Raw genomic sequence first — 60,948 nt, forward strand, 5'->3', positions numbered from 1 at the left:
GTACACAGGGTGCGTAGGTTCTACTCGCACGTAATCATAGTTCCAGGTCTTGGAGAACTGCAGGACACCGCAAGTAAGCGCATTAAAAGCTGGCGGAAAGGCTACCAGGCAGGCCAACCCGATCTGCTGATCCTTAACAACCATAATAATACAATGGATTATGCATAGAATTGAAGACACCCAAAGGCAACCGGCGTATTGTCCGAGAAACAAAGGGTAATGTTGGAACGATATGAAGAAAATGGATATTTAAACCATCGTAAGCGATGATTATGATCTACTTTGCAGGGAAATAGATGAATATGTTGCTGGCATTTCGCATTCCTTGCCCTTGGTGCATTAAGGCATTCAAAGGTCAAGACACTTTAAGCACGCACCTTAAAATATTTCATAGGTATAATGATTCTTAAACAAACATACTGGCGAGATCTGCTGCAAGGCGTTTCATACCGAATAAAAAACTACGTCGCATTCGAAGACATCGACCGTTTGAGGTTGGTCTTAGAACGCGACGGTCAGGAATACAGCCTTTGGGCGCCTGACTGTGTGAGATACATACTGCAGGGTGAAGAATATACACACCTACGCAGTCATGGTAAGGTAAACGGCCGATGGAAGTTTGACATCGAACGTCGAGCGGAGGATAATCCGTTGTGCGACTAATCCTCTTCATGGGCGGATAAGTAGTCATCTGCTGTGTCTGCCCTCATTTTTTCCGCCATTTCATACGCTGATAAGGTAATAGTCACGCCTCCTAGGAACGCTGCGATGTAAGGTAACATTATACCTTAAGTAGATTCCACTCTTTTCTTACCAACAGATAATGATCTAAGGGCTTAGGGCCATCGTAAAGGCAGCACCAAATATGTTGGCCGCTACGTATACAGCCACATCGGTCGCAGATGCCATCCCAGTGTTCCCTATTCTCCCACCTTACACCCTCATAGTCGTCGAAGCATACGAAGTCTTCGTCGATCTCCTTCTTACGTCGCGTGAGCACCCGGCCGGTTTCAAGGGGGCAACATCGCTCTGCTAAATCGCCGTGGGTCTCGCAGACCACATCTGTGAGGTCATAGCGACGGCAGCGGTACTTATGCCAGTTTTCTTCGAAGAGGGGTTCATCGCATCGGCGGCAATGACCTTTAAGGCAGACTCTATGCTCGCGGTGATATCGTAGGGCCTGTACTGTGGACAGTTCCTTACCGCAGTCACCGCAAACAGTGCTGATGGTCTTCTGACAGACTTTCTTGGAAAGATGGTATTGCAGTCGCTGCTTGCTACTAAAAGCTCTATCACATTGCACGCACTTCATTATATATACCTTATTTTTTATTGTTAAATTGTTAAACCCTGTAAGAGGGTTTTAGGATAGGGGTCTATTATTTCTTGTTATTTTGTTAAGCCCCCATTAAAAGATGAGGTATCATTCTTTCTCATCGTTGAAACCAGCAAAAAGATAATCATGTTAACCATTCTTCGATTACGATGATTTAACAAAATAACAATAAAAAATAGGTCCTTACTTGAGACCTCTTTGCAGCATTTAACAAAATAACAATAAAAAGAAAGACCTATGCTAATTCCTCTTGCTGGGGCTTAGTAAGATCTTCTTTGCGACCTCTTACTCTTCTCGAGCGTCGTCTAAAGTCCTTTGTGCTTTAGTATCCGCGGGACACCAATGTCCAACGAAGTCTTCTTCAGAGAATACCTTATTACAGTGACAGCAGCTGTGTTTCTTACGAGGCGTCGGAGGGGTAACGATGATGCAGTCAGCAGGTAGTTCGCACGTAATGCAGTCCATATATCTATGGGGGATATCGAATGAAGTCCTTAATGGACTCCTTAGCCCAGCCCGCCATTGTCAAAAGCGCGCCAAACCGTTCTGCACGCTTCAGACCGCACATTTCATCGTACAATTCCTGCACGCGCTCTTTTAACCGGTCTATCTCTTCCCTTTGCATTTCTATGGTGTCTCTTTTATCTTTTGCGTCGGCGGCAATCCTTCTTACTGCTTCCACTGGTTCCATCTATATATAAATGGGGTTCATTAGATATAAATGAACCCGAATCACATACCTTGTAACGCTCTGATAGTAGGACCCACCGGCAGCGGAAAACCCCAGTTCATCGTGGAGCAGCTATTAGGATCCTTTAGATACCGCTTTGACTACATAGTGCTATTATGCCCCACCTACGTGAATAACCGCACCTGGGAAGGCATAGGAGTGAAAGACGACGACTTCTTTGTGGACATACTGGATCCTAACGAGTTATCCAGCCATCTTAAGTTCTGGCACAAGCAATTCCCTAAAGATACGCAAACCTTGCTCATACTGGATGACATTGCCTGTGGGGACGACGTAAAAAGGCGCACCTCCGAATTAGTGAAGCTCGCCTTCAGCGGTAGACACGACAATATCAGCGTTTGGTTGCTTTCCCAGCAGCTTACCAGCGTCTCTAAGCCCTTTAGGGAAAAACATAGGCTCTCTCGTAGTATTTATACACCCAGTAAGTCTGATCTGGAAACCATCTTAAGCGACTACGGTGGTGAGATAAGCAAGGAACAGCTGCACGAATACATGCGGCATTTAAAAACGCACCAACATTCCAAGATGATCTTCTCTTTGAGGTTTCCGTATTCCATAAAGATCGCAGATCTTTAACTCCTAATGTATATGGACATTGAGCAGCTCTTAGATGAAGTCCCCACGCAGTTAGATGAAAGTAACCTCAAGGAACAACTTAACATCCTTGTGTCTTCGGGGAAGTGTAAAGAAATGATAGGCAGGGAACTTACCCATGAGCAGGTTAATAAGCTGTCGGAAGAGGAAGTCAAAAAGTTCCATAAGAGGTACGAGGCTGCCCTTGCAAGTAAGACCACAGACGCCGTCGCAGACTCCGCTATCCGACTTGCAACTAAATTGCTTGGACTTGCACTGCCTATAGACGACGTGGAGCAACTGCGGAAGGACATAAGAGATGACTATGTCATATCCCAAGAACTTAAGATAACCTGCGGGTGGTTGTCTTTGAAGTGCGGTAAGTTAATGGCAGTCGCCTCTGCGGCACTTCACGTAGCTCAGCACGTCGACTTGAAGGAGGTACTAGGTTCCTTCGGAACATCTTGGAAGGACTTCAAGAAGAACAGAGACGTTGAAAAGGTCTTCCAGGCAGCACTTACTGAGGTACCTGATCAAGTCGCCTCAAGTACCTAGTCAAGTCGTTGTCAAGTCACCTCAAGTACTTAGTCAAGTCGTCCTTAAGTCATTCTCAAGTACTTAGTCAAGTCGTTGTCAAGTCATTGCCAAGTCATTGTCAAGTCGTCATCAAGTTACTTGTCAAGTCCTTCAAGTCCCTTAATATAAGATGAGTGACACCGAAGAACAACCAGAAAAGGCTCCCGTAGAAGATACCAAGATTACCAAGGCTAAATCTCCGGGCAGAGTCGCTGCCGGAAAGAAGCTCGCGGAGATGAATAAAAAGAACAAAGCAAAGAAGGAGGAAAAGGTGGAGGAAAGAGAAGAGGAATCCTTTATCAATCCTGGGTACGTCATTGGCGCGATAGGAATTGCTATAGCAGCAGGCAGCCTCTACTTACAATGGCGGGCTACGAAGCCAAAAGTAAAGTGGGAGGCCGCAACATATCACGCACCTGTGGAGGTTAGAAAAAGTAAGATCCCTGAAATGGAATAACCTTCTCGCTTTGTAATATAATGTCGACCGCGTTGTTGAAAACTGTTGAAGAGGCAGCTATCATTACTTCCATCGTTGCGGGTATTGGTTGGGTAGGTAAGAAAGTGCTCAAAGAAGACTTTACTGAAGACCCAAGCAAGAGCTTCGCTAACTTTGCTAAGATGACCGCTGCCGTAGGCGGGGCTATCATGGTAAAGGATTACCTACGGAAGGAAAAGTACCTACCTAATGTATAATGGTTAGCTTAGTCGCAGGTGGAGTCATTGCAGCTTTAGCATTTACAGGGGCTAATTATGGTGGTCAATATTTGGATAGATTAGTTAGAGGCGACAAAAGCGGTGCCGCCGAAAGAAAGAGACACGACTTAGCGCTGGAGAAATATCAAAGGGACGTTGCAGCTTGGAATGAAAAAAGACAAGCTTACAGGGATTGGTTGGATAAGAACTACCAAGACAAAATGCAGGCAGACAAGAACTTCGAAAACACAGACTACGCCTTCAAACTTTATGCGCAAGCACACCCCGACTTTAGAATGAAAAAGCCTCAGTTCAAGAATTACTACCAGCCTTCTAAGAAACAAAAAGACAATGAATTGGTCTTTGTAGGAGTCGCAGGGCTGGCGGGAGGCGTGGCCTTGGCGTATCTAATATAATGATCGTCTTTTTGGAAAGCGACAAGAATAACTTTACTACTTATCTGAATCCTCCCATCAAAGCCTGTAAGGTTCGGTTGGTTAGTTGCTCTTTGTACAATTCTTGGTATAATTTAATTAATGGCTTTGTCATCGGAACTTCCGGTACCAAACCAAAAATACCAGATTCCCATTACACCCCCATAACACTGGCTAAGGAGCTAGCAAAGCATGGATATACTCTTACCACAGGATTACCCCATGAAATGACATTTAAGAAAAATAATGGGAGCGCTAATTTAAAGGACAGTTCATTGGTAGAACTCCTGGGCCTTACTAGTACCACGATAAATAGCGGCAATACATATGATGTGAAATGGAAAGTCGCATCCTCTTATGAAGTCTATTGCGACTTGGTCCATAGTTACAACAATGGAGAAAAGTCTTCTCTTATGTCCAAGTTTCTGCCCCAAGGTAATCCATTTGACCCAGTAGAATACACTCCCATTTCTTTGAGCTATGACTTATCTAATTTGGTAGAAAGCATAAACATCACCATTAAAGTGGACGGAAAGACGGTGGATTTTAACGGACGTAAGATCAATCTTGTTTTATCCTTCGCTTGAATCAAGCGAAGCGCGATTCTATTCATATAATGGGCCGAACTGAGGACAAACTCAAAAGGATTTACTATGGACCTGAAGGCTATTGGAAAGGAGCGTCAGCTATTAAAAAACTCGCGACCGCGGCCAGGGTATCAGACGAAACGGCTAAGAACTGGTTGAAAAAACAAACCCTCTGGCAGGTTTATCTTCCCGTGCCTAAGTACATTCCCAGGCCCAGCTTCACCGTAAATACCCCCAATGAAGTTCATCAGGCGGATTTGCTCTTCTTACCACACGATAAGGTAAGAAAGAAGACCTATAGGTACGCTTTGACCGTAGTTGATATCGCAAGCAGATACAAGGACGCCGAACCCATAACCAGCAAGGATTCTGGGGAAGTCGCAGAAGCCCTAGGTAGGATTTATAAGCGCGTCTTGAAATGGCCTAAGCTGCTGCAAGTGGATGCGGGGACGGAGTTCATGGGCGTGGTTACTAAGACCCTGAAAGACCACGACACTAAGATTAGGAGAGCCGAAGCTGAGTACCACAGGGGTCAGAGCATTGTCGAAAGATTCAATAAGACCCTGGCCGAGCGTCTCTTTGGGTACCAGTATTGGAAAGAGCTGGAAGATCCCTCCAAACGCAACAGGGAATGGACTCAGCGGCTCCCCCAGGTCATCGCGGCTTTGAACAACGAGGCGGCCAGGGCTACGGGAATGAAACCCAAGGATGCCATAAAAAAGAAACACGTGGAACACAAGTCCTACGTCAGAAGTTCGAGGGCGGTCTTCCCCCATGAAAAAAAATTAGGTAATATCACAGTCCGATATCTCTACAGACCGGGTGAATTAGAAGGAGGATCCAAAAGAGCTACGGATCCTAATTGGTCTTTGGAAACTTACCAGATCCGAAGCGTAATAGCTAAGAAGGGTCAGCCCATCTTGTATTATCTTCACGATGGCCCCACACGTGGGTTCGTCATGGAAGAACTGCTTATCGTGTGATGTCCGAATGCTATCGTATGCACTCCGTCATCACACATCCATCGCTTACCGTCAAATGCAGACAGTGACACCTTCTCCTGCGTGACGTTATGTATCTGATGACCATAGCTGCGCAGGCTGTTCATCTTATGCCGCTGTTCCTTGCGTGTTCGTAATACGTTGAGGTAGGACTCGTGCGTAATGTCCTTCTTAACCACATACTTTTTTACGCCTTTAGCTTTCTTTTCTACGCCGTCTAACTTTAGCACGCTGTACATCTTTGGTTTCAGACCCACGTACTCTACTATGGGTTTTCCTAACATTTCGTCTTTCATCTTCCCAATTACCTTCTTATTCTTCGCAGAGTAAAGGAAGTGCTCCTTCGGGTAACCGCTGGTGTCGTACTCGTCTATGTCGGGGAGGCAGTCTTTGTAAACGTCTTCCGTTTGCACTTCTAGAATTAGGGAGTCGGTGTCTGTGTACAGGAGGCGACAGCGGTCTCCGTACTTTGGCTTAAGCTTATCGTAGTAGAACTCGTACATAAGCAGCTTCGATAGATCCAGCACCGTAAAGCCTGTGTAAACGGGCTTGTTTAGTAAGAGGTTTGCGCTTTTCATGTGAATCACGTAGAAGTTCAGCATTTCTACGTATCTAACGAAGCCTGGCTGTGACACGTATGCTTCTGCTTCCTCTTTGGTGCTGACTATTTTTACGCTTACGCGCTTGCGGATGTTCTCCATTGTCTTTCCGAACACGCTGTTGTTCATCAGTTTGAAGAGGTTTTTCTCGAAGTCATTTTTCGCTGCGGTACGCTTTTGCGTGTTAAAGTCAATGTAGGGGCGCATCCAGGGTTCCTGCGTGAATTTTAGGACTCTGTGGATCTTCTCTACGCGCATTCCGTGTCGCACGTAGAACTGCAGGTTGCGGTAATGTACCACATACTTCTTCTTATCCATCAGGTTCATAGTTAGTTTCCTGTACGGTTTGTAACCAGGGCACATTTGCTTTTGCAGCGGACTTAGCTGCTTAAATGGTATCTCTATCGCTTCTGGTGCTAAGGGGAACTCATTGTGTTCGTCGTGCAGGCGCTCTGGGTACTCCAGATCCACTTCTAAAACGTAACCCTTGTCTTCCTCCTTTCCTACCTGCATGTAGAAGTCTATCGGCTTCACTGGATCCCATTCGAAGTCTCTCACAGGTAGGTACTGTGACATTGCCCAACCATAAAGGTTATTCGCATCCAGGTAGTAAATGTATGTGGTTGGTTTCTCTGGGTCGTGCTCTACTAAGGGGTTGTTTGCGCGGGCGTAACGTCGGCTGGGTCCGCATACGCCGCCACGAATACCGTCTTCCATAAACCGGTACATGTCGTACTCCGTTAGTAAATCCAGTTGCGCATTTGTCTTCTTTAACAAAGCACTCCAGCTGAGCCCAGGAGCCGTGTAGAAATTAGCGGGATCCAATCCGTAATATTCTATAGCCATCTTTCTGAAGCTTTGGAAAACGTCTGCAAGCAGCACTACGTCAGACCTTAGGTAGATGTCGTGGTAGTCACCCATGTTCTCACAGGAGTACTTTTCCCACACGTCTAACGCATGCTGGTACTCCTCATCCTTTATGCCGGACTCGTTTAGGGTGCTGTAGAAGCGATCTTTGGGTGGTAGGGACTCTTTGAATCGATCCCAGGAATCCATGTATTCGTATGGGTAGACTCCTTTCCTTTCCGCACCATATTGACTGGAAATGGGAAAGTTGGTGTTATACTTTACGAGGTTTGCCAAGGAGTCCGCCATAAACTGCTGCGAATCTAAGAACTTTAGCTTACCCACAGTTACGGACATGTAGCGCTCTTTGTTGTTGGGTATGCATTTGACGTCGGAGCCGTCTGTTCCTTGTAGTAGCAAATGGGAGTCGTACCCGCGGAGGTTGTGAAAGAACACCGGAATCTCCATATCTGGATTTACTTTGAAGTTTATATTGCATTTCCAATGAGCCGCTCCTCTGTATTTACCAGTGATGTGGCAGTGATCCCTAACCTTATCCACATAGAAATCCTCAACAAATGCTTTGTGGCAGTGAATGCAGTGCGTGGAGGGCTTTCCCGGCTTCTCACCTTTCTTAGCATACTTCCCGCATTTAAAATGAGCTTCTCCTAGATACTTTCCATCTTCATCCCACGCTTTCTTGGCTCGTCTTCCAAACTGAAGAAGCGTATGTTGACAAATGTGGCATTTTTTTGCCTTGTTAAAAGCCTCCTGGTTCTCTTTGGTAAATTCCATCTTCTTTGGACGTCTTAATTGTTCTCTAATCTCCCCCTCCTCTTCTCGCAATGCTTCTAGAAACTCATTAGCTGCGTTCTTACCTCGGTAAATCACAGGAGGGTTTGCTTTACCGTCTGATCTGACTACTATGTAACCAAAGGAGCAGATCTCGTGTAATCCTACCTTATTCGTGGCACCACGTTTCTGCTCTTCCTTAGTTATCAACGCTTCGAAGTCTGCATATATCACGTAAGGCACTTGCATCTGCTTTTGATGGTTTGCGTATGAAAGCTCTTTGTTGATGGGCATCTGGATCCGTTGCGCCACTTCTTCGACTCCGCGGCAGATCTCATCGTGTTTCTTTAGGGCATTTAAGGATGTAAATGACAGCAAGCAGCAGTCGCAGAAGTACTTTTTGCCTTTGTGCTTAGTATGTCTGTAGAATAGTCTGCTAATGTGTTTAACCCATGAGTAGTGTCCGCCGTGGTAGAATAAATGTACGCGCTCTCCTTTACTTTTTGACAGAACTAACGGTACTATCGTCTGCTCTCTGACTCCGTAAACGTTAATTGCTAGATCGTTTATTTCCTCAAATATGGGGATGTCTATCAACTGCATGGGAAATTCCACACCATCCCACTCTAAATCGTCTGTGGGATACTTACTTATCCTACAGGGATCCTTCTCTGCTGGATACAGTGCAGACCTGATTGCCCACATAAAGCATCGATTGTCTTCATTCTTCACGTTTACAATAGCCTTCTTCCTTTCTACCCACGTTGGTAGCGGTACGTAACTCCCCCCTCGTATGGGTACGTACCTGGCCATACTTATCTCTATTCCTTCAACCTCCTCTACTGTCCAACCCGATCCTTCTTTCGTGTAGTTAGACAGCGACTCCATTATTGCTTCTAAGGCTTCACTAAGTGACCTATCCAGATTCGTGGATTCTAATATCACTAACGACTTTGATCGCAACATTGCTGTCGTCATTACCTCGTCTTTTGACAAACTTACTTCTACCATTATGCTCGCTTTCAGGGCTCCTAATTCTTCTATACCTTTTCGGAGAGTCCTTTTAACCTTCCTTTCTGACTGACGCCAAAACTGTCTAACGTCAATCTCACCGTTACCGGGTATTGACACCGTGCTGAAGTTGCTTTGGGATTCCATCTATATAATAGGAAATATTTTATACCTAATACCAAGCACTTTTTAGGTCGTCGTAGTCGTACTCACAGTCCTGACAATGCCAAAACAATTTAACCTTAGTCTCAAACTTCTTACCACATCCACAATCATAACTGCTCATACACTTCGTCTTCATTTTCAAATGCTTTTTCAAATCCGCTTCTTTCTTAAAAGTTCTCTTACATTCTTCGCACTCCATATATAGACTAACATATTTGCGCTGTTGCCCCCAACCACACTTGGAGTGGGTTGTTTCCGTAGGTGGATTTTTGACACGGGTCTTGCCCGTGTTGAGATTGCGCTGGAACCCCCATTCCCTATACTACTAGGAGAAACTCTCCTTACTTCGCGCCAGAATAGCGGAATCGAAAAAAATACTGGGCGAATGCAATAATTATTCATAGATTTCGAAGCTTATAGATTTTTACGACTCCCATCGTGAGAAAAAGAGTGATGCCGGTCGGCCGGATGCGTCTGGGACAATAGATGTAAAACTTCCAGTTATAGCTCCGCCTTCTTCTTCCTCTGGTCATGAGCCTTCAAAAGTAGAAATCCACACAGCTCTGGAGGACGACGACGGAAAGTACTTTATCGCTTGTAAAGCTACAATTCGTAGCCTGGTGAAGGGCTTGACGGAGTCCAAAGGATGCTGTTCTGTTTGTGGTGGGTTTTTACTTCTTGATAGCTTCCAGATAGAAAGAAGAGGGCATTGTGGCCGTATTAGTTTCACATGCGAAAACAACCACGAAACCGTCTGGTTTAGTTCGCCAATCTTGAAGTCCAAATACGTTGCAAACCTCAGGTGAGCACTGCATTTTTTAGTAAGCCAAGCTAACTTGCTTTTTCGGCTCTCAAAATAAGTAATAATAATGTTCTATTGCTATAGAGTAATTCATGGATTCATGAGCTCTGGGCTAACTGAAACACAATATCGTGGTTTCACCGAAGCAGCTTCTCTTGGCTCAGTTGAACATACATATTTAGATTCAGGTAAGCTTATAATATTAGATGTTTTGTTAGTTTACAAGCTAATATGAAAAGCTAATTGCACTTCATTTTATAAACTTACTTTTATGCACGCATGCATGGTTATTTATAGCATTGGTACGGTATAACCATTATTTATTATGCCATATAATTTATCTTTCAGCTCAGCTCAAAAGCATTCGTATGATGGGTTGATATAATGTTGAACCAGAGATATCCGTGTGATCCAACTCACTACATAACAAGACAAGTTTATTTCTGTTTACTTTTGTTATGTTATAGTTTATTTTTCTATTTGATCCTATTTTGATTTCATTCTTTTCCTACATGCATGCGATTCACAAACCATTTCATTCATTCATAAAACGTTTTGTGACATTTTAATATTTTAAAATTATGTTAGCTTATGCCCTGTTTGTATATTTCCTCATTGTTGATCTTTTTTTAGTTTTCAATAAATTGGGTTATCTTTCTGCTGTACAATCTGTATATGAGGATGGCATAAAATCTGTTATAGAAGATATTCAAAAAGAACAGGCATATGTTGACAATGATGGTGATGTAAGTAATATCCTCCAATTCTTTTTTCATTCATTGAAAGTTTTTTGGTTATATTTGAGTGTGGGATATAAATACTGAGAATAATGGTAATATATAGCCATATTCTAGTAGCTATATTGAGTATGCATGTGCATGATCAGTCTTACAATAAGAGGGTTGAGTAACAATCAGAATGGGTAATTCTAACACTTCATAAAGAGATAAAACCAATATACAACCATATGTTTCATTAGTTTATATTATAGAACTTTTAGAACTATAAAACAGAACTTATATCATTTTTATTTTGGATTATAATAACTGATGCCAGACATGATTCCTCCAGAAATGCCCAACATACTACAGTTACAGCTATGTCATATTAGTAAGTGTTGATATTTACTAATTCTGTCTTAAAAAAAGTCATAAGAAAACAACTTATTATACCGAATCATAGTTATGGTGTGCCACAGGGGTATCATAACTGAATATTTTGAGGTTGGCTTCCATTCTATGCAAGAAAAAAATGGATATATGAACCTTCACATCCCTAGAAATTTCTAAACTATCTTACTGTAGTAATAAGAATTGATCAATAATTCTATAATTATTTTTATGTTTATTTGTAGTACCAACAAGATCATACTAACCATCAACTGGTCAAAACAAGAGTCCAGTACAGCAGCTTCACGGGAAGTGCCCATGACAAAACTTTTAATTGATAAAATTGAAGAAATGGGTATGGAAAATGATATTGACTTACTATGATTTCTTTATTATTTTCAATTAGTAGATCTCATCATCATCATCTTTGTTTACTCTGTTTACCTCAGGACATGAGATTGCTGAAATCTGCCACGACAATGTAGCAGCCATTGAAAATTGGGCCACCAAAGAAAAACGAATTCTAAATTCTTATGATACTTGGCACGGTAAACTTATAATACTTTTAGATTTATTATTATGAATTTGGTGCTGCCCATGCAACCTGCAAAAATAAAATACTTTTGGTAGCATTTATTAGAAATGCCTACTGTAAAAATGATTTATTTATTCATTATGGATTCAATTTAGAATTGTTATATTATTTTACACAATATACCAATCAAAGGTGGACAGGTAACCTTACAGGTCAACAAACCAATAATATCACAAGGCAACCAAAAGATCTTTCTGAACATAGATTCCTCAAATCATATTTACTTAAATTTATGTTGTATAATTATGTTACTTTCCATTGAAATTTAGGTGGAAAGAATGTGAAGAAAATGATGAAGAAAATAACAAATGGTACAAAGAAGGAAGAGGGGAGCTCCTGGTTTTCTGAACTGACAGATAAGGGTAAATCATATTAGTTGTATCAAAGAGAATACTTGATTATCTGGTCATTACAGATTTATTTGCCTGATATTGGTTTTCAGCCAAAGCGACAAAAACCCATTGCTACTTCACTATGAAGGCATTTTCCACGCAAAACAAGACTACTGCAGAGTTTCAATCAGCCCTATTAAATGTTGTTGATCACTATCAGGTGTGTTAAACTAAACAATATTCATATAATCTTAATATATTACAGCAACATTGCAGCAATTCAGGGTTCTCATTTAGCCTAGATGATTAAATTCCCCGACTGTATTTTCCCTAACATTTCCCTAACTCATAGGAACCATGGGCATACATTACAATATAAAAGTACAATTCACTAGCCCTTCTCCTTTACAAGCAGTCATTTTCTTGATATTCATTGAGTCTACTTGTTAGCTGCTAAATTTGCTATCAACAAATATTTATTACTATATATAACAACAATAAGAGTTACTCAGACTATTGATATTATTGTTTACAGGGAAAACACTCAAAATGCCCAACTGAGAGTAGATGTCAGATGGCTGATTATGTATGCAGCAAAAAGCCTTTGAAAAACCCAAAGGCAATTGAGGCATACAGAAAGGCCCTGACAAAAACTCTTATTTACAGAAATCCAGAAGCCTATATGAGAGTAAGTAAAAATATATATTATTTTGAAAGTAAAAGAAAAGAAAATATACATAGACTGAAATATTTAGTGATGATTATTATTCACTTTCTGTAGTAATCAACACATGTACTTGGATATTGGAGACTTGTCTCTCAAAACATTTACAATTCAGACCCTCATAAATGCATTTCTGGCATTTTGAGAGGCATTTCTAGGAAAGAATAGATAAACAGTGTTTATCAATATCATCGAGTGAAATGTATATTAAAAAATTAAAACCCTCAAAATGCACAAGTCTCCTTCTTTCAAACAGTAATTTTCCAATCAATAAATAAAAAATTTTGTGAGCCCTAAAAAATGACTGCTCAATGAAGATATATTGTAGCCTGATTTCACTGAAAATTGTTTTTATATTTTGCAGTGTCGTGACACATATTGGATAGAATCATTCCATTCTATCCTATTAATATATGCCCCCAAACGGATTAATTTTGGTGATAACACCTACACAACAAGAATACAACTTGCAGTTCTTGACTGGGTACTTTGTCTTTTCTTGAAACTTTTTTTTTATAAAGCACATATAAACACTGATACCATAATTATTGCCCATAACTTTATCCTCAGAATGAAAATGTCAACAGGGAAGTATCCCCAGTAATAAACTACCAGTACGCAAGAAACCCAGACAGGAAAGCCCCAACAAGAGTACGACGCCCCAAAACGTTTTGTTTTAGGGATGCTATTTGGCGTGTGTTTTTTTCTGCGTGTCTGTAGTTTGTTTGTTTAAATGTTTGTTTTGTGTATGTTTGATTGTTTTTGGTTGTGGTTGTTTAATGGCTTGGTTGGTTTGAGGAAATTGCATACAAACGGCTCCTTTAGGAGCCAACCAATTTTAAAACGTGAATGATGCAATGCACTAAAATTAAAAGACATTCAAACAGTATATTAATATAATTATACAAAAATATGGGTGTGGTTCTGGTACAATCTGTAGGTAATAAGTCCTATAAAGCATTGCTAAGGTAAGTATTCTATAAAAGTGTATAATCTTCTTACATTGAATCTAACTGTTCATTTTCTATTTTCTTTTTTTTTTTTTTAGGTTTGTATATTGTAACAGATAGAATCATGTGTATCATTTTCTTAATCCACAGTCAATAGACCATTAAACTATATTTATTGGTGTTCAATAGTTGTCTTATGTTTTGTATTTTATACATTCATGAAAACTTCTGGTATTATTTACATTAGTTGGTTTTCATAATGGTATTGCCATTTTTCATCAATATTCACATAAAAACTACCAATTAAACAGTAGTTACAGTGTCACTCATCAACAATGATGTAAAAGAAGTTATGCCCAATAATTTGAATTTTTTTAGCTTCCTTCATAAATAGAAAAATAAAAGCTTCATGGTGTGAAAGATATGAGGGCAGGATAATCTTCTCTTTATGTATCACATACAAGTTTTTTCGTCAGAATTTCACATGTAAAAATTTATTGGGGTCAGATCTATATTTGCCAGGAAGGTTGATTTTGTTTGTTTGTTTGGGGGGGGGGGTCATTTTTATTCTCCTACTTGCAGTTGTTTTCTCTTCTGATGTAATACTGAGATATACTGAGATCATGATGTATTATGAAATAATCATGCACGCTTGTGACCCATATATGGAATGTGAGGAGGATTTGGCCATCGTTTCCTCGCATCCTCAACAACACACCAGGGCATCACTTCCCTTACATCATGAATGTGACACCCTAACTCCTGTTTTCTTTGCAAATATTCTTCTCTCATCCACAGGCCTGCCTTTTTAAGTTTTTGGTAGAAAAATCTATATTCCTTCAGACGCTTTGTGTGATTTGTTGGCAATGGATGTCCCCTGGGCCTGATGGGTCCCAAAACCACACAAGGAGTCTGAAGGCACCAACAGCATCTTGCACTTTTTTCACTATAGATAAAAAAAAAAGAAATAGAAAGTGTGTTACAAAACATTTATTGATTTCGTTCGTTATTTATTTCGTTCTTTCTTGGTCAAGGGAGTTCTTCCCTCTAACAAAGAACCTGGTACTTTTCGCTGTTCTCGTAAACGTTGTTATACTTGTCCTCACATAGCCTCTCACACTTCTGTTGTCGGTCCTAAATCCACTGTTAAAATCACTGACCATTTTGTTTGTACCACTTCTAATATTGTATATTGTATTAAATGTACCCGCTGTAATCTTTTGTATGTGGGCGAGACTGGCCGCCGTCTTGGTGATCGCATTTGCAATCATCTTTATGATATTCGCAATAACGATCCCACCAAACCAGTTTCCCGCCATTTTAATCTAGCTAACCATTCTCTTTCTGACTTCATTGTTTTCGGTCTTTCTTTGCTTAACGGCAACAATGATTGTCGCAAGACCAAAGAAATGCGGCTTATTCACCTATTGGGCACTCTTAGTCCCAACGGGATTAATGAACGCTTTATTTTCAACTAACCTTTTCTTTTGTCTTTTGATTGTTTGTTTTTGTTTCCTTGCCTACCTTGCTCTCATTGGTTTCTTTTGTCTTATTCTATCATATATACACTCCTTTCTACCACTTCTTTCTCTTTTACTCCGACGAAGGACTAGCGTCCGAAACGTCAGTTTTTTCATCTTTTCACGGTGTATAATATACCTTTTCATCATTAATGTTTCATTAGAAACACCGACGCAGCTCACACTAGTTTTTAGCTAGTTATATCTTTTTATTGAAAGTAGATGATTATAATTGTTACTATGATGCCTGAATAAAATTCAGAGATGAATTTTAGGTGGTAAAGGAATGGAGACAATAATTGGCTTGGGTCTATAACTCTCCATTTTTTCCCAAACAAATCTCTTATTTTCTAATCATAAAAAATTCTAATTCTAACTGATTTCAGTTTGTCATTTTCAGCATTTATAATGAAACTTAATTCTAATTGTACCTTGTGAAATGTGCAAGTTTTTTGTCACCTGAAACAAAACAAAAATATTATTAGGTTTTGCCTCTTGAGCCCAGGGTACATCTAGTCTTGTTGACTTTTTTTTTTTTAAATAATCAGTTTTAATGAGTACTATATTTACGAAATATTGTCATTATCATTACCAAATAGATTTTACTGTTGTTTAATTTCACAAGGGTAAATGGTTGTGATGGTAAATTACATTACTCTTCAATCGCTTACAACTTTATCCTCGTCCATCCTCGCCGGTATAATTTCTTGATATCACATACAAATAGTTGCGTACTCCATAAATAAGCTTACATTTTCGTGACTCCATTTTTTTTTCATGCTTTTTTGTGAAAAATGTAGAAATATTTTGAGAAAAAACTTCCTGAGCTTCTTCCAATGCAAACTACCGAAGAAATGTATATTGAGCCGCCATTTTGACAACAACGAGCAAGATGACCTGACTTACCTATGATTTCGCTTTTGGGTTCATCTCCCACTTGACTTTTTGATCTAATGTAATAACAGATCGAAGGAAAAAATGAATATTACGTACTTTACTTCAATTAACACATAATAAGTAATCAACTACGATCTACTGTATTTTACAGAACTACATGAAATCGCAGTGAACCAGGCAAACGCGCCTTCTACTTTTCGCGGGCTTGCAAGTTTATTTTGCGCCGGCGCAGACTTGACTTTACCTGTTGCAATTATTTCCTGTCTTTGTTATTTCTTCTCTATTATTTTGGTAATTTTGATCATGATTTCGTTCTTTGACTTCGTTATTCTTGAAAGAAACAAGAAATAGTTTCAAGAAATATTCGCATCAGTTTTACGATAAAAAAAGCCACTAGAAATCTTTACCTTTTTTCCGAATCCAGTCCGTCCATTGATTGTTTCTTTTTTTTCTTTTGTTGTTATTGTGCTTCTTTTTTTCTCTCTCTTTTCTTTTTTTTTTTTTTGCTTTTGTTTATAAACATAAAACTTCTCGAATTCGACAAATAGTGTACTTTGGGAAACAAGCGACTACATCTGAGAATTTTTAGCGAATGTCAGGTAGAGATCCGCACTCTACGGTGATTGACAGATAACTGACTCGAGTTTGGCCTGGCCACGCGCCTTTTATACCGGAACTTCCTGTTTAAAACCATTTGTTTTTCTGCACGCGCATTTACTGCGCGCGCTCTACGCTGTTTGCTTACGTTTTTGGGGTTTTTCCGTTATTTCGACTCTGCCCTGGATATGAATGTGCACGTCGAAAGCTTAGCAAATACGACGGGAAATTGAAATTGTAATTTTTTCAACTTTCTGGAGTATTTTTACATTTATTTTCCAAAGCTTTCGACCTACATCGTCATCTTAAGGGCAAATTTGAACATTTGAACATAAGAAAAGCACAAGAAAACGTTAGCAAACAGCGTAGAGCGCGCGCGTACTATGCGCGTGCAGAAAATCAAACGATCAAATAAATGATATCATTGGATGATATTTTTAGAATAGATTCTAAAAATAGCATCAAAGTGTGCACATGATGGGGCACGGGGATTCCTTCTCTTAGTTCATATTCTCTTTATGTAGGGGTAGGCCAGCTATAGCTAAGCGCCTTTATGCGATAGTTCTTTTGTGCGTACGATAAAAACATGTATAACATGTTAATTATAGTCGTAAATATAATTGATAAATATATTTAGAGAGGGTTACATTATAATCTCGTGCCCCTCTGTCTAGTTTAACGTCTGGATATCAGACGGGAGTGCTATACATTGTCATACAAGTCAAGGCGAAGAAGTGAATATTTAACAATGGCCTATGAGTCATTAGCACATAGGATATTTAACATAGTCAATAGGCTATTGACTCGCAGACCATGAGGGCAATAGGTCTACTCGTTAGTTAGGTTTTAGTCTAAACCTACTGAGCGGTGAAATAAATGGATTTTTTAAAAAAGCCGATGAAAAAGGCGAATTAGACTCCAAAGTTCTTGTTTTGAAACCAGCTCTTTTCGTTACTAGCGGTCTATCACCAATAAACAAGCTCAGCCAATCAGAGCGCAGGATTTTTAATAGCTCGCTGTAGTAGTTTTAAACTAATTGCAGATATTTTTAGGTCAACCTTATTAGTATTGATAATTTTACATGACTTAATTCGGAAGTAAAAACTTCGTTGTGGTGCGAAGAGTTTCGATCGAAAGAATATCATTCCAGAAATAGCTTTGTAAGGTAAAAAATTATCTTAACTATCCCCACTAGTGTCCTTTTCCGAAAAAGGCAGGCTGTGAAAAAGTTTGTTTTCACTACCTTTTTTGGGACCGAAAACATCTCCCCGCCCTCCAACGGCCTTGCTTGCATAGGTACCATTAGGAGGCCTTATATCTTCATAGTTTTGTCCTGTGGCAGACACAGCCCTTTGACCACCTTGTTCTTGGCCCTTGGAGCTTGATCTGTAAGATATATGGAAAAGGCAACGATATAGTTGTATGATATCAAGAAGAACTGACTGGAAACGAATAGAAAAATAGATCAAAACAAGACCAAGAGTTTTGCGTGGACTTTTCACTCCAGAAACAAATGAATTTACAGATCAGTTTTGAGAGATTCTATTTCACGCAGGTACCGTGAGTACATCCGCCAGGTCCGTCCTAGCTAGCTACTAGCACTTGTAAAACTGCTGGCGCGTCGATCATGAACGGAATAAATCTTTCGTTCTGGCTCAAGATCTCACGATTGCCGATTGACCAGGCTAGATAAAATGAACATTTAATATATGTAGTTGTATAATACTAAATTATATTGAGCTCAACAAATGCAGCCTGATCTTAACCGAATGAACGAAAAATCACTGGGAAATGGAGATGTTTGTGGCATCTTTTTCCCGTTCCGGTCTCGACCCAGTCCTCCCAAGATATTAAACTCGGAAATAGCAACGACTAACCACATTTCTACCTGTTTTCAATGATACTTTAACGATTTGAAGGGGACCTGTTAACTATTTGTTCTGATATTTTTTTTGAAATTGCATTGCACAACGAACTATGACCAATTTTCCAATTTGGCACGAAATCATTGATTTGACATTCTATTTCAAACGTCGAGCTGGCTACTGCAATTTTTCTGTTGATTACTACGTAAAGCCTAGAAATGCCTCCCGCTCCACAAGAAAAAACTGCAAGATGGACCTTCTTGTTCCTCAAACTAGAACTAAACAATTCCAGAACTCATACTTCAATAGATTGCCCAGAATATGGAATCAACTGCCTGCCGACATCAAATCGTTAGATTCTGTTTCAAGTTTCAAGACTGCTCTTCATAGCCGTTACTTTGCTGGTCTGTTGAACACTTACTGCATAGACACTTATAAGACATGGAAATCAATCTGCCCTAAATGCTGTACTACGAATGACATTACTAGCAAACCATTATGTTGCTACTGAACTTTACTTAGCATATCATTATGATATGTCTCAATATATCATATGATTCTATTCTCATATCTTTTTCTTATTTACATCAAGTTGATTATAAGTTCACTAATTTTCCAGTCATTATCATTATCATCACACTATCAACTATTATATCCGTCATCATAACATACGCCATTTGTAATATTATTCCACTTATTATGTGATCATATTTGTCATGCTATATGTCATATGATACCATAGCATTGACTGAAACCCTATATCCATCTATCAGACTGTATGATACACATTTGTAGCCCGAATTGATATACTCAAAATAAAGCCATATTTCACAACCACCAAGGAACAGAAATCATTACATGGTGCCAGAAGTGAAAGGTAAAACATACATCGACATTCGGTAAGTGGTTAAATCAGATACCAAGACAGGAAATAAAAGAAAACAGCTAGCAGACCGCGTCAGTGATAGAACATCATGGCCGCAGGGTTCACGCCACCTGTTATGAACTGGCAAACCAGCGATATCAACGACGAATTCGCCAGATTCAAGCAATACTGTAATCTAATTTTCAATGGCCCATTTGCAAAGAGGTCAGATAATGAAAAATCCTCGTACATCCTACTATGGATAGGCCGTCAAGGCGTAGATATCTATAATAGTTTCACTTGGGACAGCGAAGACGAGAAAACAAATCCCGAGGACATTTGGTCAAAATTTGAAAAACATTTAGCGCCGAGAACAAATTTCAGGCTAGCTAGATACCAGCTACAGCAGATGAAGCAATCAAACGACGAGAATATTGATGATTTTATGACCAAATGTCGCAATCATGCCAACAAATGCAAATTTCGTGACCAGCTTGAAGTAAACGAGCGCTTAATCGAGCAGCTTATCATAGGCACCAAATATCGAAAAGCACAAGAGCGTATACTAGAATATGGAGATGACCTTACATTAGATAAAGCCATAGATATAGCTAGAACATATGAAGCTACATTAGCGCATGTGGCCCAGCTCCAGAGTGATGATGACAAACATGTTCAAGCTGTCAGGAAATACGAGAATCGGCACAGGAAATGCGGAAATTGCGGAGGCGAACACGCGCCAAAGAAATGCCCCGCATATGGTTCGACTTGCAATTTCTGTTCAAGATTGAACCACTGGGCTAAAGTATGCCGTCAGAAAGGCAACCCTAGTGAATCAGAAAACCCAAGCGCTAGAAAAGAACAACCATACAAACAACGCAATAACAATAGGGAAGCACGCCAAGGCAGACGCGCTGTGCATGAAATGCAAACAGATGACGATTTCAATGAAGATTTCAATACCCTACATTTCCAATCGATAATAATTGGAACCATACGCCCGGCGGAACGCAGGGACGAAGCATTCGCTACTATCAGCATACAACTTCCACATTTCCCGAAAAACCGAGCGCAACTGAAAGCAAAACTCGACACCGGTGCGCAAGCAAACATCTTGCCATTAAAATTATATCAAAGCATGTTCCCGCAGAACGTCGGGACGGACGGTGAACCAAGCCAAAATGCATTGAAGCCATCCAAAACCATACTCACAGCATATGGTGGAGCGAAAATAAAGCAACTAGGTACTTGCGAAATACAGTGCAGCTATGAAGGCATGACTACGACCGCGCTCTTTTATGTCACTGACGCGCCAGGCCAAGCAATCCTTGGGTTGCCAATAGCACTAGACCTCAAATTAATCTCTTTGAACTGTTCTGTCGAAACACAGAATGAAGGTACACAACCACGAAAAGAAACTGCAAGAACCACAAACAACACGAACAAAATAAGCAGCAAGGAACAACTGCTCGCGCAATACCCCCAATGCTTTGACGGAGTAGGTAAATTTCAAGGAGAATATCACATCACACTGGACCCAAATGTACCCCCTGTCATTCACTCACCGAGACGCGTGCCAATAAGCCTCAAAGATGACATTAAACGGGAACTAGATGAGATGGCCGCCCAAGGTATCATCACCAAAGTACGAGAGGGGAGCCGACGGCATGGGTCAATAGTTTAGTATACAGAAGGAAACCCACTGGCAGACTTAGAATATGTCTTGACCCTAAAGATTTAAATGCTGCCATACAACGAGACCATCACGTAACACCCACCCTTGAGGAAATCTTGCCCAAGCTGAGCGGATCAAAATATTTCTCCATTCTAGACGCGAAGTGTGGATATTGGAATGTTGTACTCGACACACCATCAAGTTACCTGACTACCTTCAATTCCCCATTTGGCCGCTACAGGTTTAAACGAATGCCATTTGGACTGAGAATGTCGCAAGACGTTTTCCAAGCCAAGATTGACCAGACATTTGAGGGTTGCGATGGTGTTATTGGCATCGTGGATGACATCGTGGTTTATGGAAAAACGGAGGAAGAACATGACATCAATTTAAAGGCGATGGTTGAGAAATGCAAAGAAACAGGCCTAAAACTCAACCCAGACAAGTGCCATATCAAACAGAACAAAATAAAGTTCTACGGCATCATCTGCAGTGAAAACGGTATCCAGCCCGATCCCGCCAAAATATCAGTGCTGAGGCAGATGAAAGAACCGGTTGATCGCCGCGAACTACAAACGTTTCTTGGGCTAGCCACCTACATGTCCCCATTCATCGCAAACCTAAGCATCCTGACCGCACCCCTGAGAGGATCATTGAAGGAAGACACACCCTTCCAATGGAATGCCGACTACCAGGCCGCCTTCGAGAAAATCAAGAACTCGATAAGTGAAGAAATCACCCTCACCTATTTTGACGAAACAAAAGATGTAACGCTCCAGGTAGACGCCTCAACAAAAGGCCTTGGTGCAGCCCTCATGCAAGAGGGCAAGCCCATAGCGTTCGCCAGCAAAGCGCTAACCGACGTCGAAACACGCTATGCGAATATAGAGAGAGAGCTCCTCGCAGTAGTCTATGGTTGTGAGCGTTTCCACACATACCTGTTTGGCCGTCCATTTACAGTGCAATCCGATCATAAGCCGCTGGAAAGCATACACCTCAAACACCTCACATCAGCCCCACCACGATTACAGCGAATGTTGCTGAGATTACAACCATACGATATCAAGATCAGATACGTACCAGGAAAAGACATGCTGTTGGCTGATGCACTATCACGACTCTCCCCAGAAGAGAAATACCCGATAGAGAACGAGAGAATACAAGTGCACGAGATCTATCCACATTTCAGCACCGAAATGATCGAGCGGATAAGAGCTAACACGGACTTAGATCAAGAGCTGACCTGCCTAAAGAAAATGGTATACGAAGGTTGGCCAAGGATGATTAAGCAAGTATCAAACATGCTGAAGCCATACTGGTCCTTTAGAGATGAAATCACAATTGACGACGGCATCCTAACCAAAGGACAACGGATCATAGTTCCTTCTACCATGCAAAAAGAAATCCTGGACAAACTACACGCTAGCCATCAAGGAGCAGAAAAAACCAAACTCCGAGCAAGATCAGCCGTATACTGGAAGAACATGAACAACGACATCGACAAAATCACCCAATCTTGCGTAACGTGCCAGGAGTTTCTACCAAGTAATCCGAAACAGCCACTGCTACAAACCGAAATACCACCAAGACCATGGCACACGATCGCTACTGACCTATTCTACATCAACGAGTCTGAATATCTACTTGTAGCTGACTACTACTCGAAATATCCATTCATAAGGAAAATTCCCAGAGGGCAGAGTAGCAGTAAGCAGGTTATTGAGTTGATGAAGCAGATCTTCAGTGAACAAGGAGTACCAAAGATCGTAAGATCAGACAACGGGCCCCACTACAGCAGTGCTAGTTTTCATGAATTTGCCAAAGAGTACGGATTTGAACATATCACCAGTTCTCCTCACTACCCCCAGAGTAACGGTTTCATAGAAAACCAAGTCAAGACGGTTAAGGCAGTCCTGCACAAGACCGCAAGAACCAACGAAGACCCCTACATGGCTCTACTCTGTCTTCGGTCCACTCCAATCGACAGTAAGTTGCCATCACCCTCTGAACTACTCCTTGGCAGGAAGCTCCAAGACAATCTACCGCGCTCGATAACTAGGAACCAGAACAACGAAGAGATCATAGAGAGATTAAAGAAACGACAAGAGCTGCAAAAGCACTACTATGACCGGAACACCAAGACAATCCCGGATCTTCTGCCAGGGCAGAACATCAATATTCAAGACCCCTCTACAAAGAAATGGGGACCGGCCACAGTCAAGGAAAAGTTGGACCAGCCAAGATCATATACAGTCACTACTCCAAAGGGTGGAGAGCTACGTCGGAACAGAACACACATCAGAGAAGCACTGCCATCCCCCATAGGACACCAAAGCCCACCTGCAGAATCTCCTGGAACAGAAGTGTCTAATCCAGCACCACATAATGGAATGATTACAACACGCAGTGGCAGGGTCGTGAAACCACCAGAACGATATGTATAATTTTCAAAAGAACTGTTCAAGAATAGCACATAATCGCAACATCAGTTGTATGCATGGACAGCTGATATATAGTCATTGTTACTATTGTTTTCGTTGCATATACATCTATATATATATATATGTTGTTGTTTTTTACGGAAAGGAGGATGTCATGCTATATGTCATATGATACCATAGCATTGACTGAAACCCTATATCCATCTATCAGACTGTATGATACACATTTGTAGCCCGAATTGATATACTCAAAATAAAGCCATATTTCGCAACCACCAAGGAACAGAAATCATTACAATATTGTGGCCGTACTTTATTTGGAGTCATGCTCTGTTGTACGGACCATACCACTAATTGTTTATGTGGTTAAAGCCTGATAAATAAAATAAATAAAATAAATAAAAACAGACTTCCAGAATCTGAGACTGTTTTCCAGCTATTTGTTTGTGCTTATGTGACATAGCAACGGTAACTAAGGGGAGTCGGAAGCCAGCGTACGTGTACAATGACGAAATTTGGTTTGGTTGATTGTTATTTAAATGTTGTCAACCAGAAATCTATAGGACAATCCAACAAAGCAAAGTGACAAAACCTATTGTTAAAATGGACGTAGACAATAAAGCATCACAATAGCAATGTTTATATAAACAACAAATATACCCACCTATAAAAACCATTTCATATATAAAAACCTGCATAGCAAGTTTTACTATGGGTTTTAAGAAATGCTTACCCTTGCAGTAGCTTGCGGTTTGTTTGTTTCCATATAACTTTTAGTTGATCTACTGCCTTGACCATATACTTCCCTAACTTCTTCTTTTCTTTCAACTTGATTTTCGCAGCATCTATGATCTCTTCTGTCAAGGGTGGATGAGCAGTTTCGTCCCCTCTCTTTTTGACCGGTTTTAGCTGTCTTAACAAATATTCGTTCCACTTAGTTTCTTTCTTTAACTCTTTCCATCTTAACCTTGCTTCATTTTGTTCAACTCGGTCGTCGATTTGCGTTGAAATGTACTCTTCTATATCCTCAGTCCTTTTGTTCTGAATTTCTTCGAAATCTTCCTGCAGCACAATCCTCAAGAGGTTTTCCTGGACGCTTGAACAGAGTTGCCGAATAACCAATTCATCTTCAGAAAGCTCAAACTTCTTGATTTTTTCATCTAAGTTTCCTAACTTTGTCTTCAACTCTCCGATTTCCGCCTTGGCTTCATTGGCTTCCTTTTTAAGGGATGTCTTGCTATTTTCTAATTCTCCCATTTTCATCGCCATCCTTTCTATTTCTTCTTCAAGTCTTGCTATTTCTTTTTTAAGACTGTATTAAGAGCGACTCTCTGTAAAAATCGAGTATCGGCCGACAGTTGCAAAAAATCGAATTTCTTTTTATTTTCCCATTAGAACCCCACGCCTGGCTACGCAGGCTAGATCATGTAAAGATTACACTGTTCGAAATGGGCAATTTATATAGTAATAGTAATAATAATTTATTAATCTATATAGCGCATTTTCCATTAAAATGATCCATACAAAGGTTATTAGATCTATTCACCGCTTTTAACGGCGTGTTGGAAATTTTAATTTTTCTCCAAACTCCAGTCGGCAGACAGAAGAATGACAGTCTATTTACCAAGCTGAATCTGAAATTTCTCTAAGATAATAATTAACTTTTCGTTGATTTATTTCATGGTCTGTTCTGTCCCAAAATATATGGAATCTTCTTTTAAAACGTGAAGCATCAACTTTACCACAAATATGAAGAAAGTTAGAAGACATGAATTGTATGAAGAGCTAGCTAACGGTAAGTAGGTCAAGGTAATATATTTCTTTAGTTGTATCTTAGTCTGAGCATAGTAATAGAGCGAGATGACTATTTATCAGTTAGACGACATAAAAGCGCGCCACTCTTTCGCTTGTTAATCGTTCTTTATATTTTCTCTAATGCGTCTATATCGCCATGGGCGCGCGCTTTTATGTCGTCTAACTGATAAATGGTCAGTAAGCGAGTCAGTTTGATAATGAATCGGCAACTGATATGCAATACACCAACTTTTACAGAAAAAACTCAAGTAAACATAAGTATATTTGTTTCGGGATTTGATATATATGTCTCAGCACAAAAATTACTAGATTGAAAGCATGGAATGCTAAAAGTTTACGCATTGAATCCTGCAGAACACGTTGATATGTAAACGATCTTGACCTGTTGCGTGACAAACTTTTTTTCTCATAGCAGTTATTGTCATTTTCGTATTCAGCTTCCATTTATGAACTTAAAAAGCACAATTTTACTCTAGAAAACACTTCTTAGACGAAAGATATAACAAAACAAGTTTCTTCTTTTCTCATATTTTGCATATTGTCAATCAATGAATGCCAGCGTTGGAAATTAGTTAGTCGCATTTCGTGCTTTGCCGCGGGCTTTGCCACCTCCAAATAAAATTCGCTCGCGGGTTGGCGTTTTATTTGTAGAAGCTCCGATTTGGCCTAAAGACACTAGAAGAGATGTTCTTTAATGTGATGCATATCACTTTTTGATTTGTTAGGTACCAGCAGAAATATTGGAGTCTAAATTTCGTCTAAAATGTGACCGTCAATTGATCACAAAATAAAGAGGGTTTTGTGAGGCTAAATATAAGTGAAAATGAAATAGTTGGTGAGAAAGCAAATAGTACATATTAAAGATACAATATTAAGTTAGCTTCATGTGAAATATGATTTGCATTGGTTGCTTATCACGCCGTCTAGTGGCTGTCGATTCGTGCATATTAATTAGGAAAAATCTTTATTTTATTCGATTTTTCAAACTTTCGTAAATTTCACAAAAAAAAATTGCGCTTGGATTTTTTGATCGCGTTTCCTGAAATACCTATCTATAAATGTTCTTTTGGTTACCAGGTTCACTGGTATCTAAGTCTCTAAGAATCTATCGCAAAAAGTTGTAATAGCAGCCGCAAAATTTCGAACAACATTGTCGAAAGCCGTTTAAGGCAGAGCGGTTATGCCATACTGATCAAAGTCATCGAATAACTGAATCTGGAACTCCAAACTTTTATAGCCTTCTTTAAAATCGAAATGCTTCATTTAAAACGCAAACACAGGCTAATCTTTGCTCAGGATTTCCTTCAGAATTGCTTGATTCTTCATAGTTTCCTTTGTTAATCTATGTTTTGAAATTAATAAACATTTTCTAATTTTCATTTACCAGTGAGCTAGAAGTTGAAATACGATTGACCTCAAGCGAAGGTTAAAAATGCATGCGTTTTAGAAATTCATTTTCATCATTTTATTAGTCTTAATTACAAAATCAAAACTCGTATAAACTTATATGTATCTGAAGGAATAATTTTTTTTACTAATTGTCGTTTTGCTAAAAATCACATTTCGCCGTTTTCTTCAAATTCAAGGTTTTTCTTCAAACTCCCTATAAGACGAGAGTGCAGAATATCTGCATAAACACAATGACATTGAAGGCGAAACCCTTTAAAAATCTTAGAATGAAATACACTTTTAGAATCTAGGATAATCAAAGCACTCGGAGATAATATTACAAGTAATATTATCTCCGAGTCTTCTTAAACAGTCCAGCTAAACCGTGAGAAGATCTCTTGGTAATCTTTGCCTAACTAGTTCAACAACTGAATCTTATGTTTGCTTATCACGCCGTCTAGTGGCTGTCGATTCGTGCATATTAATTAGGAAAAATCTTTATTTTATTCGATTTTTCAAACTTTCGTAAATTTCACAAAAAAAAATTGCGCTTGGATTTTTTGATCGCGTTTCCTGAAATACCTATCTATAAATGTTCTTTTGGTTACCAGGTTCACTGGTATCTAAGTCTCTAAGAATCTATCGCAAAAAGTTGTAATAGCAGCCGCAAAATTTCGAACAACATTGTCGAAAGCCGTTTAAGGCAGAGCGGTTATGCCATACTGATCAAAGTCATCGAATAACTGAATCTGGAACTCCAAACTTTTATAGCCTTCTTTAAAATCGAAATGCTTCATTTAAAACGCAAACACAGGCTAATCTTTGCTCAGGATTTCCTTCAGAATTGCTTGATTCTTCATAGTTTCCTTTGTTAATCTATGTTTTGAAATTAATAAACATTTTCTAATTTTCATTTACCAGTGAGCTAGAAGTTGAAATACGATTGACCTCAAGCGAAGGTTAAAAATGCATGCGTTTTAGAAATTCATTTTCATCATTTTATTAGTCTTAATTACAAAATCAAAACTCGTATAAACTTATATGTATCTGAAGGAATAATTTTTTTTACTAATTGTCGTTTTGCTAAAAATCACATTTCGCCGTTTTCTTCAAATTCAAGGTTTTTCTTCAAACTCCCTATAAGACGAGAGTGCAGAATATCTGCATAAACACAATGACATTGAAGGCGAAACCCTTTAAAAATCTTAGAATGAAATACACTTTTAGAATCTAGGATAATCAAAGCACTCGGAGATAATATTACAAGTAATATTATCTCCGAGTCTTCTTAAACAGTCCAGCTAAACCGTGAGAAGATCTCTTGGTAATCTTTGCCTAACTAGTTCAACAACTGAATCTTATGTAGCGACTAGCATTTTCTCAGCCTTTTTTTTAAGTCAACTAGCGACTTTGTACAGGTCCTACGAAGCCTTCCGTTTTCTCCAGCACTCAGATTTGTCTTTTTCTTCGCTCGCTTGTGTCAATAAGGCATTGTTATATTTGATTTGTCTTAACGTTTTCTAATTCTCTTTTTTACTCCTACGAAAGACTAGCATCCGAAACGTCAGTATAATATAATAATAATATAATAGTTCCTGAGCATTATTAGAACTCAATGCTCTTACATAAGTGTCCTGAGGTCAAAAGCAATGAATACCAATGAGATAGATAGATACCAATAAAAAATCAGTATGCGAACAAATAAAAGGGGAAGAAAAAATCAGGATGTGAACAAATAAGTTTTAAGCTCTGATTTAAACGAGCATATCGTACTAGCAGTCCTAACGTTGTATGGTAGCGAGTTCCATAACCTAGCAGCAGCTACGGAAAAAGATCGGTAGGTTTTTTCATCTTATCAAGGTGTATAATTTACCTTTTTATCCGTTCACTGTTTCATTAGAAACACCGACGCAGCTCACACTTTCTTTAAGCTAGTTTTCTCTTCTAGTTTTTTATTGTTTAGTTCTAAAAATATATGTCAACTTGTGCTTTTCCTTGTTTAATTTTCTTTTCATTAACTATTTTTTTCCATGAAAGAGGAATGGATGAATATCATTTTTCATTTCAACGCTAAACATCATACACTCAACACTAAACATCGCTTCATACATTTCTTTGTAAATAACTTCATGTTTTACATTAACCCAAAGATCCGCTTAGGGACTTAACGCACATAACTTGCGGTTAGAATCGTTTTATGGTATCTTTTCTTCAATACAGAGTATAAAACTAGAAGATTTTTTGATTACAAAATACAAAGAAGTGGAATGTATGACGTCACAGAGTCCTATAAATTCGCAAAAATATAATACTTCACATCCGAATATCAGTAAAACTTTAACCAGTGATTATTAGACCTTCAAGGGTTATAATTCCAGTAAAGTTTCAGCAGAATTAAAATTTGGATGATTTTCGTGCTAGTCCCCCTTTAAGCCCCGTTTACACTAGTTTTGCGAGTTTTGCGGCGATTTTTGCTGTGATTATTATTATTTTGTTTAAGTTAGCTTTTAATTTATAATTTTACAATTAGTACAGTTTTTATTGTTTTGTTTCACATATTTTTACATCTCAATTTTTATTTAGCTTAGTTAATTATATATTATTTTTTATTAGTGAGCGCTCTGAGCAATAGAGTCCTCAAGCGTGACGTCACGTTGCCATGACTTCGGAAATTTGCGGTCTAAACAAACCTAAGACACTTATCAAAACATGGCGTCTTTATCGATATCCTCGATCTTTTCTTTCTTTTCTGGAGAACAGAAATCGATAAATCGAGGAGAAAACCACTTGAAATCAAACCACGTGGAAAGCTTTATCTATTCAGGTGGAATTATCAAAGGTGAAGTTAAAGCAAGCATGAAAGATAAGATCTACAAAGTCACAGTAAGTTGTTCTTTTGAATCACTACACGTGCCCTCGAAGGTCACTCGAAGGTCAATCTCAGCTGTATTGCGTTGTTTATGTTGAAGAATTTAATTATTAACGTTCTCTCTTTATCAGATTTATCTCGATGAAAACCTGAAAATAACAAGCACGGAGTGCAAATGTCCTCGCGGCGAGTTTAAGTGCAGTCACGCGGCGGCCATGTTTATGTATGGCACACACAATCTCAGTAGAACCGATGTGGAGTGTCAATGGAAGCGAAAACGACAAGCAGAAACTGTGCAATCTGTTGCTGAACTGTTTCCTATGCCACCGAAAAAGAAAGACTATAGAGCGAAGAAGATCAAATGTGGCTGTACAACGAACTGAAACGCTACGACAAATTTACTGGCACATGCTGGATCTTGAGTCCCGAACCACAGGCTCCTGCTCCGCTTCCAATCAATACCATCGATGATATTATTTTCTCAGAGAGATTTCTTATGGCCTCTACGACTGAAGAACAACTAGAAGTGCTGATAGAGAATGCTAAAGTTGATGAGAATGTAATCAATCTGGTGAGCTCTCTCACAGCTGGACAAAGGAACAATCCTACATGGCACCTAGCCCGAAGGAATCGTCTAACAGCCAGCAATTTTGGCTCTGTTCTCCATGCAAAGAGAATCACTGCATCCCTCACAAACGTCTTCTTGGAGACTACAATTTAAGTGGAGTAAAAGCAATTGCATGGGGACAGGACAATGAGACTGAGGCTCTGAAAGCCTTTGAGAAGATAACTGGTCTGACACCTGTACAGACAGGCCTATGGTTGCATGAGTCTGGGGTTCTGGGTGCTTCCCCAGATGGACCTGTTGGAGATGACTCAGTAATTGAGTGCAAGTGTCCTTACACGCATCGGAATGAGACCATTAAAGAAGCATGTAAACACAAAGACTTTTATTTGAAGGAGACGGACAATGGTCAGTACACCCTGAGCACAGCTCACATCTACTGGCATCAGTGCCAAGGCCAGATGTTTCTAACAAAGCGCCAGTATTGTTACTTTTTAGTGTGGACCACTAAAGACACTGTGGTCATTAAGATTAGGAGAGACGATTCATGGAGGCAAAATATTGCTATCCTGAGTGACTTTTATTTTCACCAATTTTTTCCAAAAATTGTAGATGGAGAACTTTGAGATAATGAGCCCAATGTTCAGTCATACAAGATAAGCAAAAAAATCTTGCAAAGTAAAAGCTTCCTATTGACTTTTTGGCTCTGTAGCCTGATGTGCTAAAATTGACAATGACAGGAAACCTTAGCAAAATAAAACAGTTCCTGTCTTGGCAATTTTTTTTTTGCTTGCATTGTAACAGATCAGCAAAATGGCACATGTAAAAAGTGCTCTAAATTTATTAGATAAAAGACAGATGCTAATTTTCATCTGAAAACATAGATAAGATAAACACTCACAAAAACTCAAGAAATATTGATTATTATAAATATTGATTATTCAATATTTAAGATTTGTATTTGTAATCAACTGAGTAATTAAAAGTTAGACTAATTCACACCCTTTATGTATGCAGCATCCCCTCCCTATTCCCAAGGTTGATAGTTTACTTTAAAGATGCAATATGAATACAAAGTCACTATTTTTTTCTTTATTTTATATTCAATTCAAGTTCAACCTTACTGGCCTATCAAATCAAGCTTTGGGTGCCATTATCTTTGGATGTAAGAACTTCCATCGACAACACCATGGGTGCCCAAGTTTAACTGATAACACAGAAAAAAACAGTTTACAGCCTCACAAAAAAGTTTAGTCAAATTCAAAATCTTCACAGCCATCCTTAATCAGTGGGAATTGCAAATTGACCAGTGCTGAACATAGTTGGACTAGTTTGTCTGCATGAAACCTCAAAAAGGCTGGGATAAAGGCCAGAATGCGGAAGCTTTTTAACCTTGCATTTGCACGCTCCACGTGGATACGACACTGGGCAATGGATTTAGTTGCTCTTGCCTCACTCTCAGTGAACTTGCCATTGTTAAGGAAAGGGGGAATGTTCACTGATACTCCTCGTGGAACAATATCACTAATCAGAATTCCCTTGTCAGCCAGAATCAGGTCACCGACACACAAATGTTTACAGAGTCCAGACTTTTGAACCATAACCTTGTCACTTACTGAGCCAGGAAATAGATCACTAACATAGGTTATCACCCCATTTGGGGCAACCCCAATTATGACCTTAAAGGAGTTGTATCCTCTGTATGTGGAATATGTTGCACTTTGTTGTGACATCAATTTAGGTGCAGCTATCTCAATGTCTGTACAGTCAATTACAATCTTGCAACTGGTGTACTCAGCAAAAGAGGAAGGGGAGCACATCTTGTTCTTTTCCCTTGATGGTACACTTGTCATGATATCTTTGAACAAGAGGGAGTGCAGCACGTGGACAAATGTCAATACTATATTAGCAATAGTTGCAACGCTGCATGAAAACAACTGTGCTAAATGCAGATTAGTGTAATTTTGTTTCAGTTTCATTAGAGTAATAAATATCTGATCCTCAATTGTTATTACCTCAACTTTCCATCCAGCATAATAATTTATTGCACCCTTGAATCTTGAAACATATCCTACAATAATGTTGAAAACCTCCTTTGTTGGAAGACCTGTCTCCATCCTCACAACCTCTGGGCTCAAGTTCTTTACAGAGTAATGTGCACTAAAGTAGCTTGACATTTTCTTATGTTTTTTGAGTTCTCTTGAAGTCATATCAAGCTCTATTTCCAACAACGTTTCATTGAAGCTTACACTCCTTCCCTTGTTCAGGCAATCAGGGGATTCTGGTTCAGTGTTTTCTTTTATTTCTTCAAGTACAGATGCTACCGTTGGTAATGTTGGAGATGCAGACATTTTTAGTTTTTTCTTCGGTGGAGGTGTAGGCTTGGGCTGACTGCCTGGTAGCAAGTCTAAGTTGTTAAAAAGTTTATGCTTGTTTCTTTCGTTTATAGTTGGCATATTTTCTTTTCGGCCATCTTTGAAATGACAACTGCAGATTCTTGAATGCTTACTAGGCTCCCTGTCTCCTCTCCTATAAATAACAAAGACAAAAACAGAAGTCAAAGTTTGTGAGTTATTGTGCTGTACCGGATCCGGTCAAAACCAAAACTGGAACACTATGCTCGGGTATATAAAGCAAAGCCAATGTTTACATGTGAAATTCTGTTATATCTGGACAACCAAACTGTAGAATCTGTTTAAAGAATTTTAAACATTTTAATGTTTGCCAACCTCAACTTATTTTGAATAAGATACGGTCGGAGCATACAAGAGCGACATATCTCTGTTCAGTTTTGCGTTTGTTTCGGTGTAAAGCTAATCGAAATCTCTTGTCAAAACATAATAATCTTAGCAATAAACTCACCTAACAAATGATATCCATTTATCGAAGAGAGCTTTGTGCTTTTTCTTGTCTGGAAATGTAAAGAATCTGCAGCAGTGGCTCTGAGATGTGTGGTTGCAGTCTGGGTGAAAACACTGGCCCATCACGAACTTTGTAGAATTCGCTTCTTTCAGACAAAACAACGCTTTACAAGGCACTTTTGTTCGCTTATAAAGCTCTTGATTAATAAAGTCAAAGGTTATCTTGATTCTCTTTGTCTTATTTCTATTATTTGAGGATTAGATGCGCCAATATAGCTCTTGAAATCCTCGGAGTCATGGCAACGTGACGTAAACACTTTAGGACTCTATTAGTGGATTTAGCGCTATATAAATAAATATTATTATTATTATTTATTTATTTTCGGCGTTTCTGGCCATAATAAATAATGGTAAAGAATTTACTTTAAAGTTTTATTCAGGAAACAAGTTTCAAATTTCAAGTTTATTTTTACAAAATAATGACTCTATATACACAATTTATCACCCTCCCGCAAATAGCATAAAGCTAATCTAGGCGGGAGGCGATATATCACATTAAATAAATATTAGAAGATTTACAAATAAAATATGACGATAAATAAATGGAAAACTAACAGTTTACTTAAAATAAAGAAACGAAAAGGGAAACAAAAAGGAGAAAAAGGAAAAATGATACTAACCAAGTATTGAAAATCAACAAATAGTTATTTATAAATAGTCGCAATATATATAGACTCAGTCCGAGACGTTCAAAGTATAATGTAGTCTGTCTACAATAGTGGAAGTGTCAACATAGCTATCTTCTCTTAGGAGAAAATCAGATAGTGTTTTACGTAATATTAACTTAAACGTCTTCTTTTTTAATTTACGCAAATTGCTCGGTATCGTATTCCATAACCTAGCTCCAAATCTTGAGAATGAATTTTTTTGTACTTCCAGTTGAGATTTTTTAATATAGAAATTTCCTGATGATGAGAATCTTGTGTTGTATGAGTGAACACTCGTAGCAAGGGTAAATTGATTTAGAATATTAAGAGGTGCAAGCTTATTTTCAATATCATGCATCAACAGGGCGACCGATTCATAGTAGCGGAAATTAATTGGTAGTGTATTAGCTCTGATAAAAAGAGGAATGGCATGTTGGGACCTATCAGTGAAGTACATTAATCTAAGAACTCTTTTTTGTAGAAGAAGAACTTTGTTTAGGTGAATTTGTGCAGCTTGTCCCCATAAAGTAAGCCATAAGTAAGATAAGGGTGAATCAGAGATCGATAAATATTGTGGAGAGTATGGAGAGGAACGAAATGTCTTAGTTTCGCAATTATTCCTACAGCTTTACTTATTTTAGTGCAATATAATCTATATGATGATTCCAAGAAAGGTTGTCATCTATCAGAATTCCGAGGTATTTAACAAAGTCTTTTCGCTCCAAAGGAAGGAATCTATTTAGATTGCTATCTAGAATCTTTACAATAGGTTCAAAAGGGAGTTTCTTTTGATACGGACGAAAAATTACATAATTGGATTTTTTGATATTAAGGGTTAGTTTATTCGCAATTAACCAGCTACTTAATTTGGCAAGTTCAATATTACAGTTAATTCAAGAGTTTTTAAGCTTTTATTGGCATATAAATAGGTTAGTGTCATCAGCATAGAGATAAAATTTAAATTTATTAGAACATTTATAGATATCATTTACATAAAGCAAAAATAATAATGGACCTAGAATAGAACCTTGAGGGACACCGCACAAGGTGGTTTCTTTATTTGAAGTTACCGTTCCGATCTGTGTTGTTTGAAATTGGTCTTTCAAGTAAGATGCAAACCAATCATTAATAATACCTCTAATCCCATAATGATAAAGCTTACTTAAAAGTATCGAATGGTCAACAGTGTCAAATGCTTTTTTTAAGTCAATGAAAATACCACAAGAAAACAGTTTTTTATCCATATTACTCTGTATGGCATTTATGATATCAAGAGCAGCATGTTGAGTAGAATGATCCTTACGAAAGCCATATTGCGATTCGAATAAAATGTCATTTTCCTCGATAAAATTAATCAATCTTTTATACATAACTTTTTCAATAATCTTATTAAAATTTGATAATAGCGAGATGGGCCGGTAATTATTGGGATCAGTTTCATCGTCATCTTTATATACAGGTACAATCTTGGCAATTTTGAGTTTTTTGGGGTATTTACCTGACCGAATTGAAATATTTATTATTTTTGCTAAAGCATTGCCGAAGAAACTCTTTGCACACTTCAAAATTCTAGTAGGACAAGAGTATAGACCATGAGATTTGTTGTTGGAAAGCAATATAATTTCATACTCGACCTCTTCAGGTGTAGCTGGTTGAAAGAAAAAGGAATCTGAATTTTGGACGGTAGGAAAGTAGTCAGAAAAATTATTTGTTGATGGAGGTAATTTTGCTGCTAGGTTGAAACCAACAGATGCAAAATGCTTATTAAGAATATTAGGAATTCTCTCAGAGTCACGTACTATTCCAGTTCCATTAAACTCCTTAATAGCACATGTCGAAGTTTCTTGGGTTCGTTTAGATGTATTTTATTATGGAATCATGTTGTACACATCGTCGTGCTCGCTTCGAGTCGTGGCTTGCCTAGAAACTAATTTACATCATACCGATGTCCATATATGGGGTGCTATGACATCCCCCTCTGTTCAATTGTTCAATGTTCATCAATCTTATGGTTAATTGGTGTTGATCAATATATGTACACCTTTTGCTGTTCATTAACAGAAAATGTACATTCATTTGTGCCAATAGTTGTATCAATAACGTGTAATGTACTTTCATCAACACCACAAGTAACATCATTAGCGCGGATCAACTTTCAATAACGATATTTGAATATACGTGTACATTCATAGGCATCAATGTACAATCAATAGCGCGTTTGTACATTCATATGCGCGGATTGTATTTTCTTGTGCGCGAAATTCAACTTCAATAACACCAAATGACAAACAGTAGCATTTATGGACAATCATTTACCCAAAAGTGAAAATTCATTAGTGCTATTAGCATAATCATTGACAATCTATAATGCGTTTGGACAATCATGAGGGTCAATGTTATATTCTATAGCGTGGTTCGACAAACATTTGCATGATTCGAATGAACAATAAGAGAAATAAAACAATCATTAGCGATTTTTGTTTATCACTTTAAAACATATAAAAAAACTCAGGTAACTGCCTCCATAATAGCGGCTGCGTAGGAGAATAGCAATTAGCTCACTTAAAGCAGCAATCAAAGCCGACATCAGCCGTCCAGAGATCCAACAACATACGAACGATCGGGCTGAGGCAAGACGACAAGGGATTGCTCTAGGTCACTTTAGAACGCAGTTGCTAATGGAAGGGCTCCAGAGAAATGTGGCAACTATCACTATCGCTAAATGTGGTCAGTGGTTCAGTTATATGCAAACGTATTTGCCACGATGTATAAATGGCGAAGAAATTAAAGGCTAAAATAGATAAAAAATCAGTTGTAATTGATCTTTTTCTTCACTGTTTATAGAATCTTCTGGATTTTCAAGCACTTCAACTGGAACTGATGCATAGTCATGTTCTGATTGAATGTTTTGTACAGTTTTTGCCTGCACAAGTAGTCGTGGAAGTTATATCTCAAGTGTGTGGAGAGTTCTGTGGTGATAATGACTAGAGTGTCACTGATGGTGACTATTTCAACCCTGTGACTATTAATTTAATTTTGATATCTATGTCATTTGAAGATCTATTAAATTAGCCCCAAATACCAAAATGACTTTAAGGACATGGAATTTCATCTTTTGGAATAGCATGATGTCTTTTGTTTGTCTTTTAAATTTACACCAAATGGGAATAAGTTTAGATTAAGGAATTTTAAGTCACAATTTTGTTATATGCTTTTTTCCCAAAATATATTGAAATTAATGGTTTTTACTTCTGTCAGTAGTGCCAGTTTACATTATATTCCCATTTCCCCTCATATTTGTAGAATGAAGACAGCAAACAACTGAAACAAGAGTTATTATAAGTGCTTTTATTGAAGTTTTTGAAAACATGCTTAATCATGATCAAATCTATCTTCCTTTTATTCCGTTTGAAGACCAATCTGGCGCAATTAAGTTTGTCATGACCGTTTTTGGTTGCATTTTTGCACCCTCTACTGTAAGCTTAATCATTTTGTACTTTCAGGTCAGGGTAAGTTGTTTGTAAATAAAAGCTTTCGAACCACCTTTGTTTCATGGCGGTTTTTAACATCTAACTAAGTCCTACCAATTATTCTAACCTTGTATGTCCATCTAGGATTTCATTAGAAACTGTTAGGTCAGTTCTCTTTCTTTTTAAATCATGATCAACGCGACTTTTTTTTTGAATGATTCACCGAGGAACAAAACAAAAGGAAGATAAGAAGTCCGCCATCTTGTACTATTAAATTTCAACCAGTCAGAGGGCTTGTAAGAATTTTTTTCAGGAGCCAATCAAAACGCGTGATATACCAGCCAACACCAGGGTCTTCTCCCCGACGACCGCCATTTTGTTTTGGAGTCGGGCCGAGAGGGCCCTGGGGACGAGGTTGCACTCTACCTGAACTTCGACATGCTATTGATATTATCGAGAGCTACTTTAATTTATTTTATTTTGATATTTCTTTGTGTCAAAAATTTACTCATCCGATGTAAAAACCACGGATACCGATCAAAGTTCATCAATTCCCATAAGCTTATATTTTGCCGTGTTGGAATTGCTTGAACCAAGATGGCGGACGAGAGTGGCTTTTTGTGCGCCAAAAGCGATGCATTGCAATACAAAGTTTTAATTACAACTTTTTTACTTAATACCATCAGAAAAGTCATCCTTTTTATACTCGTATCAATTAAATCCTCAATTGGGAAGGCATATCAACAGATGAGCTTAATATTTCGGGTGAACATCCAGTCTACGATAGTGAGGACTTAAATTAATCCCCCGACGTATTAAGAAGACTAAGAAAGCAGTGTGGCTATAAAATACTGCGAAAAATCTTACCATCAGGTATTTCTAATTCCGATAAATGTTAATTTTGGCTTACCTTAGAAGAATCCATCGATATAAACAGGAGAAATGGTCGAAATATATGAAAACACTAACACCCAGCAAACAAACGCTTCAACGGACGACAAGATCGAATCTCGAAAGAGCGGGAAAATTGGGTGTTACTGCTGACCATTCTCTCGCGGGTTCATCTTTTCCATTCGTCCTGTCGTTACGCGTCGCGTTGTCATGTCACATTTGTCACTTCGCTGAGAGTCCATTTGGAAAACGTAAAAAAAACGTTTTTAGCTTGAATAGGTACTGTACTGTTCGCACTCGTGGATACCAAGGATCAAAAAGACAAAAGACAGAGCTCTTCTTCTTCTGAAGGTATATTGTCAATGAGCACTGGCTACTTGACTGTTTTCTTCGTTTTGAGTTTTCCAACAAGAAAGCATATGTTACGTTACCCGATGTTTAGCCCACAACCGTTTATGAAATAGAATTCATTTAATTTTAAGTCCATCAAAGCAATAGTAGAACTTATAGAATAGCATTCCAGTTGTCTCGATGAAAATCAAAAATATATCGCGCTGTACTGTGGTCTTTATACTTTGTTGCCGCACAACAAAGTTGTTCGCGTCTGAAGTTTTCAGTGTTTCATGGTGTTTCTTTCTTCCCATACCGCTTTGATACTTATAAAAACCTTCGCTTAGATAAAATAGTCATGTTTTTAATTATGGTTTTGTTCAGAAAGCCAAGATTTGTTTCGAGAATTTTATCGATTGTTGGTTCGTTTTATTGACGAATAAGTCTTATCACTTTTGTTGCCACGCAACAAAGTCGTTCGCGTCTGAACTCAAATCTCAGTGCGATAGATCTTTGACTTTCATCGGGACAACTGGAATGCTATCCTAAATGTTCGTCTATAGCTTTGATGGACTTAAAATTAAATGAATTCTATTTCATAAAGCTTTTCATACGTACATTTATATGACATGATATCGTGTGGGCTATATTTATTTGATGGCTGATATGTTGTGGGCTAACTGACTTGTGGGCTAAACATCCGGTTACCGCATAAATAAGCGTTCACACTAGTTTTTAGCTAGTTATATCTTTTTAAATAAGCGTTCATGTTTTTCCTATAGAGATATGAGTAGCAAATAAATTTCAAAGGCAATCTCCTCTTTAGCCTTTTATTTTTTCATGATATTTGATCAAAAACTGCTTTAACTTCCTATTTTTTAAGTATTTTGTTCAAATACCCACCCTTCGTTAGAACTCCCCCCCCCCCCCCCTCTCAAGGGGTTTACTTTGATAGGTGCATTATACCAGCTATACTGTACATATACAGGTAGAAGACATTAAAATAAAATGATATGGAATTTTTACTTATTATTATTTTAGGTGCCAGGCCTAATCAAATACCATGTAATTGTCGACTCTGCAATGGAAAACTGCGAGACAAAAGGACTGTTCATCGACATTTCCTGTATCATCCATATTCCATTGATGGTTCCAAAAGTGATGATGGATCAATCAAACCAAACTTGGATTCCGGGCAGGATCCTGCACATTCTAGTGATAATAACTTTTACACTCCACAAAATGGTTCCTCCCTCATTGCTGTCAGCAGTCAGATGGAAAGTCATTCTTACCAGCTTTCAGATGATGAAATTCATGTGGATGAAGATAATAATGCTAATGATTCTGGAGAACTATCCTTAATACCAGCAAATTTCAGTGATGTTTATGAACAAAACAACTTGGATGAAGATTATGATGATGATGCAGATGATTATGAACAACAGTCTCTAAGTTTATCAAATGAACGTATAATTGATGGAGAAGATCAGCATGGCATTTTATTCGATGATGATAATAATGACTCACTTGATTCAGAACCAAAATCTGTAACCTCAAATAACAGTGAAGATGAAGACAAAAATGAACTTGAGAATGAAATTGACAAACCTTTACAAACCTTTACTTTGTAATCTCGGAGAAGTGAGTTTTCGATTGGAAGATCGGATATTTGATATATATAGCTAGAAGCAGCAAACTCTCTAAACCTGTAATTCACTCACTTTTTGAAACTCAGTTCCTCATAAATCCTTATTCAGCGGATAAAACCCATACAAATTCTATATACTGGATAACTTTACCTTGTGGATAACTTTAACCGGCTCCTGAGCAATATAGACTCTTACTGTCTCGGTTTCCTAACTTATTTTTGTTCACAAGTCAAAAACTGTGAGTTGGAATAATAAGCTTCATAACTTAAAGAATATATATGATTCAAAAAATTGCTGTCATCTTACCTTTAAGATCAAATCAACCAAACATTCTTGTTTTCGTTCTGCGAACAGGTTTTACAACTGAGAAAAGAGCAAAGTATTTTATGGTAAATTACTATTTGATATTTTGCAGCTAGCCATAAGCTGAAACGTCCATTCTTATGGAAACATTCACTATAAGGGATTTGCTGTATCACAGATGATAGTTCTTAATTACCGACAACAGTGCAATACTTACTTTTGATTGCTTATCCTCCAAATACAACTCTTATTTGCTCCAAGACTTTTTCCCCAAGTTCATTTACGTTAACTTCAGGCACTGTGGACGGATATCAGTTTTGATACGCTCAATGAAAATTATATTAAATGGTATATTTAGTACCCTCGACATAGTACCCTCGACAAATAGATACACTTTTATAATTTTCAATCGTGACCATGTCTCAGTCGCGAGCCCGACACCGAATAAGCAGCCTCCTGCATGCCTCACGGAACTCTCTTAACTTATAGCAACCATTCATAGCGGGAGTTCCAAAAGGCTAAGGTGCGCACAAAGCTGTATGCTGTACTGGAGCTATCAGCATTGCACTTGCCCGCAGCACTATTAAAGGTATCCAAGATAAGGTGAAGAGTATAACCACAATGCAGATTGCCATTGTAATATGATGTTCCATTTTGTCACTCTTTTTCTTGATACTCCCATTTGTTAAATACTGCATTAAATTATTCCTTCAAATGTGGATAGATCACTGACACAGCACATGTAGCATTCGCTACAAGAATGAACAAATAATACTTGCGCACGAACCAGCCATTACAGCTACAAGAAATCACGTAAAAATAGGTTGTACCACAGCAGTGATGATTAAATCGACTACAGCGGTAACCAGTCATTTCGCCCACGGACCATCTCGCCCACGCCAATTCGCCCACGCATAAAATCATCGATCATGCATTTGCTAATTCGCCCACGTGTAGAATCACTTTACGAAATATGTTACCATGACTAAAAAAAAGTAGTTTGTGATTTACCAACCTTACTTGACGCTTAAGCTCAAGACTTCAAAACGCGAACTTTTTTATACGCCATAACTCACGAAACAACTTATAAACCGGAAACCAGTGTAAATGTTAGTGAATTAACCAGTACAGTTCCCGAGTTTTATCTAACATGAAAAGTTGTTAGCTTAGGATTTGGGTTAGAGTTATTAAAGTGACAAAGAGTTATTAAGATGATGAGCAACAAAGGTGAAGTGTAAACAAAACCAAAACTGACGAAGTGAAGAAGAAGTGGGTGCTTCTTAACAACACGTTCTGACTTCTTAACAACACGTTCAAGTGTATTGACTGATTAACTTATTGAACGTAAAGACTAGTAAATTGTAAATAAATGAAACAACCTAGTTAGAAAAGCGATCAACGGTATGTTTTAGGCAAACTCGCCCACGCTTTGTTTCTGACTTCTTGAATTCGCCGTGAGACGCTGAAATGACTTGCCCGAGGAACGAAGACCGAATTTCCTGTTTTTTTGTTTTTTTTGTACCATGGTCACTCAAATAAGAAGACAGTTTGGTTAAAAAGTTTAAAAACCGATTCAAGATGCTGTAAAATTTAAGAAACCGACTAGGCGGCATGAAATATAAAGCTATGGCGTCAGGCGTCCTTCGACCGATAATACGGATATATAAACTTTGTGTTCTAAGAAGTATTTATATGTCAAGTAAGCTAAATAATGATAAAAAAAAGTCTAGAAGTAATTCATCTGAGGCTTAATAAGGCTAAAGTTACATTTACATTGCTTTATAAGTTGTTTCGTTCGTTAGCGAGTTAGCGTAGGCGAGTCCGTTATGGCGTATAAAAAGTTCGCGTTTTGAAGTCTTGAGCTTAATCGTCAAGTAATCACGAAGGTAAATCACGAACTACTTTTTTTTAGTCATGGTAACATATTTCTTAAAGTGATTCTACACGTGGGCGAATTAGCAAATGCATGATCGATGATTTTATGCGTGGGCGAATTGGCGTGGGCGAGATGGTCCGTGGGCGAAATGACTGTAAACTGTGACTCAATGAAAGGGAGTTTATGTATTTATGTGAACTAATCCATGGTATCTTATGCAAAGGTGAAGGTTATCATCCAGTCTCAGCATGGCAAGCCATGTAAACTGCGCCTGCTCCAATTTATAACAAGAAAAGATGAAAGCGGCAGAGCTCATCACCATGGAGGAAGCAAAGGAAGTGTCTGACTACTTGAAGTCATTGCTCATGTTTTCATTTTCAGCCAATTCATAGTTCCTTTGTTATTTTTAGAGCCTCCCTCATTGAAAACCTTATGCCGCATGACCTTATACTACACTGAAGGCCGTAATACCTGCGACCAAGATGGGTATTACGAACTGTCAGTCTTGCAGCATAAGAAAGCAGCAAGCACTGGGCCACTAACCATTTAACTTAACATCGAAGTGATGTAGTAAATTCCACCGATAGATGTGACTCATAACACCCATTGATCTTGATGTTCTTGTTTAACAGACCATGAAGATGCTTATGGCCTAGAAGAGGGTGGTCAGGCCCTTCCTCCTCAGAACCAATGAGGTTAAGCGGTTTGATCACCTGTTCCTCAATAGCTTAAGCAGTCCTGGGCAAGAGATTCAAAAGCACTAAAATGTGGAAGGTAGGTTTTTCCCTAACCCTCACACTAACGCTTTCCTTGTGACAATTAAAATTGTATTCATGTTTCTAGATGTAGGTAACCCACTTAAAGGGGAACGGGGCAAGTGATGCCCAGCTGGCAGACCTGGCTCCCCTGATGAAGCACTCTTGGCGTGTCCATGATGGCTGTTACGAGCTTACGCTCACAAGCGGCCAGGCCAAACGGGCATGCCTGACAATCAACCAGGAGTTCAGGGTAAGTATGTCTTGAACTAAATCTTGGAAATGACATTAATATCTTCTAATCCTTGGTGTCATAAATTCCTAAAGGAAGTCAAGGCCTGCCCACCACCTCCATCCTCGAAGCCCTCGCCCAAGAAGAGGAGGAGACGAGATGAAGATGAAGTTGAGCAGCCAGTTTGCGCGTCCCTTCACAGAAGGTAAAAACTTCATTTGCCGATTCGATATACTGCTATAGTATGGTAATTTTCCCCAGTCCATTTTTATACAGATACCACGTCGCGAGAAAGGAATGAAGGGCATTTTACAAAGAGACCGCTTTCCGAAAGCTAGTGAAATACGTAATCCCTTACCGGTGGCTTGGCTAAGCTGAGACAGCTTTTCAACCTCTACGAGTGCGCCGACTGGCGTGCAAAATGCATAGAGAAGGTTCGAAACATGTTTAAGATCAAAAGAAAGTAGTTTTGTTTAGAGAAAGTTCAATGAATTAGAGTGCTCGCACTAAACCCGTGAAACAAATATTAAGAGGGGTAGTCCGTAAATGTCACCTGAGGAGTGCAGAATGCGAAAAATCGAAATCGTTCAAATTTTGTCAGAATATAGGCCTTAGTGAACTAAAACTGTTGTGTAAGTTTTTCTTCGATCGGTTAAATATTTTAGGAGAACCGCGCCGAAATCCATTTTTCAGGATCACTTCCGGTTTCTGCACGCGATTTCACCCCATTCCAAAAAACCCTAAAAATCACAAAATTCCTTTGAATTTCTACAACAAACGATATAATTTTGTAATTTTGGGATACTAAACCTCATTTAGGTGGATTTATCAATCACTTTGCATAAAACAAAAATATTTCATCGATTTTTACATTATTTTCAATATTTTGAGCAATTTTTCTTACCCTACATTGCAAGGTCAATATCTCTAATGGTACATCGATTTACACAAATTAACTATTATAGGGGCCACTAGCAATGCTTTATCTTGATTTTTATCAAATAAAATTTTGGGGCACTCGAAAATTCGAATTATGGCAAGACGAAACGTAACCCCTATTTACGCATAAAATAATGACAAACTTAACTCGCTAGCGGTCACGCTTTATGCCGAAGGAAAATTAATTGGTCCATTAAACCGCTTATTAATACACAAAAAACTCAATGGAGTAAAAGATACAACCTTTATTGACATTCTGATAAATTTTTAAAAGATTTGCTGAGATATTTTCTATCGTTTTAAGACAAGCATGCTCAGTATCATTGTCGTGTGACTCGATACTAAAGGTTCGATCCTATGATTTTCGGTAATTTTCGGCATAGAATGGCTTTATAAAACTTCAATCACAATTTAACAACCTAACTAATAAAGTATGAACACTTTGTACCTTATCATACTTGATTTGTAGAGAATCAACACGTTGAAGACAGCATTACGATCCGAATAATATCTCAACAATCTGAACAGTCAAACTCTTTGCAGGATGACGTGACTACCACAGGCAACCCGTCACGGCTACGGCTAGAATTCGATTTATTTAATCGTTTCATTTCTGTTTTTACTTTCCTTTTTATACACTATTCTCGTCATTTTGTTAGGACTGTATTGGTTTTCCACGGTAAGCAGAGGTACTTCGCGTCCATTTTTTCCTTGCTCGTAGTGTAATAATAAACAAAAATGTAATAAGTTACCATGTAACAAAGCCTTTTGCAATCATTGTTAGTTTTGTGAATGTTCTAGCTATACGTATGTTGATCGCGCCCAGGGAAGTCTTGACGGAATATTATTTAATCTTTACATAAGTGCAAAGAGGTATTAATCGATGGGCACTTTAAAATCAACCTTTCGACCTAAGGACGAACCTCATGACATAAAAGGTGAGTAAAAACCAGTGGTTCTACTTCAGTTCTTAGTTGCAATCTTATTATAAAGTTACTAATTCATTTTATGTACGCAGTTATGCACTAGAAACGGTTCCATTTGTGCGAGATTATATAAATGGCTGTATGTGGTTACTCCTGCCATGTTAATGGCTCCTGTGGCTCTAGTCTTTGCAACCCTGCGGATCTCGAGTGTGTACCTCTTCAAGACTGTCACAAAAATATCAGAGGACATCTCAGGGCTCTGGATATAAGAGACTCAGCCTTGAAAACTGAGTCAGATCTTCTTTTAGCCCGAGCTGGTAAGATTTCGTTTGACTGAAGTCCTATGAAAAGACATTACTGCGTTAAAGCCGTTATCTACGTTAAAGCAGTAATCTACATCTACATTTATTTAAGACCATTAAAGGGGGTACCCATCACAGATAGTCTGTATCATATGTGTGTACTATGTGTTGATGAATAACTAACTGAAATTTCCTTTTTATATCCCCCAGGCTTATTTGATACCGACGAAGGTCAATTGAGGTTAACCGTGTGTCCTAGACATCGTGAAAAGTACGGGACTAGGTGGCGCTGTAACAAGAGGACCTGCTCTATCCCCGCTCATTTGGCATTTCATAAGTCTAGCAATCCCAAAGGAGACAGAGCTATAACGTCCTTACAGTCTAAGATCTTATATGACTTTTCTAACTTTTTGGTACCTGTCGGCTCGCGTGAGTATACCTCTTCTATGCCTCTTTATGGGCAGATCTAGGATTTTAAAGGGAATGGGGGGGGGGGGGGGGGACTTACTATACTATCACAGGGCAACTCGCGCCAATTCCACAGGAAACCTAAAACAGGCGGGTAAAAGTGAAAAACTATAATGTTTCAAATTGTTTGATTACAGTTGTTTTTACACCGAATAAGAGTTAAAGTATTCTTTCTTTCTTATCAAAGCAATATGTAAACGATGTCGGGAGCACATATCATGTAGGTTGGAATCCTCACGGTCTTCTCATGATCTAGACGATCTACAGACACATGATATCACGCCACAAATCTCTGAGCCAGTCCAAATATCTACTGATTCCAGAACTTTGGATGAGCACGAGGTTAGCTTAAAAGTCGAATACTTTTTTCCAGCGATAAATCCGATCGCTTAACTAACAAATAGCTGCATTTTTCTATTCAGGATGTAGGTGTAAAAAGTGCTGAGAGCTTGAGCAGCGACTCACTAACAGGGGCCATGGAGCAGCTGACTATTATGGACGACCCCAGTGTCATTCTTTCTGAGAGTGGCAGTACAGGTAGTACTGTTTCATCTGATGGTTACAAAGGTCGTAATCTAGCCTGTTCACGAAAGAAGCTCAACGAGTTTTTGAGTGCTTGTGGGAGATCAGATCAAACAGTTGGTCAACCGAAGAAGGCATGGCATGACATGAGCATGCGTACTAAAAAGAGTCATGTCTCCAAAGCAGCAAGTGCGATTGTGTCAGCGCTTGAGGTAATCACGCCAGGTGATGCTGGGAGCCTTTGGAATGCTGTTCAGTCCTCCCACATAGTAGAGGAGACTCTTGGGGTCCAATCTCCCATCGACATTAAATATCTAGAGGCATTGGCTGAGACTTACCGAAATGCCGCTGGCTGGGATACAAGAAGGCAGGTACTGGCAATAATGGCAGACTTGGTGCCACTGACTGAAATTCAAAAGTTCATACCAGGACTCACTGAATATCGCTTCAAAGTTGCCCGGCTACACATCTTGAAACATGGGCGTGGCGCTGCTGTTCCAATCAGTAGAACACCTAGAGTTCGAATAGATGATTTGCGACTTGATCATTTCCTTGAATTTATAACCAGCCCACACGTAATACAAGACTTGCCGTTTGGCCAGCGGTATTTGCGCCTATCTAATGGAAGCCTGCTGGAAACACCAAATGTAGTAAGGTCAATGATTCCGGCAAGAATCTGTGCACAATATCGTCAGTACTGTGAAGAAAGTGGAATAAAACCATTCAGCGAAACAACTATGAGACGGCTGCTTACAGTATGTACTGCGACAGTACGCAAGTCTTTGCAGGGATTAGATTATATATCTGCTGATGGTGCTAAAGCTTTCGATGATTTGATTGACGTGGTCTCAACGCTAGAAAACAATGGACGCGATCATTCTTGGGTTTGTCATTGTGAGAAGGCCTTGAAAGAGGGAAAGCAATACATCAAGACTGACTACAAGGTAAATAACAGAAGTTGAAAGTCATCGTAACAGTCCTGACTATTCCGCAGCCCCTAAAGCCAAAAATGAACATAAAGGGATGTTTAGCCAGTGAAACAAAATTATAACATTTATTTGTACATTTGTATGCATTCTTTCGCAGGTTCACGTTATCGAGACTAGTAGCATAGCAGACCACTGTCTGTCACATGCTCTAAGTGATCCTAAGGATACTCAGCTTGGCACCACGTGCAAACATCAACATGACCATCAGTGTTCATCTTGTGAAGAACTCAACTCAGTTCTTGACGAGATTGAGACAGCAATAACTGACTCTGCTAACAGCCTAACACCTGAGCAGTATGATGACATCACCTACACTTTCAGACAAGCAGTTGCAGCTATCAAATCTTGGAAAGCGCATCAACTTCGCTCCATCCAGCAAGATAAAGCGCGGATTGAGTTGTTGAGTAAACTGGAGCCAGATGAAGCCTTTATCACACAAGACTGGGCCATGAAATTCCTCCCGCAGAAATACCGAGAAACCCAAGCAGACTGGTTTGGGAAGCGGGGAATTTCATGGCACATCTCTGTGATAATGCATAGGTCATCAGCAGGCGCGCTGCTACACCAGACACTAGTGCACGTTATGGAAAAATGCTCACAAGATAGTGATGCAGCGATTCCCATCATGGAGCATACCCTACGATGTCTTAAGTCAGAAAACAATACGCTAACAAAAGCGTATTATCGACAGGATAATGCAGGCTGCTATCATAGCGCTGCAATGTTGTCTGCTTGTCATCTGATAAAAAAGGCAACTGCAATAAAGGTATCATGATATATGAGTAATGTAAGGGATGGTTAAAGAACCCCAAATTCATTAAAAAATAGATACTCGCTGACAAATATATATAATATACAATATATAATATAAATATATCTTGATCTAAAATGTTACTACTTATATCTTTTTCTCGTACTTACACCATTTTATCTTTATTTTCTATAAGGTGGAACGTGTCGACTTTAGCGACCCTCAGGGCGGCAAAGGCCCATGCGACCGCAAAGCCGCGACCATCAAGGCTCATATACGGCGTTACATTAATGAAGGCCATGACGTGCAAACTGCGACTGACCTATGCAATGCTATCTTGTCTCGTGGTGGAGTCCGAGGTGTTCGTGTAGCTCTTATTGATAGCAATTTTTTGCCAATACCAGCAGCTAAAATAGTTGGAATAAGCACCCTCAACAATTTCCATTTCAAGGCAAAAGGACTAACCTGCTGGAAGGCTTACAAAATAGGAGAAGGAAAGATGATTACCTGGTCAAACTTGCAAGGTCAGTAGTGGGATCATATTCAACCGTGTATAAATATCTAAAAAAAATTGGGACTAGTATTCTGTCAACCGTTAATTTTAGTTTACAGATCTTACATGAATCGATAGTGAATGTCAGTCAGTCAGTCAGTCAGTCAGTCAGTCAGTCAGTCAGTCAGTCAGTCAGTAAGTCAGCCAATCAGTCGCCCCAGTCATTAAACCAGTCAGTCGATGAGTCAGTCAATCAATATCAATTAGTCAATCACCCAGCCGATCCGAATCAACCAAATATGATTAAACGATCAACCTCTTATCAATTAATTCACTCACATCCGTATTTATGTATGTGTATTTGTATTTTTTCTCTATATTAAGTTCCAAAGACCCTGAAAATAGAGACCTTTGACAGTTCATTTAGTGAGGGTGCATTCATCGAGATCAACTCAAAACAAAAAACCAAGAAGTCGTGCAAAGTGGCAGAAAAAGAAGATGAAGAAAGCGAAGACGATTGTACAGAAAACAAGCTGTTCACCTGTCCAATCGAGGGGTGCATAAAAGTGTTTCAACGGTACTCGTCGCTTGACAACCATTTACAATACGGTAAATGTGAGCTAAAAGAAGAGAAGGCCAGCTTATTTGATAAGGCTAAAATCATGTATCATGATAAGCTTCTTCATGGCCAAGGTCCTCAACCAGAATTGAGACCAAATACAAGTGATGTCATGCCCACCGAAAAAGAAATGCATAAACGAGGCTGGGCACTGAAAACGTCCAAGAATTCCGCACGTTTCACAAAGAAACAACGACAGTATCTAGATGAAATGTTTTTTAGAGGCCAAGAAACTGGGCACAAAATGAATCCCTCAACTGTCGCGCGAGATATACGATACGCTAAGAATTTTGATGGTTCGCGTCAATTTAAAGTGGACGAATTCCTCTCACCAAGCCAAGTGCAGTCCTATTTTTCTCGCAAAGCTGCCAAGCTTAAAAAAGCAACAGTTGAAGAGCGGGTGGCCATGGAGAATGATGATAAGGTTGAGGAAGAAGAGGGGAACAGTGATGGCGATGAAGAGGATACGGCAGCTGCTGAAGATGAAGCTGCATACTCACGAGCTCGCAGTACGATACTGGAAGAATGCAACTTACAGCACCCTATTTTGTTTGAATCAATGAACCTTTGTCAGTTATTTGCAAGTAGCAAAATGTCTAAGTTGTCCATCTCCTTACTTCAGCTGATCTGCGAAGAACTGGAGTTAGACACTTCAGAAATATCAGCACGACGCAAGGCACCCTACATAAAGATCATCAGTGATGTTTTAAAAAAATGCAGCTGCGTTTCGTAGTAATATCGTTGCAGACGTAAGCCATGTTCACATGTTTTTGTGTTGACTGCGACCTCCCTTTTAGCTTTGGATACATTAAAAAACGTTTTATCTGAAATAGCCCAAGAATGTGGGCAATATAATTAAACGAAATCATATTTTATCATATCGTATCGCAAAACGTCCTTCTTTCGTTTTGCCATAGTCAGCGAGAGATTCGTATAACGCCAAAATGTCACGCTCCCACCTCAACTCCCCCCACCCCACTCCCTCCCTCTTGGATCCACCTCATTGTGGGAGACCAGAAAAAGCGACTTAGTAGTGCCATTATTAACAAATAAATGTGTTTTGTTTAAATTTGCTACGCTCCATGTTAAAAATAGTTCAGTTCGCTTCTGTCATTTAAACCTGTATATCATATTTTTAGAGCAGTCAAAATGTTACCTTTGCGGAATAAATTCAAATTCGAATAAAATTTGAAAAATCCCTTCAAAACACAAGATGAATACTTTACTCCTAAAAAGTTGTATAGAATCCATTGTAAAAAGAAAACCATCCAAATTATCGTCCAACCCATTGGTACGAGTTTATATCTCACTAAGTAATGACGGGTTGCCTGTGGTAGTCACGCCATCCTGCAAAGAGTTTGACTGTTCAGATTGTTGAGATATTATTCGGATCGTAATGCTGTCTTCAACGTGTTGATTCTCTACAAATCAAGTATGATAAGGTACAAAGTGTTCATACTTTATTAGTTAGGTTGTTAAATTGTGATTGAAGTTTTATAAAGCCATTCTATGCCGAAAATTACCGAAAATCATAGGATCGAACCTTTAGTATCGAGTCACACGACAATGATACTGAGCATGCTTGTCTTAAAACGATAGAAAATATCTCAGCAAATCTTTTAAAAATTTATCAGAATGTCAATAAAGGTTGTATCTTTTACTCCATTGAGTTTTTTGTGTATTAATAAGCGGTTTAATGGACCAATTAATTTTCCTTCGGCATAAAGCGTGACCGCTAGCGAGTTAAGTTTGTCATTATTTTATGCGTAAATAGGGGTTACGTTTCGTCTTGCCATAATTCGAATTTTCGAGTGCCCCAAAATTTTATTTGATAAAAATCAAGATAAAGCATTGCTAGTGGCCCCTATAATAGTTAATTTGTGTAAATCGATGTACCATTAGAGATATTGACCTTGCAATGTAGGGTAAGAAAAATTGCTCAAAATATTAAAAATAATGTAAAAATCGATGAAATATTTTTGTTTTATGCAAAGTGATTGATAAATCCACCTAAATGAGGTTTAGTATCCCAAAATTACAAAATTATATCGTTTGTTGTAGAAATTCAAAGGAATTTTGTGATTTTTAGGGTTTTTTGGAATGGGGTGAAATCGCGTGCAGAAACCGGAAGTGATCCTGAAAAATGGATTTCGGCGCGGTTCTCCTAAAATATTTAACCGATCGAAGAAAAACTTACACAACAGTTTTAGTTCACTAAGGCCTATATTCTGACAAAATTTGAACGATTTCGATTTTTCGCATTCTGCACTCCTCAGGTGACATTTACGGACTACCCCTCTTAATTTTTAGTGCTACTGTAAATAGTGATAATCAAACAATAGGAAACAAAGAATTCTGTATGAATTACTACTAATTAATATTCAGATACTAAATATCATTCACGGGTTTAGTGCGTGCACTCTAATACGAATAAAACGGATAAACGGATGAAAGTACGAGGCTGCAGAGGCCATTAACTTGTTTATTGCCTACTAGTAATAGAAGACCTCCTCGGCTCGAACGTAGTGTTTTCACATTACAGACTACGTGTCATTCCCTTGAGAATAAGATTCTTTGTTTGTGTTGTGTCTTAAACAAAGGAATGATCCTCTGGTGAATGGTACGTGAAAACATTATGCCCAAGCCGATTAGGTCTATACCTATGACTTTAAGCAATGTTAAGCTTAAGTTGAAGCCGAATTGGCACTATAGATTTCTAAAGCGCCTTCACTATTTGTTAATGTTAATAAAGTGATATCATCATTACAACAATTGATGCCACCCAAAAAAGTGATAAAGCGGTGACAAAATAAGTGTAATGAGAGGACTTGTCTCGGAAAAGGAAAAAGTCAACTGGTAATACCGTTTACGGTATGTTGGTTCGAATCCAACATGACTTCCAATGAGACAATGAGATATAGACGTTATTCAAAAAGGGGGAATCCTTTAAAGTAATACTTTGTAGTTGTTTTTGAGTGCTCATCGTAAAGCCTACCCTCTTGAAAATACTTGGTAGCAGTTTGAGTGACAACCGTTGAATATTCAATGAGATATAGACCTAATCCCAAAGGGGGGAATCCTCGAAAGTCAGGTTGGCACTTGCTGCAATGATATGTGGAAGTAATTCAAGGGGGGAATCCTCTAAAACGACATTTGATAATTGTTTTTGAGTGCTCATCGTAAAGCCTACCCTCTGAACAACACTCCTTTAGAGAATTAGTGAAAACCATTGAATATTCAATGAGATATGAACGTTATCCAAAATGATATTGATACATTCGATGAAACTTGTGCCTTGCTTGTTCCAAGAAAAACAAATAAAATTCACTACAAAAATGGCTGCCATCACCTTGTAGGAATCAATGAATCCTACCAAATCATGTTTGAAACGTTGTTCAAACGTTTTCCAGTAACGATAAAAAGTCGTAAGCAGTAAACTGAATGAAAAGTATGTATCCAGTGTGTTACCTAATGTAGTTTAGTACGATCTCTCGAAACAGGTTGTAGAAAGTTTGTTTGCTCACCAGTATATTTCACCCATGGGAAACAAGATGTTTATTCATTTGCTCTCAATGAATTAATCAGCACGTGATTACTGAGCTGCAAAGGGCCTATTAGTGTACCTTAATAATGCATTTGTTTTTGAGGTTCAAAGTCTTACTTTTTAACAACCGACCTCTTGTCTTTTATACCTAAAGATACTTGAATCTTTATATTTGACCATCCTATCTCGAGTGATATCGATTAAACATTTATGCAATATCCAACCCGGAGAGTAATGTGATAATAGCATAACTAACATGATTAACTTCAATTAATTACTGATCTTATCAAAATCCATTGTTTTCAGTCTGCATTATCCCAACGAATGCATAGAGGAAAATCAGACATATTTAGTTCATTCATTTATTTTCCCTCAGTAAAATTGATGTAGAATTCACGTCGCGCTATGTTCATAAGACTACTAACCCATGATTGTGCTTCATGTGGTTATAGAGCCTGATTAGTGTGTAGTAAACTAGGGATGAACATTCAGCTCGATCAAAGTATAACAACTTAGACCGCACACCGTTCTACGAAGCACCCGTGAAGCAAAGCTCATCCAGCTTATCCACGTCTTAAATATTCTACACTTCTATTGCCATCTTTGTCTAAATGTTTCTTATGATAGAATCTTAATATCTGTGCCTTTGTAGCTCAGTGGTTAGAGCACTGGTCTAGTAAACCAGGGGTCGAGAGTTCGAGTCTCTCCAAAGGCTTTCTATTATTATTTCCTTGGATTTCTTATGAGTACATATTTTTGTAAGTTTGACTGGAGTTAAAATGAGCTCTATCCTCATCGATCTCGCGTTGCTAATATATGATAATCGATTAGATTACTCACTTGGTACGAATCCGCTGAGCTGCTCAGACGTTCCGTCCCCTCTCTCCCGGACAGATCTGCCAAAGGATAAAGAGGTCTTAACCTTCTATGGCCAAGGAGTATCGGCAAATGGATTAGGTGTGTATAAGACCTTATCATTTATCCCTTTGTTTTATCATTAATCCCTTTCCCATCTATGTTCTATCATTTATCCCTTTCCCATCTATGTTTTATCATTTATCCCTTTTCCATCTATGTTCTATCATTTATTCCTTTCCCATAACAATGAAAATAATTTTTTAAAAAACTGTTATGAATGTCGTGCTCTGATTGGTTTGGAGCGCGTGCTTTATGAGAGCACATTGCACCCGCGCGCTTTCCGTTGCTTTATTCCTATCTATTATTGTAATTTGTATTTTATAAAAGAAATAAAAAACTTGCTTGCTGTGCTGTGTGCCGTTATAAAGCACTTGGGGATTGGCAGAACACTCGAGAAGTGTCCAGAAGCACTCCGCTACGCGTCGTGCTTCTCCTAACACTCTCGTGTTCTGCCAACCCCCGCGTGCTTTATGGCAGCACACACCACGTGCGCGCGTTTTCTATTTCTTCATCCCTTTCCCATCTATGTGTAGGACTCAAGAAAAATTGGAAAATTTTACTCCCTTTTTCATTTTTGGCAAATGGCGTAATTCATCGGATAAAATCAACCAAACATACCCCAATCGTAAATTCCCTGTTATAATATATATAAATATATTAAATATATTTTCACCAATTCAAGTGAAAGCGGTCATAATTCGAGCGATACATGGGACTTAGTGTGCCGTATAATAAACACAAATAGTGCATTTGGTTTTTGAGGTTCAAAGTTCTTTTTAGTATTTGGTTTAAGGACTTTTAATTTAACAAACGATCTCATGTCTTGTTTACCTAAGGATGGTTGCATCTATACATTTGACCATCCTCTCGAGTGATATCGATAAAACAGTTATACAATATCTAACCCTTTAAGTAGAGTAATGTGACAGTAGCGTAACTAACATAAGTACCTTACGAGAACAAGGGGGGATTAGCTCAAATGGTAGAGTGCTTGCTTAGCATGCGGGAGGTACCGGGATCGATACCCGGATTCTCCAAGTAACGTTTTTTGCTGAAGCTTGTTTCTATTCAAATGCATGATTACTTTCTGATCTGATCTAGGCTATAGCGAAGCGCAACCGTTACGTCATCAAGACTAAGAGAAAGGCGAAATTCAGACAAGCAAACTTACAAGTTTACTTTGAGCAGATAGTTTTCACAGCCGATCGCACTAGAGCTTACTGACTTAAAATGGGGTATTATTCTATATTATTTTTGCTATAGCTTTTTTCTATTTAAATGCACGATTACTTTTTGATCTGAACTAGGTTATTGATGTACTTAATCTTACAGATTTGTATGTTTTGAACAAATGAACAAATGAACAGATGAACAGATAGACAGATGAACAGATGAACAGATGAACAGATGAACAGATGAACAGATGAACAGATGGACAGATGGACAGATGGACAGATGAACAGATGAACAGATGAACAGATGAACAGATGAACAGATGAACAGATGAACAGATGAACAGATGAACAGATGAACAGATGAACAGATGAACAGATGAACAGATGAACAGATGAAAAGATGAAAAGATGAACAGATGAACAGATGAACAGATGAACAGATGAACAGATGAACAGATGAACAGATGAACAGATGAACAGATGAACAGATGAACAGATGAACAGATGAACAGATGAACAGATGAACAGATGAACAGATGAACAGATGAACAGATGAACAGATGAACAGATGAACAGATGAACAGATGAACAGATGAACAGGTGAACAGATGAACAGGTGAACAGATGAACAGATGGACAGGTGAACAGATGAACAGATGGACAGATGAACAGATGAACAGATGAACAGATGAACAGATGAACAGATGAACAGATGAACAGATGAACAGATGAACAGATGGACAGATGAACAGATGGACAGATGGACAGATGGACCGATGGACCGATGTACAAATGAACACATGAACACATGAACACATGAACACATGAACAAATGATGCAATAGTCACTGAGTCTAAGGCGAATAATTGCTTTAGCATTTTTGTGTCTACTACATATTAATAAGCAGTAGACACTGTGCCATTGAGTTTACCCATATATACTTCATATCCTATTTGACTAGCGAAAAATAAAGTTAAATGACAACGTTCATCCCGGTGTAAAGGTTGTAAAACTTCGGACTACTTTCGGATCCCACGTGCACAGCTAGCGGCGCATGCCGAGGATAGCCGATGTTATCCGAAGTCCCGCGTACAGGCTGGTCAACTTGGTTGCTCTGTTTGTGACTAGTACAAGTAGCTAAAAAGAATCACCAATTTAAAATAAAAACAAAAAGTGTTCTCACCAGTACAGACAGGTGACCGTTAACTGCAAAGGGCCTATTCCCCATGTATCGCTTCGAATCCTCATGCTCGGTGGAAAAATTATGCCAAAACATTTCCCACACCGGGAATCGAACCAGGTCCACGGCATACAAAAATGAAAAGGAGATTAAAATGTTCCTAATTATTCGGCAGATTCTCACACAAAAAACGGTGACTCGAAATAAAGAGGAATGACAACCTGATCACAAGAGTGAAAAACAACGAAAAGACATGACGAAAAGAAGAAAGGAATAAAATACAATAACGTCATAGCAGAGCAAAGTTTTGATCCTTGGACCTCTGGGTTATGGGCCCAGCACGCTTCCACTGCGCCACTCTGCTGACAACTTTTTCACTATGAATAGGATTAATAGGAGCAATCAACCAAAATGAATCTTTATAAATTGAGTAGGGTGTTTAACTTTTTTTTAGCCCGCGAACTGTTAATATCCGAGTAGTAATAGGCGCCATAGGACTTCCCCTTGACTTTTCGATGGCTTCATTTCACTTTATTCATTCAACTGTTTATTTTTACTACTCTATTCATTGCGGTTCTGGTTTTCTGTTTGTTTTTTAGTGTTATTTTCTTCCGTTCTAGAAAAGTTTGCAGACGCTTAAATCGTGATGCAGCATACAGTAGCATAAGTTGTGCAATCTCTTCTGTCTACGGCCATACCACCGAGAAAAAAACGGTTCTCGTCCGATCACCGAAGTGAAACTCGGTAGGGCCAGTGTAGTACTTGGATGGGTGAATACCTGGGAATAACTGGTAATAATAATAATAATATTAAAAAAACTTTATTTAAAGAGGGGACACACAACAGTTACAATAAAACACATCGTACTGAAAACCCAGTGGCCCTCTGAAAATTATAAAAATGGAAATGAATCAACAAAATTTAACAACAAACTAAACGTGAATAATAAATAAATAAAATTAAGGAATATCTAATAAAAAATAATAATAATAACGTAAGACGTTTCCTCCAAGCCAAGAGCACCGCAGCACAGCTCCACTCCAAGTCCTCAGGCCGCAACCTGAAAGACCTGGGGTGAAGCTGGCACGGAGCCCCTCATGACTCAGAACAAACGCCTTACATCGTTACTAAAATGAGCATGACTTTCATACAGTTGATCAAATAATCTAATAAAATGTTAAACTTTCTTTCTGATATCCTAAGTATTTAACGTACAAACCCTTTTTGAGGCCCTTAATTGATTGTGATTGCTTAATGTCATTGTTCATACTGTTCCATAATTTAATGGCTCTGACAGTAAAAGTTCTACCACACTCGGTCTGTCGAAGAAAGAGGGGGCACCTAAAATTATATTTCTTAAAACGAGTATTTCTATTATGTATATCAGCGTTCGTAAGAAGGTTTTTATTCATATATTCAGGGGTCTGTCCATTAATTCTCTTATACATAAGTGCTCCGGTAGTAATAAGTGTTTCTTGATAAAATGGTATCCAATCGAGAGAATTGAACAAGTCTATCGATCTAGAGTTCATATCTGCTTCTGTGATAATCCTTGCAGCCCTCTTTTGAAGACGGAATAGTCTATTAAGACTATCTGAAGAGCATGATGACCAGACAGGAGAAGCGTAACTTAGAGTTGGTTTTATAATAGTACTGTAGTAGATTTCCCTTTGTGAACGCTTCAGATACGGACTAATCCTTCGCAGAACACCAATACGCTTAGATACCTTAGATGATAGCTCCTCGACATGTGCTTCGTAAGTTAAGTCATCGTCTAAGACCACACCAAGAAGTTTATGCTTTTCAACTTGTTCTATATTTGATCCATTGATTGTTAAGTTGAATTGGGATTGTTCACTGTTCATGCGTTTCCGTAGGCGTTTACCAGCGACAAGCATGGCCTTTGTCTTGCAATCATTGACAAATAACTTATTTATCCTAGACCACTGACTGATAGAACTCAAGTCCTCATTCACCTTGCTAGATAACACAGGGCTATTTACCTTTGAACTTAATGATAAAGTAGCATCGTCTGCGTAGATTGTTACTTTCGAGTTTGAAATGTAAAGTGGCATGTCATTGATAAAGATCAGGAACAAGATTGGTCCCAAAATGGAACCTTGTGGGACACCATGCTGTATCTCTAGAAGAGAGGATGTTGTAGAGTTCACTTTAACATATTGTTGTCGGCCAGATAAATATGAGGTAAACCACTGAAATGCCAAATCCTCAAATTGGTACATTTGCAGTTTTCTAAGAAGAATACCATGATTAATGGAATCAAAAGCCTTTTTAAAATCGATGAATAACGAGCCGGTGACTTTGTCACTGTCCATATAAAAAAGGATCTGATCGGTAAGATGAATAAGCGCAGTGGCAGTTGAATGTTTAGCTCTAAATCCTGATTGATATTTGTAAAGAAGGTTAAATTCTTGAAGGAATGAGTTCAGTGACCTGGCAACATGCTTTTCAAAGATTTTTGAAATAACAGATAAGACGGAAATAGGACGGTAATTACAGCATTCCTCACGTGGCCCAGCTTTGTGGATTGGACTAACCTCGGCTATCTTCCACTGACTGGGAAAGGTGCCTTTGGCTATCGATTTATTGAAAAGCGTGGAAATAGGATCAGCTATCACAGGGGCAACCAGTTTTAGGATCTTTGTACTGATTCCATCAGGGCCTGTTGCTTTATTAATAGGGAGTTTTTGAATAAGATCTTTAACTTCCTCACATGTTATAAACGGTATTTCAAAGACATCCTCTTCCCCAAGCCTCGATGATATGAAATATCTTAATTTATAATCAGTGAAGTTATTGTCATTACACTGCAATTCATTGGAGAAAGTTGAGGCGACATTCACAAAAAACTGGTTCATAGCATCCGCGATGTGTTTTGGATCTTGGATTTTTTCATTGTCAATCTTCAACTCAGAAACCCTTGTTGATGTTTTTGCTGTTCCATTTAACACTTTTATTGTGTTCCAGATTCCCTTTGGGTTTCCTTTATTCTTCTCAATTGTCGTCCGAAAATAGTTTCTTTTAGCTTTCTTGAAAAGATTATTAGTCTTGCATTTCAAGTGCCTAAACAATGTCCAATCTTTAGGAACATTTGTTTTTCTAGCTCTTTTTAGGCATTTGTCTCTTTCCATCATTGTAGTTTTGATTTCTTTATTGAACCATGGGGGTTGGAATCTTCTTTTAATTCGTTTACTTTTCAGAGGTAAATGCTTATCCAACACGCTATTCAACATCTTTTCAAATACTTGTAACGAATCGTCGACGCCATCGTTTGTCCAAGCTTCATCCCAAGGGACTGATGAGAGTGCAGCAAGTAACATATCAGGATTAAGGTTTTTTGTCACTCGGTATTTGCATATGGTATGATTTGCGTTCTTTGTTGATCTAATAAACTTTCGTCGGCAGAAAATCGGTAAATGATCTGATAGACCAATATTTGGAGTTATAACATCAGAAATGTACTGAGGATGCGATGAGTAAATGTGATCCAGACATGTTTTAGATGATGGTCTTGTAACACAATTGACGAGTTGAACGAAATCCAAGCTCTTGAGTACTTTAGCCAGTTGATGTTTCTTGTAACTTGGCTTCAAAATATCCAAATTAAAATCTCCAACGATGTGTATTTCTCCTCTCCTTTTGATGTATGCACTTTCAATGTTTTTCCCAAGTGCCAAATCATATTGTTGGTCTGCTGACGGTGGACGATAAATAGCACCGAATAATGTGCTCCTTTTTGAATGAAAGGGATTTATATTCAACCACAAAGCTTCGATATTGGTCTGATTTAGTGATAATTCTTGATTCGATATTAGATACTTAGAAACAAAAGCCAATATTCCTCCACCTCTTTTAGGTCCATCTCGGTCTTTCCTGTAGAGATTATAGCCAGGTATCGAGAAAGTAGCGTCGACATTAGATGAAAGAACAAGGTATTTGATTTGTTCAAATTTCGTGTCCGTGAGTCTATTTATGTTCCATTGACCAACTCTGATTCCAGTGGAAGGCAACTGTATAGAGGCAATTGAAACTTCGCCATCTTCGTTGATTTTACCCTGGTTGCAGCAACTAGATCCTTCCTTGGGTCCCGGGTTCAGCTGAACATCGCCAGAAACAAGAATTTTCCTGATGGAAGAGTCAGTGAGTAACTGGAATGTTAAACATGAGGTCGAAGAGTGATATTTCGAAATTCTTGACAAGAAGAACCTTCGACAAGTTTTCGGTTTTCCGCTGGGATAATAATGATTACTACGGCCGAGAGCTCTATAACATGTTGACGATAACTTTCGAGTGTATTTGGAAGACTCTGGTGGACTATATTGTACAAACAGGACAAGATAAAAAATAAACCACACGGAGCACCAAAGAGCGTGACCGACCGCCATGACAGTTCAAAGTCAAAACTGGTGTTGTAGACTTCTTTTCATTTTATTCCCCTTAACTTTTCAATTGCTTCATTTCACTTTATTCTCAGCATCATTAAGGCATGGCTCTCAGATGAAAAACTGATTAGCTATATCATAGCCCGTTTTCTACGAATCTTCCCCAAACTTGGCAAGTTAATGTCTTTTGTGAAAAGAAGGAACCTTAGAGCCTTGGTTACCATGGAAACTAAGTCACGTGACCACGAGGCCGGCATCTTGGATTTTTAAA

General features: G+C 38.6%; 4 protein-coding genes, 1 non-coding gene and 2 pseudogenes across 5 annotated transcripts; 5 read left to right on the plus strand and 2 right to left on the minus strand.

Annotated features, from left to right (window-relative positions):
• Window positions 1-9,781: 9,781 nt before the first annotated feature.
• LOC116295571 (uncharacterized) lies at window positions 9,782-13,788 on the plus strand. Its single transcript, XM_089035923.1, has 11 exons — window positions 9,782-10,166; window positions 10,251-10,354; window positions 10,800-10,912; window positions 11,167-11,276; window positions 11,521-11,630; window positions 11,725-11,823; window positions 12,140-12,232; window positions 12,313-12,422; window positions 12,738-12,890; window positions 13,291-13,410; window positions 13,497-13,788. The coding sequence occupies exons 2-11, from the start codon at window positions 10,267-10,269 to the stop codon at window positions 13,644-13,646; spliced, it is 1,146 nt and encodes a 381-aa protein (XP_088892049.1). The 5' UTR covers window positions 9,782-10,166; window positions 10,251-10,266; the 3' UTR covers window positions 13,647-13,788.
• Window positions 13,789-29,626: 15,838 nt separating this feature from the next.
• On the plus strand, window positions 29,627-31,003 carry LOC148908546 (uncharacterized; annotated as a pseudogene).
• A 448-nt stretch (window positions 31,004-31,451) lies between these two features.
• LOC148908547 (uncharacterized) lies at window positions 31,452-33,375 on the minus strand. Its single transcript, XM_089034927.1, has 2 exons — window positions 33,237-33,375; window positions 31,452-32,903 (listed from the first exon to the last, which is right to left on the minus strand). Exons 1-2 carry the CDS (start codon window positions 33,356-33,358, stop codon window positions 31,625-31,627), a joined length of 1,401 nt encoding a protein of 466 aa, XP_088891053.1. The 5' UTR covers window positions 33,359-33,375; the 3' UTR covers window positions 31,452-31,624.
• Window positions 33,376-46,613: 13,238 nt separating this feature from the next.
• Window positions 46,614-50,190, plus strand: LOC148908548 (uncharacterized). Its single transcript, XM_089035925.1, has 4 exons — window positions 46,614-47,549; window positions 47,692-48,360; window positions 48,542-48,869; window positions 49,223-50,190. Exons 1-4 carry the CDS (start codon window positions 46,752-46,754, stop codon window positions 50,188-50,190), a joined length of 2,763 nt encoding a protein of 920 aa, XP_088892051.1. The 5' UTR covers window positions 46,614-46,751.
• A 3,453-nt stretch (window positions 50,191-53,643) lies between these two features.
• Window positions 53,644-53,716, plus strand: Trnat-agu (transfer RNA threonine (anticodon AGU)). Its single transcript has one exon. It is a non-coding gene; the product is annotated as a tRNA-Thr (tRNA).
• Window positions 53,717-56,958: 3,242 nt separating this feature from the next.
• On the plus strand, window positions 56,959-57,078 carry LOC148908550 (5S ribosomal RNA; annotated as a pseudogene).
• Window positions 57,079-57,440: 362 nt separating this feature from the next.
• LOC148908551 (uncharacterized) lies at window positions 57,441-60,680 on the minus strand. Its single transcript, XM_089035926.1, has one exon. It carries the CDS (start codon window positions 60,678-60,680, stop codon window positions 57,441-57,443), a length of 3,240 nt encoding a protein of 1,079 aa, XP_088892052.1.
• Between the last annotated feature and the right edge of the window lie 268 nt (window positions 60,681-60,948).

Source organism: Actinia tenebrosa, unplaced genomic scaffold (assembly GCF_029948245.1).
Source record: "Actinia tenebrosa isolate PJP-AT-01 unplaced genomic scaffold, QUT_ActTen_1.0 PGA_scaffold3__52_contigs__length_22856419, whole genome shotgun sequence".
NCBI lineage: Eukaryota > Metazoa > Cnidaria > Anthozoa > Actiniaria > Actiniidae > Actinia > Actinia tenebrosa.

Coding starts and splice junctions, on each gene's coding strand:
- LOC116295571 (XM_089035923.1), top strand. CDS start 10,267: ATGAGCTCTGGGCTAACTGAAACACAATATCGTGGTTTCACCGAAGCA. Junction 10,355..10,799: donor ACATACATATTTAGATTCAG/GTAAGCTTATAA, acceptor ATCTTTTTTTAG/TTTTCAATAAATTGGGTTAT. Junction 11,824..12,139: donor TTCTTATGATACTTGGCACG/GTAAACTTATAA, acceptor ATTGAAATTTAG/GTGGAAAGAATGTGAAGAAA.
- LOC148908547 (XM_089034927.1), bottom strand. CDS start 33,358: ATGGGCCAGTGTTTTCACCCAGACTGCAACCACACATCTCAGAGCCAC. Junction 32,904..33,236: donor AAATGGATATCATTTGTTAG/GTGAGTTTATTG, acceptor TGTTATTTATAG/GAGAGGAGACAGGGAGCCTA.
- LOC148908548 (XM_089035925.1), top strand. CDS start 46,752: ATGAGCATGCGTACTAAAAAGAGTCATGTCTCCAAAGCAGCAAGTGCG. Junction 47,550..47,691: donor ACATCAAGACTGACTACAAG/GTAAATAACAGA, acceptor ATTCTTTCGCAG/GTTCACGTTATCGAGACTAG. Junction 48,361..48,541: donor AAAAGGCAACTGCAATAAAG/GTATCATGATAT, acceptor ATTTTCTATAAG/GTGGAACGTGTCGACTTTAG.
- LOC148908551 (XM_089035926.1), bottom strand. CDS start 60,680: ATGGCGGTCGGTCACGCTCTTTGGTGCTCCGTGTGGTTTATTTTTTAT.